The sequence below is a fragment of the Telopea speciosissima genome, chromosome 11 (genome assembly GCF_018873765.1).
Source record: "Telopea speciosissima isolate NSW1024214 ecotype Mountain lineage chromosome 11, Tspe_v1, whole genome shotgun sequence".
NCBI classification, from domain to species: Eukaryota; Viridiplantae; Streptophyta; class Magnoliopsida; order Proteales; family Proteaceae; genus Telopea; species Telopea speciosissima.
The window spans coordinates 31,646,170-31,718,258 of NC_057926.1; the positions used below are offsets into that span (position 1 = coordinate 31,646,170).

At 40.9% G+C, this 72,089-nt stretch overlaps 3 protein-coding genes and 2 long non-coding RNA genes across 5 annotated transcripts; 1 reads left to right on the top strand and 4 right to left on the bottom strand.

Moving 5' to 3' along the window:
* Positions 1–16,190: 16,190 nt before the first annotated feature.
* LOC122646856 lies at positions 16,191–17,322 on the bottom strand. Its single transcript, XR_006330708.1, has 2 exons — positions 17,201–17,322; positions 16,191–16,289 (listed from the first exon to the last, which is right to left on the bottom strand). It is a non-coding gene; the product is annotated as an uncharacterized LOC122646856 (long non-coding RNA).
* On the top strand, positions 17,170–45,134 carry LOC122646855 (proteasome subunit beta type-6-like). Its single transcript, XM_043840468.1, has 8 exons — positions 17,170–17,329; positions 17,749–17,825; positions 24,817–24,872; positions 29,106–29,178; positions 31,333–31,444; positions 39,651–39,724; positions 44,552–44,626; positions 44,953–45,134. The coding sequence occupies exons 1-8, from the start codon at positions 17,173–17,175 to the stop codon at positions 45,070–45,072; spliced, it is 744 nt and encodes a 247-aa protein (XP_043696403.1). The 5' UTR covers positions 17,170–17,172; the 3' UTR covers positions 45,073–45,134.
* Positions 25,403–45,333, bottom strand: LOC122646857. The gene is made up of 3 exons (XR_006330709.1): positions 45,322–45,333; positions 37,832–37,837; positions 25,403–25,538 (listed from the first exon to the last, which is right to left on the bottom strand). It is a non-coding gene; the product is annotated as an uncharacterized LOC122646857 (long non-coding RNA).
* Positions 45,334–63,209: 17,876 nt separating this feature from the next.
* On the bottom strand, positions 63,210–71,746 carry LOC122645492 (calcium-binding protein CML37-like). The gene is made up of 2 exons (XM_043838804.1): positions 71,217–71,746; positions 63,210–63,246 (listed from the first exon to the last, which is right to left on the bottom strand). The coding sequence occupies exon 1, from the start codon at positions 71,687–71,689 to the stop codon at positions 71,228–71,230; it is 462 nt and encodes a 153-aa protein (XP_043694739.1). The 5' UTR covers positions 71,690–71,746; the 3' UTR covers positions 63,210–63,246; positions 71,217–71,227.
* On the bottom strand, positions 63,254–63,765 carry LOC122645493 (calcium-binding protein CML37-like). The gene has a single exon (XM_043838805.1). It carries the CDS (start codon positions 63,702–63,704, stop codon positions 63,258–63,260), a length of 447 nt encoding a protein of 148 aa, XP_043694740.1. The 5' UTR covers positions 63,705–63,765; the 3' UTR covers positions 63,254–63,257.
* Positions 71,747–72,089: the final 343 nt, after the last annotated feature.

The following is a 72,089-nucleotide window of genomic DNA, read 5'->3' on the forward strand; positions in this document are numbered from 1 at the left end:
ATGGATTTCACAACTTTTGCATTTACAAGTAACAGGTAAAAGAAAAGGAAAAAAAAATCATTGTTATTTAATGGTGGCCTGCGAGGGCCTGCACCCATATCTTACCCAGATTTGGAGGCACTACTATTGTTTTGGATTTTTTTTGCAAGAATACACATCTTTGTTATCTTTGTTTTAGGTGATGTGATTGAAGGAAATACTAGGTGGATAATTTGGTGAATCGGAACTCATTTTTAAATAAGGGATAGGGTTGCGTCCGCCGCCTGCTCGGCAAGATAGTGTTTGTGCCTGGGGAGGGTGGAATGGAGAGGACAAGGGGATAATTTCCAAGGGGGAGGGGAAACAGACACACGCTGATGTTGGATGGTGTCAGAGTACTCAGCTTTTACCCTTTAAATAATCTTATAATTTCCCAAAGAATATAGTAATAGGTGAGTCATACGACATATTGGAGCCGTAAAGTTTGACATGTGGCTAGACTAAGGCCTCTTTATAGTTGAAATAAAAACAATACTAGGTTATGTGAGAGTCATGAGACATAGGACCCTAACTAGTTAAGATTGTGGTTTCATTTCACATATCGGTATTGGATCAGTTTTGGCCAATACCGATACCTGGCTGATCCCATATCAATGGAACGATTCTTAATAAGGATAAATTGTTCAAAATCAAAATTTTATAGAAAATAAGGATAAAACCGTCCGATATGACATGTTACGGCTGATATGTATTAGTATAATATTGGTATAGATATATAATTAATAGGGAAATTACATCCCCCTCCTCTGTACTTTGCCCTAATTACACATTCCTCCCCTTGGTTTTCCCACCTTACATTCGATTCCCCTATAGTTTTCAAAAAATTACTAATTCCTCCCCTGCTGTTAGCATCTGTCTGTTATGTGCTGACATGGCATAGTTAGATTTTTTATAATACCCAAACTAACCCTTGGCCATTGTGAGATGACCCATTTACCCTTTTGATAAAAATCCAAAATAACAAGGGAAAGGGAGAATGACTTGCCCTCACTTCCATTTCCAAACTTCATCTTCAACCTCTGAGCCGTGAAATCTTCGGCGACGATACCCCCTACCATTGTTTGAGTTTGATGTTCTATGGCTAAAGAAGAAAGGCGCGGAGAAGGTATGTGTGAAACCCTAACTTCCTCCTTTGATTTCAACCATTTTCGATTTCGAACTCATTCTTTTTCCTTCGTGACCTAAAATTTCTTCCATACACAGGTAGCCATGGCTAATGCTGGTTTGGAGAATGAGATGGGAAGTTAATTTCTCTTCTTCCATACACCGACAAGCTTGCCCTAATTCCTCTCCTTCAATCGATTTGAGGTATCCCATACATTGGCTTGCCCTAATTCCTCTGTTTTACTCCATTTAGGGATTTTTTTCATCGGTTTGTTGTTGATGTAATACATTGAGATTTCCTCTATTTTTTGTTGATGTAATACAATTAGAACTTGGGATTCATTGATTTTAGATGGGCTAGTCTCTGCAATATAATTGGAGCTCCATGCATGCCCTGTTGAAACCAAAGTTTGTTAATCATGATATTGGTCTGAGTAGGAAAAATCCCACACTTCTTGTCATGAGAAATAAAAAATTGAGAGTGAAAAGGGTTCAAAATCAGTCAACCAAACCTATTGTATAAGCAACATTGCTGGGGAAGTATTACTAATTAATAGAAAGTAGATCAGTAATGGGGCTTCAGCCACCCCACACCCACTCAATCAGTAAAATCAAATGTAACATAAAGTTTCATGATGTATAGTGAAATGTCAAAAATGAATTGTGTTTGTCAATCCATACATACATATGAATAACTAAGCCATAGGCTGAGGCATAGACCCAAGTTTTACATGCTATAAATCCAAGAATTGTGATCAGATTTATTTGATATTTTGTTTAACAAAAATCCTTAAGTGTTTTAGTCTCTTAATTTTAAACTTGGATGCTATTTATTTAGATAATATTTTTAGCAAGTTTTTTAATATCTGTTGACCCATATCATCAATGTTGATTTTTTTATGCGCAACCCTAGTAATGGATGTAATATGCAATATTGAATTTAATTGATAAGATAAATGGGCACAAAAGAAGGTTGATCTAGATAGGTATGGCTATTTGGACATGATCTGTGACATATATAATATAGTGCTTAGAAAAGTCTGTGTGGGTCATTCAGTGAACTTCAAGACTAATTGTATACCCCCAAATAGACAAGTGATTGAATTGAATGATGATTACACAGTGTACAAGATGTTTTCACAATGTAAAAAATCAAATTTAGTGAATGTTCATGTCCATAGTCTTGATGTGAATGAAGAAGTTAATGAGAATTATACTGTCAATGGCTACAACAACTCGGTAGTGAGCAGAGAAGAAAATGTTGCAGAGAATGAGGTTTATTCTGTAATAGATACATATGTTCCAGTTGGAGGTCATGTTACTCGGCAAAATATGGTGAAGTACACTCCTAGAAGAGGTGGTGTGGGTTGCAATTCAAAATGTACATCTACAGGTACTGGTATTGGTACAGTTATTGCCCATGCTGCTTCTAATGCTAATGCTAATGCTTGTGCAAGAGAAAGGGATACTAGAAGTTCAGCCATGGGAAAGGCTACTGGAACAACTGCTACTACAAGATCCAGTGGCAAATCAATTGGTGAGAAAGACAAGACTAATTTTGATGCCTCTGCTAGAGAGAGAGAGAGTAGTGGCAAATCAGATGCATCTGCAAGCCATGGCAATTCTGGTGACACTTCGCCCATTGCAAAAACTAGAAGCTTGGGCATTGCAACCAGAAAGGAGACACCTAGTGGTACAAGAACTAGGGCAGCTAGCAATAGTTATGGAGAATGTGAACCAATAGAAAATGCAACTGATGAAGACACTATTGATGATGAATGGGTCTATAAAAGTAAGGTTGAGAGAGTTGATGTGAGTGATAATAGTGGAAGTGATAGTGAGTATGAAGGAGAAGCTGATGTGCTTGATGTGGAAGGACAGACAAGTGAGGATAGGGTTATGGATGAGAAGGATGAGTTGTCTGACTATGATCCTGATGAGTCCCATGGATACAAACTTCAAGGTGATGATGGTTGATGAGCACATTTATGTGTGAAATCTTAGGGCATAAAGCATACATTTTACCACATTGGACAAAGTTACTCCATGCTTTCTTGTACTTTTTAGGTTTTTGGGCTATTTATTGCTATTCTGGACTATCGGGGGCTACATCTCCAAATTTACACATAAAGCTGCCCAATGTTTTTGCATGGCTATTTTCAGAGCTAAATTTTGAGCAAGATGGACATGACGGAATTCAATTTCACATCCTTTTAGGCCTCCATGCAAGCAATTATCATTTTTGGGCCATAAAAGAATAATGGGCCAGAAATGAGCCGAAACGCAAGCCCGGGCAAGTCTGAATTTTTGGAGGGTTATATTTGGCATCAAGGAAGACAATTTTGATCAAGACTAGATCCACTCAAGAATTTACCCTCTTTTTGCATTTTTCACTATTGGAGGAGAGAGAAAAACCACATGGGACCTACACCTGTTCACATGTGACCAAGGGTAAGATGGGAATAATTCTCACTGAAGCAACCAAGGACAAAGGAGGAATTTCATAATCAAATTAGAAGTTTAGTGGGCTGGAGGCAAGGATCGGCCAAGATGGGATTTGCGTAAGAAAGAAAGGAGAAAGAGTAGGAGAGATAGGAAAAATAAAATAAAAAATAATAAAGATATTCCATCCCATTCACGTTGCTCTCCACCTCTCATCCTATTATCTCTTTCTTTCTTTCACACCCATCTCTCTCACGGACTCTCTCTCACCAATCCATTTTTCACCATTTCATCTCTCTCCTATTTTTTTTATCTCTCACAATTCCATCTCTTTAACTCTCTCCCAATCACGGTTCTCTCTCCCTCTTTCCTAATCTATCTCTCACAATTTCATCCCACTCACAGCTCTCACCATCTCTCTCCTAAACCCTTTCGGCTTCTACCTCTTCTCTCTCCCACTTCCTCTCAAATTCTCTCATCTCTCCTATCTCCCTTTCACGAGCTTCTCTCCCCCCTATAAAAACCCCATCTCTTGACCGCACTCGACACAGCCCTTTTTCGGATTCCTTAGTTTTTTCTCTTTTAGTTTTATTTTTCTGTTACAGTAGTGGCAGTGTTCTTCTTAATTTTTGAATACAGTAGTAATAGAATTTCTTTCCATTTTCGTTTAGTTTCCTTCAAAATTTTAGTTTCCCTTTTTAGTTGATAGCATCCCTCTTCCCATTCCCGATTCTCTCATCTTCCTTTTCTTTTTTTTTTTTTTTTTTAGATCTTATGTATTTAGGTTATCATATGTAATTTTAATTTTTAGAATCATTGTTAGGATAATTGTTATTTTCCCATCCTTTTGATCATATGTGTAATTTTCATTATACACTTTGATAATTTGTTCTTCAATATTGGATGCGGCTTCAAGTGATGGGATTCAAGTGACGGAATCATCTTCATTGGAGTTATTCGAATTAGCTAAGTTCTTTTTCTTATATATTTTAGTTTTAGTAATTTCTATGTCTTTTTCTCCATCAATCCTTCCTTCCCTCGTCATTGCTTTCATGGCTAGCTAAACCTCTCCTCTTGGGAGTGGGTGAAAACATGAGAGAAGGAAGAATTGGTGGCTAGCACTGTCTATGTGATTAATGGACATGATCAATATTGAACTTACAATGGATGACCGCCCACAACTTGTATGTCATTCCAAGGGGAACTATATACATGTTTGTTAGCCGTATCCATTGTGACACCATTATGTTCATGTATTGTTTTTTTATTTACATTGTATGCTGTATGAGCACTATTTTCATAGGATATGTTAGTCGTATATGAGCCGTGCCGAATATCTTATAGACCTAGGCCATATGCATGTTTTACCCTAATATGCTAGTCATTGATCTGCCCTAATTGATCTGCCCTAATTCTCATGGTGGAACCCATTCCCAAGTGATTTTGTTATTTTTAATTCATCCATTCCCTTAGCGGTTGCCCTAGTTTCTATTTCTAAATTGTAATTTTTGGTAATTTAGTTGCTTCTATATTTGCTAGTTTCCATATATAGGTTGTTTCCATATTTGGTAAGTTGTACACTTCGCCTTAATTAAAAGTGAAAATTTATTCAAGGTTGACCTCCTTGTGTTCGACCCATAGCTACAACTGATCCGTACGCTTGCGATTATTTTAAACTCAAACAAGTTTTTGGCGTCGTTGCCAGGGAGGTGACGCTTGTTTAGTTTCCAATTTTAATTGATTCATAGTGTTTTTAATAAAAAAAAAATTTAATCAAAAAAAAAGGAGCTTTAAAGAGTGCCCTAATTTCGGATTGTGGCTTTTGTGTGCTGGTTTGGGTGAGGAATTCTAAGAACCGAATAGAACGAGTTAAAATTCCAACCATAGGTGAGGAAGGAGAGAGGCAACCTATGACCCTGAGGGACCGCTTTTATCCCGCACGGGCTGCACAACCCTCATGCATTCGCTTACCCGCCGCCCAAGGAAACAATTAGGAGCTTAAATCTAATTTCATTAATATATTGCCCCACTTTCATGGGGTAGCTAGTGAAGATGCATATTTGTTTCTTAGGGAGTTTGAGGAGGTATGTGTGCTCATTAAGATGCAACAATTGACTGATGATGCGGTTAAGTTGAGATTCATCCCCTTTGCACTTAAGGATCAAGCTAAAAAGTGGCTCTGTAGTTTCCCTAGAGACTCAATAACTACATGGGATCAATTTACAGTTGTCTTCCTAAAGAAGTTCTTTCCCTTGCATAAGACCAATAGGATTAGGAATGACATTCTGCAGTTCAGACACATACCAAACGAATCCTTCTCCAAATTCATGGAGAGATTCAACAACCTTCTTCAAGAGTGTCCTCATCATGGGCTAGATACTTGGCATCTATGTCAAATCATCTATGAGGGTATAGATTATCAAATCAAGCAGTTGGTGGAATCTATGTGCCCAACTAGATTCACATAATTCACCAATGAAAATCAAGCTTGAGAGTTTTTGGTTGACTTAGCGGACAAGACCAGAGAGTGGGAATCCACTCAAGAAAATAAAAACTTCGATAAGAGGTTTTTGGTAGAGGGAACTGTAGCCAAAGGGGCTCAGTTGGATAGTCTTATTCAAAGACTAGAAGCCATAGTGACCAAGGGACCTTCCTCGATAAATCAGGTTTGTCAGACCACCCCTTTGTGTAGTGGATACCAAACCTAATCACATGTGATGGATGAGTGCTATAATAGGTCTAGTGGGCATAGAAGCTATGAGAGTGTGCAAGTAATGAACAATCCTTATAGTGAAACCTATAACCCTGGGTGGAGAAATCACCCTAACTTCTCATGGAACCAAAGCCCCAATCAAGTTGGTCCATCTACATTCCAGCCTCCAATCTAAGGTCAGTTTGCTCCCCAGCAGACTAACCCTAGATTTGTCCCCCCTCCCAATAATCTTCAACCCACACCACCAATCTCAATGATAAATCAGCAACCACCTGAATTTCTGAAAAATAGTTATGAGTCTACAAGGATAAATTCCCTTGAGAAGAGTATGAAGCTCCTCATGAGCACATTCATGACCAGACAACACAACGTAGAGAGGCAAATCTCTCAACTGGCCAATACTCTCCATGAAAGGGGACAAGGGTAAGATGTCGAGTCAACTAGATCCAAACCCTAGGGCCTCTATACCTCATCCACTTCACACTCAGTTGAACTCTATCCATCAGAATCCACACCACTCGGAACCCTCTAGTCAACGTAATGCCATATATGCTCTGAGGAGTGGACATGAGTACCAACAAGAGGTTTCAATTCAATCAACTCCTTTAACTTCTGAGCCTCCTGTTGATGTTGTGAATTGAATGTTCCCCATCCACCACCCATTGTAAGTGCCCCACATGACCCTCCCATAGTTGTGAATGACCAGCCCCCTGTCCAAGGTTCGTTTGATGAACCTATAGTGGTTAATGAAGAGAAACATGAAGAGCCACCTGAGAAGACTTATGTCCCTAAGGCTCCATTTTCCAATAGGCTTAAAAGCAACAAGAATGATGCAATAACTGAAAAAGTTTTAAATGTCTTAAAAAATGTGCAAGTTAACATCCCTCTTTTAGATGCTATTTCCCAGGTACCTACCTATGCAAAAGTTCTCAAGGACCTCAAGGACTTGTGTACTCAAAAAAAGAAAGCCAATGTACCTAAGAAAGCCTTCCTGACTGTCAATATGAGCTCAATTCTGTCGCAACAGATAGTGGCTAAGTATAAGGACCCTGGTTGCCCAACTATCTTATGTATGATTGGTAACACTAGAATTGACCATGCCCTTCTTAATCTAGGAGTTAGTGTCAATTTATTATCATATTCAGTGCACCAACAATTAAGGTTAGGAGACCTTAAGCCAATAACTGTCATATTACAATTGGCAGATAGATCAGTTAAGACTCCCAAGGGAGTAATCGAGGATGTGTTATTAAAGGTTGGGGAATTTCTTTTTTCCTTGAATTTCATAGTCCTAGATACCCAACGTATGACCAATATCAAATGCCAAATCTCAATTATCCTTGGTAGACCTTTCTTAGCTACTAGCAATGCTCTGATCAATTGTAGGAATGGTCTGATGAGGCTGTCTTTTGGAAATGCATCTTGTGATTTTAATGTCTTTAGATTGGAAAAGCAACCATGCTTAGATGAAGACGTGCATCTAATTTTTGAACCACCTGATTTGATTAAAACTGCTCTTAACACAAGTATCAATCAATGTCTTGAGGACTTGCCTCAATCCAAGTATGGGGGAGAGCCTTCTAAATTGTGGACCAAGCCACCACTTGTTGAGCCAGATGGTAATCTTTTCACTTTTCTTCCCAAGTCATCACTAGTGGAACCGCTTGAAAAGGAACAAGGGGTGTTGTCCCAACAACACAATGGGGGCACTGTAATATTTGATCCAGGTAAGGGTACAACCTCTACAATATCTAGCACATCTTTTAATTCCTCTCTCATGCCACTTTCTTCACCACATTCTTACGAGGTCATGGATTTCCATGCACCTCCTTATTTTGAGCCACCATGATCATATCCAGTACGCCCCCTCTTCTTTGTCCTTGTTTTTATTTTTTTTCATGCATTGAGGACACTGTATAATTTAAGTATAGGGGGGATTTCATCGATTTGTAGTATGTACGTTGGTTCGAGATCGAGTGTGTAGCCTCTTTAGTTTACTTTTCTGAAAGACTTTGAGAGCATCCTAAATACCCTACACTTTGAAGTAATAAAAAATTCCGCATTGAGGAGGGAATTGGAATATACCGATCAAAGGGATTTTAAATTCTTTGAAAGTACACTGTCTACTAAGAGAGCCGATTTTGTTAGTCATCCTGATTTACACGAGTTTTGGTTAGGTGCTAAGGTTGAACCATGATACACTTGCATGATATAGTTGATTGCCAAAAAAAAAATTTATTTGCTCTTTGATCCAGTCTTGACTTGTAGCCTATTTGGTTTGAGTAAGTAAGCCCGAGGGGTGTTTTACACATAATTCCTTAAAGTCGTCTAGTTTGAGAGTAATTGGTCTAAAGCTTGTTACAAGAGCCACCTAGAAAGCTTAAGAAGTCAAGACATTGCATGGATTGGAGTAGGGTGTGCTAAAAAAACAAAAACAAAAAAAAAAACAAAAAAGATAAAGAAGTTTGAACTCATACTGCATCAATGTCTAAAGCCACAATGTGGCAATCAAATGATATATGCATTGAGAATCTATTCCAACACTACTTAGTAACTTGGGTGTCTGGTGCAAGCCTTGCATGTCATTCAAGCCAATTATAGTGGAGGGACATTGGAGTTCAATACTTGAAAATGTATGGCAAAGTGAAATTGAGATTGTGCATGTGTTTAAAGGTTCTACCAAGGTTCCGAGCTAAAGTCTTTTGTAGTCTAGATGATCTACTCGATCTAATCTCAAGGAAAACAGTGTGACTCACCCTACCCCAAACCTCCCTAAGTTAAGATGTATGACAATTCTCCAACTCATAGTGGGATAATAAAGTTCAAGTGTGGGGGAATATCTAAAAAATCTCAAAGTAAATTATCTTGGGGCTGCATTCTTTATCTGGGCCATAATATAGATTTACAAATTGAATTTTGTGTGTATATTCACTGCAAACACTCACGAGACACAACTCGTCCACTAGGGGTAACCTAGGGGTTTAAAGGCTTGTTGCACATGCTAAGTGCAATCGTGATTCCTACGAAAGTGAATTAGGATTTTTTTTGCATTTTAGGTATAGTTTTTATTTTTGCTTTACTTGAGGACAAGTAACGTTCAAGTGTGGGGGAATCTGATGAGCACATTTATGTGTGAAATCTTAGGACATAAACCATACATTCTACCACACTGGACAGAGTTACTCGGTGCTTTCTTGTGTTTTTTAGGTTTTTGGGCTATTTATTGCTATTCTGGACTATCGGGGGCTACATCTCCAAATTTACATGTAAAGCTACCCAATGTTTTTGCATGGCTGTGTTCAGAGCTAAATTTTGAGCAAGATGGAGATGACGGAATTTAATTTCACATCCTTTTAGGCCTCCATGCAAGTAATTATCGTTTTCGGGCCGTAAAAGAATAATGGACCAAAAATGAGCCAAAACGCAAACCCGGGCCAATCTGAATTTTTGGAGAGTTATATTTGGCATCAAGGAAGACAATTTTGATCAAGGCTTGAGATCCTCTCAAGCATTTACCCTCTTTTTTCATTTTTCACTATTGGAGGAGAGAGAAAAGCCACATGGGACCTACACCTGTTCACATATGACCAAGGGTAAGATGGGAATAATTCTCACTAAAGCAACCAAGGACAAAGGAGGAATTTCATATTCAAATTAGAAGTTTAGTGGGCTGCAAGCAAGGATTGGCCAAGATGGGATTTGTGCAAGAAAGAAAGGAGAAAGAGTAGGAGAGATAGGAAAAATAAAATAAAAAATAATAAAGATATTCCATTCCATTCACGTTGCTCTCCACCTCTCATCCTATTATCTCTTTCTTTCTTTCACACCCATCTCTCTCACGGACTCTCTCTCACCAATCCATTTCTCACCATTCCACCTCTCTCCTATTTTTTTTTATCTCTCACAATTCCATCTCAATCACCACTCACATTCCATCTCTTTAACTCTCTCCCAGTCACGGTTCTCTCTCCCTCTTTCCTAATCTATCTCTCACAATTTCATCCCACTCACAGCTCTCACCATCTCTCTCCTAAACCCTCTCAGCTTCTATCTCTTCTCTCTCCCACTTCCTCTCAAATTCTCTCATCTCTCCTATCTCCCTTTCACGAGCTTCTCTCCCCCTTATAAAAACCCCATCTCTTGATCGCACTCAACACAGCCCTTTTTCGGATTCCTTAGTTTTTTCTCTTTTAGTTTTATTTTTCTGTTACAGTAGCGGCAGTGTTCTTCTTAATTTTTGAATACAGCAGTAGCAGAATTTCTTTCCAGTTTCATTTAGTTTCCTTCAAAATTTTAGTTTCCCTTTTTAGTTGACAGCAGCCCTCTTCTCATTCCCGATTCTCTCATCTTCCTTTTCTTTTGAGTTTTTTTTTTTTTTTTTAGATCTTATGTATTTAGGTTATCATATGTAATTTTAATTTTTAGAATCATTGTTAGGATAATTGTTATTTCTCCATCCCTTCGATCATATGTGTAATTTTCATTAAACACTTTGGTAATTTAATCTTCAATATTGGATGCGGCTTCAAGTGATGGGATTCAAGTGACGGAATCATCTTCGTTGGAGTTATTCGAATCAGCTAAGTTCTTTTTCTTATATATTTTAGTTTTAGTAATTTCTATGTCTTTTTCTCCATCAATCCTTCCTTCCTTCTTCATTGCTTTCATGGCTAGCTAAACCTCTCCTCTTGGGAGTGGGTGAAAACATGAGAGAATGAAGAATTGATGGCTAGCACTATCTATGTGATTAATGGACATGATCAATATTAGACTTACAATGGATGACCGCCCACAACTTGTATGTCATTCCAAGGGGAACTATATACATGTTCGTTAGCCGTATCCATTGTGACATCATTACGTTCATATATATATATATTTTTTTACATTGTATGTTGTATGAGCACTATTTTCATAAGATATGTTAGCTGTATATGAGCCGTGCCACATATCTTATAGACCTAGGCTGTATGCATGCTTTGCCCTAATATGCTAGTCATTGATCTGTCCTAATTCTCATGGTGGAATCCATTCCCAAGTGACTTTCTTACTTTTAATTCATCCATTCCCTTAGCGGTTGCCCTAGTTTCTATTTTTAAGTTGTTATCTTTGGTAATTTAGTTGCTTCTATATTTGCTAGTTTCCATAATTGGTAGTTTCCATATATAAGTTGTTTCCATATATGGTAAGTTGTACACTTCGCCTTAATTAAAAGTGGAAATTTATTCAAGGTTGATCTCCTTGTGTTCGACCCATAGCTACGACTGATCCATACGCTTGTGGTTATTTTAAACTCAAACAATGGTTTTGATGAAAGAGAAAGAATAACTTTAGAGGTTGGTTTGGTGTATGATGATGTGAATTATTTCAGAAAAGTACTTTATGAATATGTGATTCAAGAAGATTTTTAGCTTTTAAAGCAAAAAAATGAGAAGTCAAGAGTCACAGCAAGATGTGCAAATGCTTCTCCAGATGGTAATGGTAAGGCATATATGATTAAGACTCTTAACTTACAACATACTTGTATCAGAGATTCAAAGGAAATCAATAGTGGGTTGATGAGAAACTCTATGAAGAGTTCAAGACTGACCCAGGAATGTCAAGAGAAGCTATGCCAGCTATTTTTCTAAAAAGATTTGGACTTCAAGTTTCATGTATGAAGCTGTGGAGGGCATGCAAGGTTGCCCATGAATGGAATGAAGGTAATCATGTAGAGTCTTATGCAATGTTACCTAGCTATGCAAGGCTGGTTGTGCAAACAAATCCTGGTAGCATGTTCATACTTCAATATGAGGACAGACAAGTGGATATGTCAATTAATCCAGTCTTCAAGAGATGTTTTGTATGTTACAAAGCATGTAGAGATGGTTTTGTGAATGGTTGTAGAAAGATTGTTGGACTTGATGGCTGCCACCTTAAGGGTGGATTTGGACGGGTGTTGTTATCAGTTGTAGCAGTTGATGGGAATAACTCCATATTCTGGTGGAAATTGAAAACAATTCTAGTTGGAGATTTTTTTTGGATTGTTTACATGATGCTCTAGGGGATGCAAGTGATGACAACACATTGACTTTTATGTCAGATAACCAGAAGGTATGTCTGATTTAATATGTTATAATTTTACCAAAAAAAATAAATTTAGTATGTTATAATTATTTTGTGAAAATTTATGAGTTTTGAATTGATATAGTTTAAGTGGTACTTAATTTCTATGTTTTGCATATGATTTATGTAGGGACGAAGAGATTATTGGTGAACTCTTCCCATATTCTCATATTAGATGTTGCAGTAGACATCTATACTAGAATTTCAAGGCAAAGTTCCCTAGATCTATATTGAGAAGATATTATTGGGCAGCTTCTGAAGCATCTACTTTGGTGCTATTTCAAAAGGCAATGGATACCATTAAATCCATTGACAATGCAGCCTATAAGTGGTTGAATAGGAAACCACATACATTATGGTCTAGGCATGCATTTGATTTGAGATGTAAGAATGATTCTATTACAAACAATGTCACTGAGAGTTTTAACAATTGGGTTGGATCTTTGAGAAGCAAGCTAGTATTGAATTTACTTGACTCCATCAGGATGAAGATGATGGAGAGGTTATACAATAGATACCAAAAGAGTTGCTCATATGAAAGTATAATCAATCCTAAGGTGTTGCACAAATAGCAACTATTAGAGAACAGTCCAGACATTGCAATGTCTTTATATCTTCTCCATATGAATTTGAAGTTGCAGAAAACTTTGTCAGAAAGTTTGTGGTTAATTTGGAAAAGAGAAGTTGTACATGTAGAATATGGGAGTCTACTGGGGTGCCATGTAAGTATGCAGCTGCAACAATCTCATACAAGAGAGAGAATGTTGAAGAGTACTGTGATGAATGTTACAGTAATCAGAGGTACTTGGTGACATATGAGAATATGATCCATCCCCTCCCAGATATACAAGATTTGAGTAAATAAGGTCTAGCAGGTGTTGTGCAGCTTTCAAAACTGAAGAGATTACCAGGTAGACCTTATAAGAACAGGAGGAGGGAACTTGGTGAGTGAGCTCTTGCAGATTTTAGAAAGAGAAGTAGGATTGTCAGATGTGATAACTGTAAAGGACTTGGACATAAGAAGAGGAGATGTGAGAGAGCTCTAGTCAAGGAGAAGGGGGCATCTTCTTCTACTACTTCAAGGTCCAGAAAGATAATTCCCTCAATTATTTTTTCACATCTGTTATATGTAACTATGTTGTAACTTTATTTGTAACTTTAATCTTCCATGTAAGCACATTCTAACTTTGTTTTTGTTTTATGTTTATGAAACAGAAGAAAAGAAATGAAGAACAAGATGAGGTGCGCATGTCACAGATTGTAACTAGATCACAAGCTTCTACTACTACTACAGCTGAGACTCCATAAGACAGGATTAGAGCTCAATTGGCAGCTAAATGGGCAAAAAGAAAAATAAGCAACAAAAAGTAGCTGGGCAGCTTGAAAACTTTAAAGGGACGCAAGTGTCAGATGGTGTTGGCTGCAGACTTGGATGTTTTTTGGATCTTGTAGGAGTGTTATGAACTTGTTTTGTAATATTGACCTAGGTTGTATATGGGTCTTCAAACAATGTCATGTATTTTGAAGTTTTAGTACTTTGCAGAAGTAGGTTGTTGGGAACAATTTAGAGATGTTTGAAAGTTTTAGTGTTTGATGGTGGAATTATGTGGAACATATGTTGTGTGGTTGATTTGATGTGACTTATTATGGATCCTCATATGGTTTTTATTAGATGTTTATTATTATCCTTGCATACAAATAGTAAATTTTATCTCGTTTTAGGGGAGATGTTGCCCATATAGTTTTTATTAGATGTTTGTATATTATCCTTGTATACAGGTTGTAAATTTTGTCCTGTTTTTGGGGAGATGCTGCCCATTTGGAACTAGGACAACTTCACACATGATCAGGTCCATACAAGTTGTCAATTTTTGTCCTGTTTAAGTGGAGATGCTGCCCATTTGGAACTAAGACAACTTTACAAATTATCAGTCTCTTTTACCTACTAAAAAATGGAAAATGTTGCCACTTTGAAGATTAGAACAGACCATAATAAACACAACAATTAAAAAAAGTTGTTCATTTCATTGCTAAATAGTATTTGATTACAATACTTCATCAACTCATCTTTCACAATTTTTTAATAATAAAAGTTAATACAACTACAATAACAAAGCAAAATAAAACTTGCCCAACAAGCTCCCCCCGACCTAGTCTAACATCCATCTGCCCTTGTCCAAGCTCCATCTACCTTGATTTGAGTTTCAAACTGGACATCTCTTCCACCACATATGGAGGACTAGGGTTTGGTACACTATGCATCTCTTCATTCAACACCATCCTATCACCAGTTATCTGTTCATTATATGGATCACACTAGGAGAAAAATCTGCACGTGTTCTGTTTATTCTTTGTTGCACAAACACAATAAAGTTTGACCGGATTCTGCTTAGACTCAGATATCTTTACTTTTGCTCTAAACCCACAACAACACTTCATGTTTTTGAACTTCAATCCAAGATGATTGTTGTCATTCACATTGGATGTAGACATTGGATCTGCAAACAAGAAACTAGATTAGTTGATTTTAGGGAATCTATTAATCTGATCCAAATCGAGTTTAATTTACATGGATATAAAAGTACAATTGATAAATAAACTACATCAACCAACTCTATTTTGCTAAATCAACATATGGTACTATAATCTACATACATTCTGCCCTAATTCGGATTACAACCTACATACATTCTACCCTAATTCGTTTGAACATCATTTTGCCCTAATTTTTTGAACATAAGGGTGGGATTGAAAGCTATTTTGCTAAATGAGCATATGGTATTACACTATGAAAGGGCCAAATGAAGAAAGAAGAAGCAACTAACCTTCGTCAGAGATGAAGATGCTTGGAGGTGACTGTCGCTGGAGATGCTTGAAGGGTGCTGTCACCGAAGAAGCTTAGAGGTGAATGTCGCTGGATAAGCTTGGAGGTGGGTGGAAATGAAAGCCCTAATCGATTTTAGAGATGATGAAAAGGGTAGAATTGGACATGCAATTTTAATTTGTTAGTAAAGGATAATATAAACCATTAACTAACAACACCTTAACACCGTCAGCCATTAGCGGTCAAAATGTAAGGTGGAAAAACTAAGGGGAGGAGCGTGTAATTAGAGCAAAGTATAGGGGAACGAGACGTAATTTTCCCTTATTAATATCAATATTAGTAGTGATCTCTGTATCCACAAAGACCATACCAATGCCGATATTGACATCAATATTGATGTTAAAAACCATTTGAGTATTAGGAGGGTGGGAAGAAGAATTTTGCTTGATCACATGGTTACCTGCACTAGTGCAACGTCCAATGAGGGGATACACATGGGCATCCATTAGGGGGGATTTTCATTTCTAAGGGACAAGGTAAGGGTGTCAAAATTAAACTAGAACTGAAAATCAAAATTGAGTCTGGAACGAATAACCCAAAAATGTGAATACGATGTTCTGTATAGAAAGAAAGGCACGTATTGAGTTGAACCAAATTTTTTAGGGGCATTCTTTATAACATAACACAAGCATTCAGAACATCCACTAATTTGTGGGTGATTTCGCTTTTTCCCACTATGTCTGGTCGTGATTAAAACATTTTTCCAAAATTTGGTTACATCTTGGAATCTTGGATTAAAATGTGTATGTAAATTTCGGTTTGATCCGGTCCACATGTAACTCACGAACTGGCGGTCTACCAAAACCGAACCGAAAAGGACAAACCGGCAAAACTCCCCATTCCTTCTCCCCTTCGTCAGACTTTCAGGTCTTCAGTTCTTCCTCTTCAACTTGATTTGCCGACGGTCTCTTCATCTTCTTCGTGTCCGACAGTGTTGCCGCGGCCCCAATCGAGGAGGAATCAACTTCAGAGACCAGAATCTACCCTGGTTCTCCACTTCTCCTGGTAAATCTTAACGACTTAACCTAACACTTCTTTCTTTTCTTCTCGATCTGCCCTGTTTCCCATTTATGTAGTAGTTTTCAAATTGGTTTTCCATTTCTTCTCCCCTTTTTCTGGTCTCCAGCTCCCACGGTTTTCATGTCTTTTTGGGCTCCCCACACTCTCTTTCACACACACGTACACACTTCAATGGCTTTGCTGGTTACTCTTTTCTTATTGTTATAGAAGTTACCATTAAATGTCGTTGTTTGCCCTAGAAATGTTCTGATCTGCTGCTTTTATTTTCAAACTTTTATCTCTGTCCTGCTACGAACATAGAACTGTCGAAATTGTTTGTAAAGTATTTAAGGTCTTGCTGGTTTTTTAATGTGTTATTGATTGATGGTTCTGAAAACTGATTTACTGCAAGCTTTGGGTAATTTTAATTATTTTTCTGCTTCGTATTTGAATCGACCAACTTTGGTAACAAAACCAGCGAGGAACCAAATAGGAACCGAGTACTGTGACGGAATATGAACAGAATACAGGAACCAAATAGTAACCAGATTGCTTCGGTTAGAGTATTAATTTCAGAACTGATCCAGGACTCGGTCCGGTTGTGGATCTCACTGCCAAACCCTGGAACCGAACCGAATACCGGAAACGAACTGATTTACGCCCTTAGGGCAGGCAATCATTTCAAGGGAGGTTGTGTCTGGGCGCGGGCTGCACGCGACCAGTCAGCATTCTTTTTCCCTAGGAGAGGAAGAGAATACCTTTAACCATTTAGGACTTAAAGAGTGAGTTAGAGGCTGAGCACTGCAGAAAGTACTCTCTCTCACTCTCTGCGACAACTTTTTTCTTTTGAGGGCTCTTTTGTCGCTAGTTTCAGTTTCTAACTGCCATGGCTTTGGATTTTCTTTGCTATCTACGGTTTTTTTATGCCAGATTTACTTCAATGGATCTTCATCTAGATGCTCCTCATTCGATGGGAACGACCATCATTGGAGTAACCTACAATGGAGGTGTTGTCCTCGGTGCCGATTCTAGAACAAGCACTGGTATTTATCCTATACTCGCTTTTTTCTTTCTGATATTTCAATTTTGCATTATTTCTTATATGGTTTTCTTGCATGCATGAAAGCCAACAAAAAAAATTAGTTAGGAGAAGGCTCGGTTTAGTTAAATTGAGTTTCAATTCATAGTTGCTGCTTTTGTAAATACTTTTTGGGCAAGAAATCGCTGCTTGGTCATGTAGCCCCTACACCAGCGTGAGGGCCAATGAAAACACGCGCACAAGCATAAACACAGATGGGTTTCTTTATTTCAGGAAGGAGTGGGTTGTAATCTCGTGCACTCATGTGTCTGGGCACAGGAGCCATACAACCTAGTAGCGTTCTTTTTCCCATGTTTTTTAGTGTTATCTTTCATTTTTTGTTTCCATTTTAAGTTTTCTTTTTTTTTTCTTTTGTGTTTTTAGGAATGTACGTTGCTAATCGTGCATCAGACAAAATCACACAGCTGACAGATAATGTTTACCTATGTCGCTCCGGCTCAGTAATGTTCTCAGAGTTCATTGTTTTTTTTAAAAAATTTTGTTTCTGAATGCTTGTTTTATGAGTTTATGACATCCTAGTGATTATTGATTTGTGATCATAGTTTGTTCTTGAATGTAGTTCTCTTATAATTCACTTTTATTATTGGTCTATCATAGTTGCTTCTTCCATTGAGCTTAATTTTGCTAGAAAATTGTCTAATTCGTGGTGGGTTTATAAGATACATGCCTTCTGTAAATATTCACTCAAGAATGATTTGGGGTTCTTAGGGGGCATCTATAGGATGCCCTCAAAACACTTCCACATATATATTTTATTGACCATGATGGATGGTTCTTTATAGCAATTTTTAGGATGTGTCGTATTTTCTGCATTGCTACCACAAGGAATTTGGGTTTGATGGCTTTGGGTTGTAGACAACTATATTTTTCTCTTAGTATAGTACCTTTATAATGTATAAATTTCACCAGAAAATATTGAAATAGAGCAATAGCTTGGGATATCGATACTAGTTGGTATCCAATCTGATATTCCCTGGCCGATACTGAGAGGGGAGGTGAATCAGTGTACTAAAAATCTCTTCCCACAGGCTGCAATCCCAAACTGACCTTGACTCACTAAACACACCTCAGTCTTTGAAGGTACTGTAACACTGACACTTGTGCACTCCACCGGCTGGAGCTGTCCAATTTTATTGGCTACCATTCGCATGCATTCCTACCTTCAACCAAGAGTGGTCAGGCCTATCAAGAGATGCACGTGTTGTGCACATAGTGTAGGTGGTTAATATGTGGTGTTATCGTAGTTGTCAACACAGTGTTGTCGTTGTTGTCAACACAGTGCATCACATTGCAGTCAGGTTGAGTCAACATAGCAGTAGTGGTGTGGCAAGGCAGACAGTGCCGTGGCAGCTTATGGACATGTGGCAGTATGACAGAGAGATGGCTGATCAGCATGATTTGGCAGGCACATGGTGAGTTGGTAGTACAGATGGCATCATCCTTGGCAGCCTGGCATGATGAATGTACTCACACAATACTAGGTTTACAAATTGAGATGTTTTATATAACAAAGGTTATAAATCTCGGGTTTCGACATGGTTTTGACCAGCCCAAAACTGAGATATGGTTGAAACTGGTCAAAACTTGGTACTTTTTCCTAGCCAATTCGAGACTGTGGTTTCGAGGCCCAGAAATGGTTTTTTAGGTCTGATTTTTTGTATTCAACCTATTTTTGACATTCTAAATACAATGCATGAACTATTTTCACAAAAAAAAAAACACTCAAAATGGTACTTGTGGTTGTTGACCCAAGTTTACTAGTGTACGTTGAAAGATACACTAAATCAGGTATTATAAATACTTAGTTCACATAAAGTTAAAGTACAAAGAACATTGATTAATGCATGTTATCCAAATAAAACATTAAGGTAGTCAACAGTCAACACTTACTCAATTCCATGGGGAGTTTCTTGGTGTGCCCAAACTACGAGTTGCATACCACTAAATATTTCGGAGCCGTTCCTCTAAATGTACCACATATGTATTCCATGACATGCTTTGGGCCCAAGGTTCAAAAACTTGGGTCTCGGTGCCAACTAGGACCCTTGAAAAATCGAGTCGAGTCGAGTCGAGATCTCTCCGAGTTGGTGCATTTTTTTTTTTCTCGACTCAAAGCCTCATCTTGGTGGGTTTTAGACCTAGTTTGGGTCTGAAACTTGGTATTCAACCTATTTTAGGCCATTTAAACACAATGGCACTATCAGATTTTGCAAAAACAAAGTCCAAATAGGAGTTTTAGTTAGTGGGAAAGCAGGACAAACACTTACTTATGCTAGAAACCAGGACAGACACAGGACAAACACACTTATTTATGCCTAATATCAGTTAAGTAAATGCTTTTGTATTTGTATTTCATTTACTTAAGATATTATTCATAAATAAGCAAATACCCCCCTATTTGAATCCAATAAAAATAGTTAAAAAATAAAATTCCAAAGTTTTCCAACAAGTCCAAGATTGCTTAAATCTGATTTATATTAAAAGAGTTATGTACCGGTCAAACTTAATTCGGTGTGCGTGAATGCTGTCAAAATCACTCTGAATGAAAATATATTTTTGGACATCAAAACAAATGAATATTTTACCGCACTTTTGGTTTTGAGCAATGTTTTACCATAATAAGGTTTATGGAATTTTTAGATTTGAGAAAAACCCCAGCATTAGAAAGTTGAAAATTACACCTACCGCCGAAAATCCAGTTTTTGTTTTTGAACTGGGGGGTTGATTTTTTTTTCCTTTTGGAATTTTATTTTTTAACTATTTTTATTGGATTCAAATAGGGGGTATTTGCTTATTTATAAATAATATCATAAATAAATGAAATACAAAATGATATTAGGCATAAATAAGTGTCTGTGTGTGTCTGTCTTGGTTCCTGGTATAGATAGGTGTCTGTATACCAAGAATTTCCAGCAAGATCTCGATATCTGGCACTCATATAAAGGACCTAGATGGACATTTTCCTATGTCAAACCGAGATCTCGATCGAGATCGAGATCTCGTCGAGATATTGACATTTTGAGACTCGTAGGCAGTTTCGTCTCGGGATTTGGAAAAACTGAGAAACTCGGCAAGATCTCGCGAGTTCTCGAACTATTTTTAATTGGGCCCAATTGTTCTGATAGTCCATAACTGCCCATCTATAAGCCTCATCATCAACTTGTATAAGATATCTCAACTTAGGGAAGGGCTCACTGTGATTGTAAGAAGTTGGAGCCGACACACATGGTTGAGATGGATACCCGAAGAGATTGTCGACAAAGGATGACCCAACACCTGACCCATCCCCATATCCATATGTAGCAGCAGATGTATCATGACCACTCCCATATCCAAATGAATCGGTGCTCTCGAAGGATGGTCTACCAACATGTCCACCACTATATGTTCCATATCCAACATGTGATGTTGATCCGGCGCTCTTGAAGCCACTATCATGATGTTGTGATGGATTAAGAGAGGTTCACATAAGAGAGTTGATGTAGATTGTAGATGTACCAAATGAAGCAAATATGCGAAGAAATCCACACTTTTTAGCCAACCCACTCCTTGTGTCGAAACCATCGAGATCTCTTATGTTTCAATCAAAATTTGAGAGAAATGGCAAGTTTCGATTCAAACTTGCCATTTTTAAGTGCCGGTTTGGGTTGGTTCAACTGTTTTCGACCAGTTTCGACCGAAACCAGTAGAAACTGATCGAAACCAACCGAGTTATGGTACTTTTTTAAACTCCTACCTTTACTCGTTGAGATATCTCAGTGGTTTTGGTTGGTTTCGACTGAGTTCTTTTTCGATGGCCGCAACAAGACACCCCTAGTCCTCATGTACAGACTGAAGACTCGACTGAAGCAATGTTTAAAATCTTGTTTCGTTTCGGATATTTCGGTCGAAATATTGTATTTTTCTGTAAGGTTTCGGTAGGTCATTTCGATGGGTTTTAGGCCAAGTTAAGGCCTGAAACTTCATGGAAACCCTATATTAGGCTATATAAACACATATAAATCTTCAAATTGCAAAAATAGTCACCCAAAGTGGTGTTTTGGATTTGCACCATTGATTGGCAGTATACGATCGAATCCTATTGTATAACTTAGTTAATTACACATACATTATACATACACATTGTTTAAGACTTTAAGTACTAGAGGACATAATAACTAATAAACAATTTAAACAAGTAAATTTACTTGGAAACATAAATTCAATGACTTATAAGTCATAATATTAAGTACAATAGTCAATAAGTCAATAACATCAATATCCCAAATTCCAAATACAAGTCAAGTAGTGATAAAGTGACTCAAATGTCTACTAATAATAATTACTCCGTTGTCTAGGATCGACCCCACTTATAGTCCGATGGAGCCGACGTGCATTGTTCTCCCACTGTAGGACATATGAATGCCACATCATAGTCTGGGAGAAGAAACGAGTGTAGTCATCCACAGTTGCCATGTAAATAGCATCATCAACAACTGTGTTTCTCTGGTGAATCGAATCGGCTCCTGCTGCTCTTCTACCGCATACTGCTCTCGAATTCCCTCATATGCCTCACCAACACAACCACCACCACCACCACCACATCATTACCTCCATCATCATCATCTCTACGACTACTAGTGTTCTTCAAGTGCTTCCGGCGTGGATGCGGCAAAGATTCAAAGGCCGGTTCAAAAATCACCAAAGAGAAGTGAAGGAGGAAGAAATGGGTGCAAGAAAATGAAAAAAGCAAGCCTTGTGTGCTCTTGGTCGACCGAGACTCACGAGATTTTGACATTTTATAACTTGGGTTTGTAACATCTTGTCGATATTTCGGCGAGATGTCACAAAGTACCGAAATCTCGACGGAGTTATTGTATGTTTTCATTTCGAAGTGGTGTTTCGTTTTAGTTAGACCGAGATACTTGAGATTCTCGAAATCTCGATCGAGTTTTAACGAGTTTTTGTACTATGGACTGAAGAAGTCCTTATTAAAGAAAATCCGGGTGAAATCGAGAATGATGACATTGCTGCAAAATTCAGCCATGTTAGTGAACCTGAGATCAAAGAAGTCAGCCCCGAACTTGCCCCAATTATCATTGAAGACTTCCTTTTGAAATGGCTGATCCTACTAGTCAAATTTGTGTTGATAGTATGCTTGAGACATTGCCTGTCAATGATACACTACAACTTAAAGAGGCTGAACCTGAAAGTGACAACCTAATCCCATTGAAAGTTTGTGACACTTGTGGAAGTGTGGCATGGGACGAGTTGATTTTTCTATGTAGCAAGTGCAACCAGGGAACAAAGCACATTTACTGTATGCACCTGACTTTTGTTGACACACCGTCAAAAGATTGAATGTGTGAAAGATGCAAGCCCCGGTTGAATGAGAACCACATGCTAGTCCTTTCTGAGCTTAATAAAACTTGTGGACGAGTTTCTTCTAAAAAGGTGAGAGTTGATGGAGGGCCATCAACAGCCACAGGCAAGCCCATCCCAAACCCAATAAAGTACTCCACAAGGTACCAGCTTAGACCCAGGCCTAGGCCCAGGCCCAAGCCTCCTTGGCCCCTTGACTAAGCCTGCAGCCCAGGAGAACCAGACCAAGCCCAGACCTTGCATGGGATATTTTTGTAAGGGTCAATGTTGGCCCAACTTTATTTAGTCTTTGTCTTTTCATTTCTTGAGTCTTTTCGTATTCCCTAGGTAGTTAATTAGCCTTTTTATTTTGCTAGGAAGTTTAATTAGTCCTTTTGTTTGTAGAGTAACTTTTCGTATTCCTAATCTAAGTCTTTTAAATTTTCAAGTCTCTTTGTATTTAATGTCATTGGTAACTACCCCCTCTTTTTTAGAATTGATGAGTAGGATTGTAATTAAGATGGCTTCAGTCATCTTGTCTATAAATACAAATCATGGGGAGGGTTCTCAAAACATCCAAAAAAAAAAAAAAAAAAACTCTCTTGTGAGAACATCAAGTGAACTTAGGTGAGACTCCTACAGCGGGATCAGGATGGGATTCCGACCGTTGGCAACCAGTGGGACTCTGGGCTGCACCTATCCAACTATTTATCTTCATTTTCAACTATCATCATCACCATCGACATCTTACAATCTGAACTCTCTTCAACAGCTACAAAATATTTTTGGATCTGTCCATAATCGGGTTCGTTATTCTCCACCAGACGGATCCTGGCTGATTGACATCTAGTTTTGCATCACTTCTCCCCCCTTCTTCTTCTTATGCGATTTTCCCTCTCTCCTGCAACTTCTTTCCTACTGGCGCTCCACCAATTGATGGCATCAGCAAGAATCACCCAAAGTTTTGTACCCCGTAGGAAATCCAAAAGAAAATCTTTTGCAATGATCCAAGAAAATCGTTTCTGTCCATACCTCACAAGTGATCTACAATGACTTGGTTTGGAACAGATTGAACATCATCCCAATCAAAGAGAACTAGAGCTTGGGAATGATTACTCTTTGAGATCTCCATATTCTGTCATCATCAAAACATTTCTCAATTCAAACCCCTTAAAAAATGGATAACTGTGCATATTAGTATAGTCCCATTTGTTAAGATGCCATCTGCGAATAGGAGACAGCACTGAGATTCAGCTTCTTTCGTACAACTGGTCACGAAGGAATCCTTATTAGTAGCTAAGCTAAATAGCATTGGTTGTAGGTCAATCAGCTGTGGCCAGCAGAAGACAAGTGTTGCGAGGAAAATGTTTAAGTTCCTTCTCAACGTGAATGTGTGCTGCTGTTTATATTCCCTTTCAGAAACCTACCGTCCACAGGAAAACTTTCCCCCTCATTTTGCCTGTCAATATTTTGCTGCTATGTCAATTTCCAGAGACTTTACAACAAACTATCAGTCGCTTACGAAGCATGGGATGCTTTATATAACAAGTTGTTTTCTCATATTTGGTTGACAAAGATGGATTTTCCGTCATGGTATTCTCCAGGGTGGGACATTTTGTGCCCCGTTGCTGAATGGGGTTAGGTGATTCAATATTTTACACAATTCTGTTCTCAGCTTTAATTGGACAATTGTGAAATGGTTCTTACAGTGTTGCATTTTTGTGTAATTTTCTGCTTTATCTATATGTGAAATCTATTAATATTGCTTTGTATCAGCAAAGCATTCATATGTTTTAGTTTTGAAGTAGCAAATGAAAATTCTACCAAAAAAAAAAGAAGTAGCAAATGAAAGGTAGTCTACTCTTTGAGCCTTGCCATTTATAGTACAGCTTTATCTAACTCTCTATCCATAGGATTCTTCTATCTTTTATTTTGATCTGGAATTTCTTATTGTTAATGTTTTTCTGTTAATTGTCTTCTTGTTTCCAATGGCACATATTCCAATGTGAAGTCATTTATTTTCTTATCGTATTTGGTGGATTAAGAAACAATGCTCAATTGTTTGCTTTTCTGCTCATAAATCATTTGCAGGCTGCAGATTCTCAAATTGTCTCTGATTATGTTCGTTACTTTCTTCATCAACACATGTGAGCAAATTTAAGTTTTTTCCTGTGGCAATTAATTATTTCTTCAATGAATTGGGACTGCGAACAGGAGAAGGATTTGATTGGACCCAGTTGATCAAATTCATGGTTGTGTGTATGCATATAAGTATCTTTTATGTATGGGTTTTAGGATTTCATAAATCTTATGCACATATACCTGTATATTATTACATGACTTACAGTTTGGCATCTTTCAGCACACATGTAAATATATTTATTATTATGATATATTTTTTCCTGAATGATTTGGGCAAATGGACAGCGTCAGACATGCCAAGCCCCCAAAATCCAGAAAGAGGTCCATTAGTTATGGAAATCTCCAACATAGGTCATTTGGGTTCCTTGGTTTTTTTTTTTTTCAGATAATGATTCAGGCAGAGGCATTAAAACTCCTCGATTAATTCAGGTACAGCAATTATTAGGAAATAATCGAGTTAGAGCTGTAGCTATGAGTGCTACAGATGGCTTGATGAGGGGAATGTAAGTGATTGACATGGGAGCTCCTCTAAGTGTTCCAGTTGGTGGAGCGACTCTTGGACGAATTTTCAATGTTCTTGGAGAACCTGTTGACAATTTTGGTCCTGTAGATACCCGCACAACATCTCCTATTCATAGATCCGCGCCTGCCTTTATACAGTTAGATACCAACTTGATTAGTCCAAATTCAAAGCCCAATTGAGTTATATGGTTCATGGGTTAGTTGTTCTTAGGTTTTTATTGAAATGGGACAAATTTATAAGCCCAAGGGTTGAGTCTTATATGGATTAGTTTTAGTTTCTATTTTTCAGTCCAAGAATTTTCTAAAGTTATTACCAGGTAAATAAAATCTCAATAATAATATCCAACCTCCCTCTCATTGTAGCAAATAATCTCCAAGCAATTATCAACCTTCAAAGAAGTTCAAATCCCAAACTGATGCAAACTAGGCCCACCAAAGCAATAAATTTGCAAATATACTATACCGATGGCAATATATAGGCCCAATGGCAAATTTTAAATAAATAAAGCAATCTTGGGTTCAAAATCCAATTATTGACCATATTTATGGGCCCACCAAGCAAGATAAGTCTTAAATCAAGAGCTTAGTGGCAAAACAATAAATATAGCAAAGTAGCAAAGGGGCTGGGTTGGAATGGCAGAATTGTAAATATCTCAAAGTTGGGAAGGGAATTGCATGACTGTAATTAACCAATCAGAGGAGTGTCACTTGATAGATTAAAGGAAAGGATACAAGGGGAATTATCAATTAGTAACTAGGGATAAACTTGGAAGGGGAAATAAAATAAGGACCAAGGTTTTGAGTATGGGTATCGGGTATCGTATCGGTCGGGTGATTTTAAGAGACATATCGTATCGTATCATATCGGAGATACGTATCGATCAGTACAGAAACACATGAAAATGATCAAAATACACATGGAAATACACTTTTGGACATAAAAAACAATATAAACAAGCAATATATGTCATATATTATGCATATACACTAAGAATTGTGAATAATGTATAACCAGACAAGTGCGGTACCTGGAAATTATTATAAAAGATGAGATTTCTTACATGTTGTAATCGTCTATAGCCATGAAGAGTATTGGATGATGCAAAGGATGATGTTGTAGCACTCCTTGATTCATTTTTTAGTCCAAAAGTTTGAAAAACCAAGATTAAACACAAGATTTTAGTCTCTTGTTTGAGAGTTTTCCTTCATGTTTTTGTTAGGATAGCAGTTGTATCGAGTTTATGAGTGAAAATGGCTTTTTTAATTCGCCAAAAAAAAAGGTTTTTTACATATCGATACGTATTAAATGACCTACAGAACCTTTTACTGGACATATCGATATGTATCGGTCGTATCGTATCGTACCGGCCCATAGCGGTTGATACATTTCAATACAATCCGAGACATTTCATTTTGTTTTTTTAAAAAAGACGTATCGGTACTGACCGATACCAATACGTATCAGCCGATACGATACGATATGTACTGATACTTTAAACCATGATACCAAGAAAGACACCTTCAACTCCATCAATCGAAGCGATCGAACCACACTGCAGCAGCGACAATGACAAGTTCGATCAGCATATAACTTTTCCAGCCTTGCAATGACAGCAGTAGCAGTGGATAAGAGATTCAGCAGATGCCATCAGCAAATCAACACGATAGCAGAACTGAAAACCAGAAATCTTCAACTTGGTACCAGAAATTGATGGGAAGAGAACTCGATAGGAGTTTCAGCAGCAGCCTTCAACAATCGAAGGACACCAGCAAACAGATACGAAAACCTTCGCAACCTTCTTTTTTGTTTTTCCCTCAGACTAGCAGAGACCTTCCCTCTTCGTAGTTCTCAGTAGCAGAATTTTTTTTTTTCTTCTTCTTCTTCATCGCTCTGATACCATGTGACGAAACCTCAAACTACCAACCAGAATTTGAAGAAGATTAGAGATGAGAAAACAAAGAATGGGAGAACTGTGCGATAGATTCAGAATGATCTACGGATCTACCGCCAGCGCCTTTATTTACATTAATCAAACTGAAATATAACAGCAATAGGAATAGAAATCCGAGTATCTTAGTCCAACTCTTAACTCTTAACTCTTAACTCTTAACTCTTAACTCTTAACTCTTAACTCTTAACTCTAAACTCTAACTCTTAACTCTTAACTCTAACTTCAGTACCAGACTAACTAGGAAGATAAAAGGGAAACTAAAGATATAAACCAACTATATCACGTTGGGACAAACCCCAATTGTGACACATATCTTAACAAATAGCAAGGTTCAAGATGAGTCAATTGTATGACTAACCGAGAGAAACATATACATGTGTATGCAAATAACTATTCAGCTGTATCATAGATTCATAGCAAGGTTCAAGATTTTGGTTTCAATTGGGATTTCGACTCTGGTTGAAACAGAAATATACCACCAAAAAGTGATTGAAATGACCAAAATATACCACCGAAATGGCCAAAATGGAGCTGATATATGGTCCATTTCGGGGGAAAACGGAAACATTGAAGGCCCCTCTATTTTGCATGACATTTTGTTTCGACAAGGGTCGAAACCAAAATATGCCGTTGAAATTTTGGTCTAAATTTTGAACTATGACTCACAGTTCATGTTTGTAAAACGTGTCTGTGCATTGGCATTTAAGGTGGTTTAGAAACCCCCTCCCCTTAGCCGAGGGTTAGAGAATGCCACCTCCCTCCCCCTTCTTCCCTAACCCGAAAGAAAATATTCACCCTTTTTGGAAAAAAGATCCCTTTTCTCCCTGCTCAATTAGTGGTTACGCAGAATGTCTGTGGTCTTGTCAATCTTTGAATGGTCCAGATTCTGAGTGTTAGGGATATCAGAATCAACTCATTCTGCTGGAGAGGTCACTGTTGATAGATGTTGTCATAGGTAGTAGCATTTTTTTTTGGGTTAGGGGTGTTTGGTTTTCTCTCTGAAGTAGGACCTTGTAGTGATTAGTTGAAGAACGATGAAGAAGCTGTTGGACTGGCCTTCCTTTCCTACAAAATAGTTTGTTAAATGTGGTACTTATAATTTTGGACTGTTTGGTGGTATTCTCACGATACCTGGCAACTCCTGTTCTAGGTTTAGTTGTCACCTTCAGCCTTTTATATCTCCTTTGTCCCTTCCTTTTTTTTAATTTTTTGAGAGATGCTGTCAAAGCTTAAACTAATGACAAATTCAGTGAATAGATACGTTGTGCAATTGCATGTTCTGATAATGTGTTACATTGTATGATAGGGATTGTTTTTCCTTATGAAGTGGACAGGGAAGCTATTTCTCGCCTGGTGGGTAAACCCGCCACATGGAAGTTTGTTTGTTACTCAAACTTTGAGGACATTTTGTCCACCTCATCTTCTACCCATTAGTCAGTTTTCCCAATCAGAATTCAAAATGTGTCAGAATTGGTTGATAAGTCCAGTTTTAATGAACAAATTGGACGGAATAAAAATGCTGGGAGAAGAGAAGAGTCATATACATGGGTTAATAATAGGTGCCAGTTGGGAACAAATTTTTCATTTTGCCAGTCTGGAGGACATCTCTCACGAATCCAACTATATGAGATTGCTTGAGTTAGTGAACTGTTCGTTCTTCATTTCAATATGTTTAGTTTGGCATGTTAGTTAGACACCAAGTTTATGTAGTTCCGTTTTAAACCTGTATATTTACTGACTCTGACGTGCTGTCCTTTGGTTCAGAATACAACTTGGGCAGCCTGCGACTGTCAAAGTCGCTGCAAATCTAGTCAGGCTTTTGTCATACAACAACAAGGTTTGGCTAAACTGCCCTTTGAGTTTGTATCTTATGTAATTGACGTGTGGACCTCAACTATATACTGGAAGATAATTGTAATCCTTTCTGTTCGGCGAATTTAATCAACTTATGGATGTCCAGAAACAGAGATGCAATGATACAAAAGGATTCCTTAACATAGAGGACAAAGCTTAAGGAATAAAAACTATTATCTATCTTCTCCAGTCTCAGCAAATATTTTAGAACTCTTCTCATAGATTCTCTCACGTACAGTTTTGGCTACTGTAACCTAAAGGTTTAATCCTTGAACAATGAACCTCTGACCTTGAAATAGGTTTCCAATAGTCTTCTGGCAGAATTTTCTCCTCTTAGTGAATGTTTTTTGGATGGAATACCTTTCAACGTTCTAAAAGTCTAAGATATATATTTACCCCCTTTAATATTTAATATATATATATATTTTGTTTTTCTACCTTGGGAGAGAGTTCAGGGAATTAAGAGTAAAAATGCCTTCAACCTTCAAAATACCTGTAGGTTAATAATTAGTGAAGTTTTTAAATGATACAATTAAATTTTCAAGTTTCCCCAAATGCATCCATTTCGTAAATTTGAATTACTTTGTTCTGTCACATGAGTTTTCGTAAATGAAATAATTTCTTTGTTGTCTGCTTCTCTGCTAGCGTCATAACTCTGCTGTCATTTCTTTTGGTAAATAAAAAGGCTTTTTTTTGATAGATAAAAGGATTTCTTGGTTGCTTGTGCTGTTTTTGCTTTCATATAGACCGATTAGTCGAAGTGTCTTGTGGCTTGAAGTACCGGAAGTTAATTTAATCTGTAGAAATTCAGTTACGTGTTCCTTCTTTCTTCTTCTCTAATCTTCTCTTGCATCTATGGTTCCTTGGAAGTGTTGTTTTTGTTCTTTCAAAACTCTCAAACTGAAGCCTATTATTCCATCTCATCTCAAATGCTAGTTTAACCCTCTAAAACTACGTCTACTGAATCTTGTAAGTTACTATTATTCGTGAACTTTCGATATCTCTTTCTATGGAACATCCTAACCAATTACTCCCAAACTTCAACTGCAGCCTGTCTATATCTAAAGTAGCTCTCTTGGCTATAGTTTTCATAAATCTATCCTTCTGGAGCCCGTTTGTTTGCTTGATAAAAGTGGGATAGGCTAAAAGGGGTGGAAAAATTGTACTATTTTCCCACAAATACCAAGGATGTGTGTGTTTGGATACATGGGGTGGGAAACTTCCATACAAGCTCACTAAATGCATTTATTCTTGTATGGTAAGGTGGCACCCCTCTTTTTCCCACCCCATTCACTTTTGGTAGGACTTTGGCATTATTCATGGAAAAGTTACTTGTTAGTTTATCTCTCTCCTCTTCCTATTTCCTTTCTTTTCCATGGAATCCCACCCCATGTTCATTTCCTCTCTCCTACTAAATCCCACCACACTACAAAATGGTTATTCAATTATTTCCTTTCCTTTCCTTGTCAACCCAACCCACAACATGTGGTACCCACCCTCTCAAGTTTCCCACCCCTTTTTATCCGGCGAACAAACGGGGCCCTAGTGTTTCTCTTGCTTGCTGGATTGTAATGCCAGAAATGGTAGACCAAGTGTTTGATAATTCTTCCCATACAACTCCCTTTAAGTTTGTAGTTCTGCTACATATCTATTCCTGAAACCTCTTATCCCCCCTACAAGCTTTATTAGCTTCAATATTGTCCTCTCAAAAACTTATGGCTAGCCATTCTATTATATCCAATGAGGTACCCTACTGAAGAGTTGAGAAGAATCTGGACTCGCTCTTTTAATCTGTCAGGTTGGATTTTATGCATATTCTTCTTAAAACTCTTGCTTTCTTGTTACACTCTGTGCTCATCATCCTCTTATTAAAGGAGAAGGTTGGATGTTCCTTCGTATTTGTGACAGGTCACTTGCGGGAGCCCGTCCAAACGCTAAAACATCCCATATTTTAATTTCTATATCAGCTGTGGACATAGGTTGGTTCCACCCCGTTTTTGTTGGAGGGGTTATTGGAATGCTATAATGAGAAATTGCATTTATTTTTATGTGTTTTGTGTCCATCACTTTACACTAAGCTCTGCAGTCCCAATCTACGTCTCCAATTTACTTTTTCTTTGTCTGATGATATTGGCAGAATATGCTACAAACTGGCCTGATTGTTGGTGGATGGGACCGGTATGAAGGAGGTAAAATTTATTCCGTGCCTCTTGGTGGGACAATTTTGGAGCAACCTTTCTCAATTGGAGGTATGCCATTTGTACCTGGTTTGAAGAGAAGATTTTGTTGAAAAAGTAGTTCTTAAATGAGATACTAGTAAATTCACTTTATTTGAATGAACAAGTGAAAGGGGGTTGGAAAAACATAATTGTTATAATGAAAGGTAGCCAAACACGGGAAAAAAATGAAATTAATGGAGGGGAGAATGTAGATGAATACTTACCACATGTACCCCTATGGAGTATAAGACCCAGTTTTTCACAAGCCTCTGCTTAGTCTCTTAACATTTCTGTAAAATGGGTCCATATCCTGTACTAAGTTAGTGCTTACCGTGAAATTATGGTCCAAGAATTTTTAGTCTGTTTGGATGTAAAATGTTTGCATTCACGTTGGACAGAATAAAATTTCAGTAAGATAGAAAGGGCGTACCCAGTGCATGAGGCTCCAGTCAGTTTGGGGTCTGGGAAGGGTCAAAATGTATGCAACCTTACCCCCGCTTTGCGGAGATGCTGTTTCCCGGCTCGATAATATTTCAAATTATTAAAACAGTGCTTCTCCATTTTAATTCTTAATGTGTTCAGCTATAGTTTAGTTCTTGTTCGCTTGATTGGTTAATTTCCTTCCCAACAAAGAAGATAGCCATCAAAACTGTTATGGGATTTTCTTTTTTCTACATTCACAAACAAGTTAATGGATATGACAGAAAAATTACTTGCCAAAAGAAAAATTAAGGCAGGAGAAACCCAGTGGTATGTATTTGTGAAGAGATTGCCAGAAGAGGCACTAATGCCCATTGAAGTTCTAGTTATTTTTATAAAAATAACACTACCAAGGAGAAGAGAGGACCCAGGTTATAGAAATAATAGTATGTGTTATGTGATTTTACATTTAACTGGCCTATATTGGGCTCTATGCTTAATTTATACATTTTTTTACAACTATGTGAAGTTGAATCTGAAGCCTGAACCACTATGGACCTAGCACCACATGCATGATATTTGGGCCAATTACCACATCCAATTCCAATCCTTCAACCTGGCTCTCCCTAACCAAGGTTCTAAAACTCGGTCTCAACGAGGTCGAGTTTTCCGAGATCTCGGCGAGACAGTGTATGTTTTTTTTATCTTTCGGAATTATGTTTCGGTAAGCATATAGCCATAGGTGGCTCCGAAACTTTAAGGTAATCTTGTTTTAGGTTTAATAAACATATTTAAAGGTTCAAATTGAAAAAAAAAAACCCACCCAATTTGGTGTTTTGGATTTGCACCCTTAGTTGGCAATAAAGGCCATACCCTTAATGTAATATTGCCTATTCTACACATTGTTTGAATGATATGAGATATAATTGGCAAGTAAAACAAGTAAATTATGCACATAATATTGAATAATTATTTAAGAAATAGTTAAAGACTTAAAGTATATACTACAAACCACAAGATACGATAAAGTGTTTACAATGCATATTACATAGACACCCAACCTAAGTACAATGAATAATACATAAGTCATAGACACCATACTACCCTAGTCTTCCACGTCTTAACTCCCAAGTGCCAACAAGACAATACTATGACTCTATGAGTACTGAGGAGGTCGAGATTCTCGAAATATTCGAGATTTCTCCGAGGTTCTTGAAATATTCAAAATCTCAGTCGAGTTTTTTGAGTTTTTACATTTTTTTTGTTTCGTATAATAACTAGTCTCGAGAAGCTCGAGTTTTCCGAGATCTGGAGATATCAGCGAGATTTTGAACTATGTCCCTAACTAAAAAGATTTGATGGTTGCTAACCTGTTGCCTCCACTAATAAAATGCTCAATGTGGAGTGGAGGAGAAATGCTAAGCTGGTTGTAGTATCCAATTATGAACAATGGTTAGTTGATGGTTGGTGTACTGGTAACCTGGCCAAATTATACCCCTTGCTTCTTAATTCTTATAGTTGAGGAAGCATCATCTACATCATTTCGTTGCCATTGGTTAGTATTGCTATAGTTTTACTTATTGATATCCTTATTAGTTATTATTGCCATATGTCTTAACATGCTGAGTTACATGTGAATCCAGTATAAGACGTTTCTACGTTTTTAGTTTATTTTGTTAGAGGTGTCGTTCCCATGCAGGTGGATGGAGATCATTTGTTCTCCCCCAAGTCGCAATTAATTTTTCGTTTTCTATACTTCCATGTAACTCTTGTTAGTTTTCTCATGCTTGTGTAGTTGACTGTGAAACTTACTGTAAAATATGGAGCTGAAAATTGCTATTCAATTTTTCCCATGAGACTATTTTGTTAGTTAGAAATTAGAATAACTTTGTATAAAATGTCTGCTACTTATTGCACTTGTCATTTTGTGTAATTCCTGTTGAAGTACTGTTCACGTAACACTGTTCACGTGACACTGTTCACGTGAACAGTGATTTAAACTCCTAGTTCTATTTTAAGTTATTTACTTCCCTTGTTTTTAGTTTCCTATTTTCCTTTTGTTTTCTATTTGACTTTTGAGTTTGAGATGTGGATTCCTATTTGTTCTAGGAGTCTGCATTCCTAGCTCTTTCATGTAATTATGTTATTATAAATAGAGTGGTGTGTGAGAGGCTGGATATTCATTCTATTCCAGTTTTCCTCTCTTTTCGTTTCTTCATTCTCTTCTTCTCTTCTTCTCTTCTTCTCTGCTGGTCGACCTTCTTTTAAGTTCTGCTACATGGTATCAGAGCTTCTCTGTTGAGGAGAGTTGCTACCTGCGATTCTGATTGAAGGCTATTACAGGCTTCTCGTGTTGGGTGCAGCACCCTATGCTGCTTGTGTGTGATTAAACCCTAGTTCGATGATAACGTAATGACAACTAGGGTTTCAGATCTGTTTCTTCTTCACGCATGGAGTACAATCTACAATTCTGCAGTTGCGATTTTGGTTTCTGGTTTTTCTGCACCTGCAACTCTGTGTTCTGAAGCTGTTTAACATCTGCGATTCTTTTTTTTTGGTGTTTTGAAGCTGTTCCACATCTGCGATTCTGTTTTTTGAAGCTTCCTTCTGGTTTTTGAAGCTTCCCTACATCTGCGATTATTTGTCTTTGAAGATTCAAAGGTTCGTGTGTGTTGGACAGATTGGTTTCAACTCAATTTGTTTGATTGTGTGTTTTCTGCTTCTCACGACATCAGTTTGTGTGTTTCTCGATCTGCTTAACTCAGATTTTTGAGTTCTCGTTTCGTCCAAGTATTCTCTGTTCCACAATTCCCTGTTATGACTGAGACAAAGGACAACTTTAATATTCAAATCACCACCATTAAACTTAATGGTGCTGGAAATTAACTCTTATGGGCACAAGCTGTCCGTGTTTATATCAATGCCCGTGGCAAATTGCAATATCTTTTGAATGATCCTCTTGACATTGGTGATTCTAAAGACCCTACCACTATCAAGACTTTTGACGACTGGATGCGAGAAAATGACACGGTACTTACTTGGTTATGGAATAGTATGGAACCTGCTATCTCAGCCAATGTTATGTTTCAACCCACTGCCAAGGGGGTTTGGGATGCCTTGAAACGACGATTTTCATCTGAACAGAATTTAACTCGGGTCTATGAGTTATACTCTACCTTGTTCACTCTTCAACAAGATGATAAATCTCTTAGCGAGTATTTTAATATCTTACAAGGTATTCGTGATGAAATTCGTGTACATCAACCATTGACCCTTGATTTTGATCTTCTTCAGCGCCGGGAAGAGGATTTTTATGTGTCTAAGTTTATAGCAGGGCTAAACACTACTTATCAATCTGCCTGTGGACAGCTTCTTACTGGGGAAGCAATCCCTTCTCTTGATGAGGCCTATTCCAGACTTCAGCGGCTCATTACTCCATCCCGATCTGATCCTCCAACTAAGGACACATCTGCCCTCTTCACGACTAGTCGTGGACAAGGTTCAAATCGAAGTCGCAGCAGCATAGGTGGTCGTGGACGTGGTGGTGGAGGCCGTGGACAGCAAGGTGACAGACCACCACCAAAGTGTACTTTTGTGGACGCCTCTATCATACTGTTGATCAATGTTGGAACAAACATGGTAAACCTGACTTTGTCAATACTGTACTTTCTGAGGGCCATTCTAAAAAGGCCATATTCAATGAGCCAGTCACTGCATCCTCTTCAGTATCTGCTCCTGTTTCTCGTGATGAGTATCTTCAACTATTAAAGCGTCTACAACAACTTGAGCCACCTTCTCACATTGGCGCTTCGTCTTCTGCTACTGTAGCTCATATAGGTACATCTGCTTTTATTTCTACTACATTTGCTCCTTAGATTATCGATTCAGGAGCCTCTACTCGTATGACAGGTATATCCTATCTACTGGACAACTCCCACAAGAGCTCCCATCCATCTAAAGTCATTCTTGCGGATGGCTCCTCTATGGATGTGACCTCTTCTGGGACCATTCATTTTTCTTCCTTTCCCACTTTACAATTTGTCTTACATGTTCCTAATTTTCCTCTAAGTCTTATGTTTGTTAGTACCCTCACCAAGTCTTTAAATTGTTCTGTTACCTTCTTTCCTTCTTATTATGTTTTTCAAGATCTCCAGACAAAGCAGACGATTGGTAGAGGGCGTGAGAAGGATGGTCTCTAATACTTTGAAGAATCTTCATCTCCAGTTGTTGCTGCTACATCATCTACTGTTTCTCCTAAGGGTGTCAAAACCAAAACCAAACCAAAACCGAGCTGAACCGAATTAATTTGGTTTGGTTTCGGTTCTGGTATATGGTATTCTAATTCGGTTCGGTTCGGTTTCGGTTTCATGCAAAGACCCGTCGGTTTGAACCGAAACCGAACCGAATAAACCACTTAATCCAAAGCCATATATCTTTTAAATTTTTTGGTAACCATATCTAACCAAATGACATTAAATAGTACACTTTCCTATGTTTTCGTTGTTTTTTTTGGTAACTATCCAACGGAATGAAATTTATATACCACTCTTCATAGGCGAAAATAAAAAACTCTATGAATTTTCTTTGTATTTTTGGTAACCATCTAACCTAATGACTTTTCATATTCCACTTTCTAGGTTTTCTCTATTTCCCTTTCTCAATTTCCCTTTTCAACTCTTCAACTGTGCAGCCGAATTAGAACCATAACCCGAAACCGAATTAAACCCGAATTAGAACCGTATTTGAAAACCGAATTAGAACCGTAACTGAACCGAACTGAGCAGGTTCGGATTCGGTTGGTGGTCCCAGAATCGACTCGGTTTTCGGGTCACACCCTCAAGTCATGGAACCGAACCGAATACCCGAAACCGAACCGTTTGACACCCTTAGTTTCTCCCTTGTTATGGCATTACCGATTAGGACATGTCTCCCTTTCTAAGCTTCGCAAAATGGTTCCCAGCTGCAAATCTCTATCTCACATCGAGTGTGAGGCGTGTGAACTGGGCAAACATCATCGGACTTCGTTTCCTTTTCGAACTGTCAATCGTAGTTCATCCTCGTTTTTGTTAGTTCATTATAATATTTGGGGTCCTTGTCGTATTAAGAGTCAGTGTGGTTTTTCTTACTTTGTTACATTTGTGGACGATTTTTCTCGCCTTACTTGGTTATATTTGTTAAAGGTCCGATCAGAATTTTTTTCTATGTTCAAACAATTTTATTCTGAAATACAAACTTAATTTGGTACTTCTATTCAAGTTTTTAGATTTGATAATGCTTTAGAATATGTTCAAAGCGAAATTTCTTCTATCTGTACTGATCATGGTATGATTCATCAAACTAGTTGTTCTTATACTCCACAACAAAATGGAGTTGCCGAACGCAAAAACCGTCATCTCCTTTATATAGCCCTTTCTCTTATGATCCATATGAATGTCCCTAAATACCTGTGGGGTGATGCAATTTTTACAGCTTGTTATTTAATTAACCGTATGCCCTCTGATATTTTGGATGGTGTTTCACCCTTCTCTATTTTATTTCCTGATGACCCCTTATTTCATATTTCTCCTCGTACTTTTGGCTGTGTTTGTTTTGTCCACAACCTTCGACCCGGACTAGACAAGTTATCTCCTCGTACAACTAAGTGTGTGTTTTTGGGGTACTCTCGCACACAAAAGGGGTACTGGTGTTTTGATCCGGTTGCTCGTCAGTATTTTGTTAGTGCCAATGTTACCTTCTTTGAAACTACTCCTTCCTTTGGCACTTCTCCTGGTCCTGATAACGCCGATATTTTTCGTGTCCCCTTACCTATTCCTGTTCATACATATCCACCCTTGCAGGTATATCAGCGACGCCAGGTGAAGCCATCTCCCGTAGTACTAGACACTTCTTTGCTTCCGCTCTCCACCTCGACTGCAGCGCCTGAGGATCCTCCTTTACTACCTACTGACCAGCCCATTGCCCTTCACAAAGGTATCCGCTCCTGCACTCGGTCTATACTTTATCCTATTTCTCAGTTTGTTACTGTTTCTCATCTTCCTCCTATCATCCGCCAGTATGCATTGTCTATTAGTTCTCCTGACATTCCCACCAGGTATCAAGATGCTTTACTTCACCCCGGGTGGAAACAGGCCATGGATACTCAGATGGATGCTTTGATGGATCGCAAAACTTGGTCTCTCACTGATTTACCCTCTCTCAAGGAGGTTGTTCGGTGCCGATGGGTCTACACTATGAAATATTTGCCGGATGGTTCGGTTGAGTGGCTTAAGGCCCGATTGGTTGCTAAAGGCTTTACTCAGACCTATGGGGTCGATTACTTTGAGACTTTTTTTCCCGTGGCTCGCCAAATAATCATCTAAAACAGTTAACCAATCACAAAATACCTGTGGATCTGGTCCGCCATCATAGTCTCTCAACTCATACCCCTCTGGAGGTCTATGGCGTCTCCTGTAGTCTTTGTATCCTCTGTTCCTGTCTTCACTGTGATCTCTATACCTTTCTCTGTCTTCTCTGTAATGATCTCTACCTAGGGCTCTTTGTACAACCAAATTGACTTGATATCTGTCCTCTTCTATGGGAATGTTGCTGTCCCTATGAGGGGTAGTCCTTTGCTCTTCCAATCGTGTCACCTTTTCATTCAACTTCTGTAGCATCTCCATTATAGCAGCCATAGGATCAGGTGGAGGGGGCAGAACTAGATTGCCATCTACATCCATGGCTCTGATACCAATTTTCGTGTCACACTCACGATGGACTAGGGTTAAGGTCGAGTGTGGGGAATTGACTTGATATCTGTCCTCTTTTAGGGGAGTGTTGCTGTCCCTATGAGGGGTAGTCCTCTGCTCTTCCAATCGTGTCACCTTTTCATTCAACTTCTGTAGCATCTCCATTATAGCAGCCATAGGATCAGGTGGAGGGGGCATGTTGAGGTTGATTGCATAGTTGTCACGGCGGTTAGACTTGATTGTCACTTTGTTCGGATTGCTGTGTTACAAAAGCTGATCTCTACTCCATATGTATCGTCGGCCAATCAACTCGGCGATCTTTTCACCAAAGCTCTATTTCGGCTGGCTTTTGTTCGTGGTTGTACCAAGCTGGGCATGGGCGATATATATGCTCCAGCTTGAGGGGGAGTGTTGAGGTACTGTTCACGTAACACTGTTCACATGATATTGTTCACGTGAACAGTGACATGAACAGTGATTTAAACTCCTAGTTCTATTTTAAGTTATTTACTTCCCTTGTTTTTAGTTTCCTATTTTCCTTTTGTTTCCTATTTTACTTTTGAGTTTGAGATGTGGATTCCTATTTGTTCTAGGAGTCTGCATTCCTAGCTCTTTCATGTAATTATGTTATTATAAATAGAGTGGTGTGTGAGAGGCTGGATATTCATTCTATTCCAGTTTTCCTCTCTTTTCGTTTCTTCATTCTCTTCTTCTCTTCTTCTCTGCTGGTCGACCTTCTTTTAAGTTCTGCTACAATTCCAATTCTTCCCTGGAACTGACATCTACATCTAAGATTTTTTTCCTCCTAAGCATTTCGAATCCAAATATTGTGGTTGAATTATTAATTCATTACCTGAAATATAGCCACTGCTGTTTGTATGTTCTAAACTTGTAAACCTTGTCAGTGATAATGAATTATTTTGTTGAAGTAATATTTCTAGTTAAAAGCAGTTTGACACATTTCTAAAGCTGATGAAGTCCTTTTTTAGGATGAAATTTTTCAATTTTTTGTATTTTTTGAATTGACTCTGGTAGTTAGATCTTTGCAATCATATATTGGACTTCTTCTAAAATAATCTTTTCTTTTATAGGATCTGGCTCCAGCTACTTGTATGGATTCTTTGACCAAGCATGGAGGGAAGGAATGTCCCAAGACGAAGCGGAGGTATGCAATCTCTTGTGTTTGCAAATGTAAAAGTTTTTACTTTTAATTCTTTGTTTGCTTTATCTTTTATTTGGTTGTTTACCGATTTTAGCTATTTGAATCAGTGATAGTGTAAGTAGTCACATCTAGAACAAGTCTCTTGTTTTTTCTGATGCTTGATGCAAATCAGTAACCCAGAAGTTAATTGCATGGTTGGAGAATCTGGAAATTGGGATTGATTCACTTGAGTGAATTTAGCAGTATCTACTCGTACACTAGAGTGGAAGTGTGTTGACTCAAGAGCAGACAGTAAATGTCTTTATTATGAACGTTTTATTCCGTCTTCGCTTATGAAAGGTTAAACATATTCTTTTAAAATGTTACTAATATTCTTTAAAATATGGAAAAATGTTTTAACCTAGAAGTTAATAATATTCTTCATGGTCCACCATAGTTGTCAAGGCAGTAAGGCGACCCAAGACAGTGGAGCGATTCCTAAGTGTTTAGCGACAAGGCGCCCACTTAGGCATTGCCTAGGCGCCCCAGGCCCCAGGCCCCCAAGTTTTTATTTTTTATTTCCCTTCTTTTCTAACAATTTTTAGTATGTTACAATATATATCTTATATCATAAAAAATTCAACATTAAGCGACATCAAGTCATCAAAAATCAATATTAAGCGACATCAAGTCATCAAAAATCAATATTAAGCCGCAACAAGTCATCAAAAATCAACATAGAACTAGAAGACAGCAGAACTGAAGAAGTAAGCTATTGGAAGTTGTAACAGTACCTGAGATGTAAAACTAGTGAACCGAAAGGATGAGAAGAGACGGGAGAAAGAGGAGAGAAAGGGGGACTGTATATAGGGGTGTAAATGAATAGCTGAAATCCGTTTCCGTATTCGTTTAGCACTATCCGAATCCGTCCGAAAGCTAAACGGATGCGGATACGGATAGGCTATAGCCATCCGAAAAGCTATATTTACAGGTAAACGGATAAAATATCTGATCCGTATCCGTGTCCGTATCCGTTTAGCACTATCCGAATCCGTCCGAAAGCTAATCGGATGCAGATGCGGATGCGGATATAACACTATCTAAACCGAATCCAATCCGTTTACATCCCTAATTGTATAGAGAGCATATGTTGATGTATCTAGCCCCCCTCCCCCAAGGCTTTATTTATAATCAGAAAGATGCATAGAATAAGACTCCTACTTGTAAAAGGAAAAAAAAAATAAAATAAAGAGAACAACTTAAAGATTAAACCTAGCTCTCCTAGACATACTAGGACACACAAATATCAAGTCACGACAGGAGGGAAAACCCCTCTGTATTGTGTTTACAATAGTTAACACTCCCCCTCAAGCTGGAGTATACATATATCAAAAGAAGGCTCCAACTTGGACCAACAAGAATAGATATTAAAAACCGCATTAGTTGTGAGCATAAACAATAGTGGTAGACACCGGTGAGCACAGAGAGAACTTCATTCAGGTTGTAGTATCAACTCAATCATCAGTACCATCAGTAGATAATAATCTTCGTCTCGAATAAAAATCCAATCAACATTGAGCAAATGAGCAACATAGACGGTAGTGAAACCGCAATCCACAATATCATAGCAGCAACAACAATATCAAAGCACTTCACAAAGAAGGCCAGTAGTAGGTAGTCATCTTCTCAAAGGAAGAAAAAGTGCAGCATCCAACATGTACATCAAAAGCCCTTCTCAAGGAAGGTAGGTACTAAGTAGTATTCTGCACAAACAGAGGCAGCTATTGGGCCCCCAAACAGAGGTCTCAGATAAAAACTCCAATGATAAATAAGCAGTATAGGTTATTGCGGATCAGACAGCATCAGGTTGCTGTAGATCAAATAACCAGATAGGTAGTAGAGGTTATTGTGAACCTGATAGGCAGTATAGGTTACATGCTATCAGAGTGATGAAGCAAAAAAAAATAAAAAATCTGCAAATCTGAGAACAGGGAAGGTTTCTTCAAGTCTTAAAATAAAAGGGTTAAATACACATACCCCCATACAATGGACCCAATATTCTGCATTCACCCCTAAGGTTCTGACAATTCCACACGCACCCCTTGAAAATTCCACGTACACCCCCTACTTTTCAACTTAAAGCCATTTAAGTCCATGTTAATATCAAGCGTTAAATGCTAATGGATTTGAAATTAAAGAATATAATGTACATTTATACCCTCACTAGGGCATAATTACCGCAATGTCCTTATGAGTAGATATACTCCCTTCCATTTTGCACAAAGGAAAAATGAGGAAAGACCAAAATGCCCTCATCTTCTCCAAATCATCATCATCTTCTTCCCCAAAAAGAACGTCGTGGACTTAAATAGCTTTAAATTGAAAAGTAGGGGGTGTACGTGGAATTTCAAGGGGTGCGTGGAATGGCTGAATTTAAGTCCAACTCATTCAAGCCGAAGATCCGACGCTGCTTCTCCACCATTTCCGAATTCAAGCCAGAATCTTTTTCGACCCCGTAATTTTTGAAGCATTGATCGACGTCCTTAGCCCACGCCAGAAAGATTTCCTTGTCAGGGGGCTTCGATCCACTACCATAACGTTTTCCATAATTTTCCCCTCCTTTTCCCATCGAGATTCAGTATTGTAGGAACTCTGAGTAGAAGAAGAACAAGCAGGACTGAAAGAAGAACACTAATTTATATATAAAACAGAGACAAGAGGTTGAATTTTTCCAGGTAAATTCTCCAGAAACAAATCAATTTCCGTACAGGTTTCTCTTATCAACCAATTCGATGAAACCCTAATCCAATGATGAACTTATAAACTTAAAATCCAACTTTTCTGAACTAATCTTGGTGTCCAATGCAAGAAAACAACTAAAAAGATAACGATTGATCAAGAGAAGAAAACAAAAAATGCGATTTGTGATGAGTCTTTCTCAAAATGGAAAGATTTGGAAGTTATGTTACCAGATGAAACCAGAGTTTCTAATACTTCCGTCCCTGGTTTTTAGTGGAAGGCTCTGCTCGTCTCTCTCTCTCTCTGTCCTAACCTCTCTACTTCCCTTTATTCAAAGATCAAACTCCAAAAGTGAGAAAGGGAAACAATGTGAAAAAGAAAAATTGAAATTGGGAGAAAAACAGAGTAAAGAGAAGAATTTGTTTCCTACTGTGACTCTGAGAATTTGTTTACAGGTGTAACAGATTAGTATTGTTACTTTATCAGATATTGTGTTGGTTGTAGACTGGAAATTAAGTTAAATGCATTGACAAGGAAAGAACTAAGCGAACAGAGGTGGTGCTACTTTGTTGTGTCTACAAATAAAATAAAATAAAAATCTGTGTTTTTTCTTACCCCCAAATCAGGATTTGATTTCTGGAATGGTGGGTGGTGGTGGTGATGGTGGCTGCGGCAATGGTGGGTGGTGGTGGTAGTATGGGGTATCTGAGGGTTGGGTAAGAAAAGGTCTTTTCAGGGTTGGGCAAAAAGGTTTTTTCAAATTACAGGGTGCTAAAAGAACGGGTAGTTTGGCCAATAAAAAAAAATTTAATGTTTAACGCCTGATATTAACGGCGTGGACTTAAATGGCTTTAAATTGAAAAGTAGGGGGTGTACGTGGAATTTTCAAGGGGTGCGTCTGGAATTGTCAGAACCTTAGGGGTGCATGTGGAATATTGGGTCCATTTTAGGAGGGTATGTGTATTTAACCCAAAAAAACTAGGAATGCTACTGTTTCAAATCGTACCTTGCTGTTTTACTTTTCTTTGTTCTCCTGGTTGCAAGTCTCAGTCCATGGGCGAAACTTGTTATTGTGTGCTGCTACTGCTGATTTTCAAAATTGATAGCTGATGTTGCTAGAAATTCTCAGACGAGGGACGGTCAGGTTTCCATTTTTCATCATATCAGTTGCTATAAAATTGGATCTGTACCGTTCTTGTACCGCCTGACTCTGTCGCAGAAAGAGATTATTTAGTATCTGAGGTTTTGGATCTGATGTTGAGTGGTTCTTCAAGGATTGGGATGAAGATTTCTCGCCTGAAATTTCTAATGTATCGATTGCTTCTGCTGTTAGTGATTTCTCAATTTGCTGATTCGCTTGGTATCTGTTGAAGTTGAAGTGCTTGGTTCTGGTTATTACTTTCCCTTCTTTTGAATCTGGTTACCTCTGGTTCTCTTTTTCCATCGCAAGCAAGATGGGGTGTCACACTGTTTTGTTACCGACTCCAACCTCTTGCTCCTTTTTGTGTTGAAGCGTGAGGGGGAGAAGATGCAATCAAGATAGAGGAAATACATACCAACAGCAATTTGTAGGGCTTCTTAAGCTCAAATTAGTGCTTTAGCTCGATAACTTGGTTGAATCAAGTGTATTTTTTCCAACTTTGTATACCCTTGTCAGTAGCACCATCATTTTACAATCTATTTGAACTATAGCAATTTGACATATCCTCTCCATAAAGAGTTAAATAATGAACGAAATAATGACTTTTGCAAGGACTTGCTTAATTAAAGAAAAGAGCATCCTAGTGCACAAGGCTCCCACTACTGCAGGCTCTGGGAGGGGCAAATGTATGCCGTCTTACCCCCTGCTTCACAGGAGAGGCTTTTTCCAAGTTTTGATCCTGCAACTAACAGGTTGCAATAGCACAACTTAACTGTTGCGCCAAGTTTCGCCCACTACTGTTGCTTAATTAACCGGATGCAAAATCTCTGTTCTATATATTTTAGGTACTGCAACTGTCTATTTGCTAAATTATGGTGGCTGTTATTTGCTTGCTGGAAATTGTATCCAAGTGTATTCTCATAGTTTCAGTAACTCTTTTATCTTGAAATGGCAACTGTAACTTACTGCAGGAATTAGTGGTGAAGGCAGTTTCGCTTGCCATTGCTCGAGATGGTGCTAGTGGAGGTGTTGTTCGCACTGTTACTGTGAGTATTGCTTCTGTTGTATTCTCTTTACAAGCATCTCAAGAAAAAGAAAAAAAGGGACTGGTAGTCTAAAACCCTAGTCTATGTTTTCAAGGATAAGTCCAATGCCAGTTTGAAATGATGAGCTATTGTTGGACTTTGGCAGTCCGGCGGATTTAAAATTGATATGGTTCTGTTCATTCTCTGAGATTGTGGGGATCTCCCCCGTGCTATAAAAGTGTGCATCATAGTTCACGTTAAACTTCATTCAAATGGAGTCATCACTTGCATATGTGTAGGCTTTGTTAATTATTGTTTGCTTCCGATCTTTGGCATGTGACTTGCAGATAAACTCAGAAGGGTTGTTGAGGAAATTCCACCCAGGAGACTCCCTTCCCTTATGGCATGAAGAGTTGGAGCCCCAGAATTCGTTGCTAGACACACTGATGCCAGAGGACTCACAATAAGACCATTGTTTCATGAGCCAAGAAACACTAGCAACAATCAACATTTATCTTATTTTTAGTGTGATTATGTATGTTCATGTTTGAACAATACACCAAGCAAGAAAAGCTGATCTACTACCACCTTAGGGGCGAAAGCGAGCCTCGCCTTGTTCTGGCACGCCAGCATGCTGAGGGAGTTTCTTGTTTAGTAGGGCCATTGTTTGTTGGTGTAGAATTCAATTCCCTCTTATATGTTAACCATGTTTGAACCATTTTTGTTAACTCACTTCTGTGGATGAAGGCTATTGGTGCCTCTTTAGACCATATGCTTCCCTTCCTCTTATTGAGACTTTTTCCTTTTGCTTCTTCTTCCATGTTTAACAGGCTATATACGTCCCCACTGATTCAATGGGTCGTAGTGAGGAAGGGTTGGAGTTGGGAAGGTACCCAAGCCCATGTGAAATAGGATATTATCTACATTTCATTAGAAATAAGCTTTTCCCAATTCTGCTCCGATGAGGGTCAATCAAAATGGCCCTCAAATCCGAGGGAAGATCTGACCAGCTTGCTAAAATGGCCAAAAATCACAAAACAGGGCTTTTTGTTCGGCTCACCGGTTGGTTGCTGGGCTTGCCGATTGCTGGGACTTTCCCTCGGATTCTAGGGGCATTTTGACCCTCATCCGAGCAGAATGGGTTGTAGTGAGTGAGGGTTGGAGTCGGGAAGGTACCCCACTCCATGTGGTTTGGTCTGGAGTCCCGGGAACCCGGTGAAGTTGAGAGAGAGCAAAGAGAGGATATTGTAGTAGCTGGTGTCTCATCATACTCAGGTCCGACCAATGTACTTGCCATGCCCTCAATAACTACAACATGTAATTCAGATGGGCAGATGATTTGTGGGCTAAGTGGATCTCAAGTCCCCTGCATATATTTCAAATTTAAGGTTACTTTATGGTCAAGTAGCAAAATCATTGAATATTTTGGGGTTACCAAGACGGTGCATGGATATACCTAAGGAGGTTATATATATGGTTTATCTAATTTCAAGTTACTTTAGTATGCTAATTAATTAATTGTTTATATGATAATCATGGGATATGAAAGAAACCCGAATCGATTTCTTTCCGCAGTGCATTCGGATATGAGATGTAGGCTTGTCAATCGGTACGGTTTCAGTAATACGGTATGGTTTCGGTATGGTACCAAAAATAGGTATCCAATACTGATATCGTACCGTACCGTTTAGGAGCCCTATTTTCAATGCCACAATCGTACCGTTACGGTATGGTTTTGGTATGGTATGAAAATGGTATATAAAACGATATGTATATGGTACGGTACGAAAATGGTATATATATGATACAAAAAAAGGTATAAATTTGATTTTTATAAACGATATGTATATGAAAATGGTATATATACGGTATGAAAATGGTATGCATACGGTATAAAAATGGTACGGTTTCATTTTTGCATGTTTACACCCCAAAACGGTACGGTTACGGTATAAATTCGGTAAAACGGTACGGTTTTGGTATATACCGATGGTATGACCATAAAAACCGTTACCGTACCGTACCGTGGCCAATACCGTTTGACCATACCGTACCGTACCATTTTTGCAACGATATGGTTTGGTACGATTTTACGAGGGCGGTTTCGCTTTCGGTATACGGTTTCAGTTCCAGATTGACACCCTTAATGAGATGGATTCCTCTTTCCATGGGATGGAAAAGAAATGAGTTTTCTCTCTCTTATGGATCCCATAATTTTTATGGGACATGAAAGAGAAGGATTTGGTAATGTTTTTGATACCAAACCCTAATTGGGTCATAGTAGGGAAATCCTAAAATTTAAATAGGGTGCCATTGGGCAACCCAGACTTTCCAATTCTTGTGAACCCAAGATACAATCTGGTATTGGTTTCCTTGGACAACCAAGGAGATGATCTCATGGACTGCTATTTGACTAACAGAGTGCTATTATCTTCACCTGTGAACTGTGTTTGATTGCTTTCCTAGAAAAAATTATAGAGTTGTTCCTTCTCTCTTGTTCTCTATTTCAATTTTGATGATCTTCTTCTTCTTTTCTTTAGTTTTCATTTCTTATAGTTTCGTAAACTGTTTGCATTGCCCATTCTTTCCTGCCATAGCATCCTCCAATGATCAAGGTTTCCTCTCCTTCAGAGTAATAATCATTTCTTTTTCAGTGTCGTAAATACTTCAAATTTTATCTTTAAAAGAAGGAATATTTCTTTGGTCTTCTCTTAATAACATTTCTAGGCAGGTTGGAAATGATAATTGGTGTCTGACTAGGAATTTTAATGTTGTCCTCTCAGTCTTCAAATTCACTAATTAACATTTCCTGTCAATGTATATGATTTTCATTGGACAGTCTTCAAATTCACTTGGTCTAATCATTGGGCTTCCGATTCCAGAATTGCTTGTAAACTGGATCGGGTCCTTGTTAATGATAGTTGGCTCTCATCTTTTCCCTATTTCTCATGCCAATTTTGATCCTCCAGGCATTTCTAACCATTGTCCTACTGTGGAACTATTGGTCCCAAGCTATTTAAACTGTTTTATATGGTGGCTACTCATAGTGACTTCATGTCTATTGTTAGTTAACCATTGGCAGTTCATGTTAAAGAGAAGTGTTGCCCTCTCATTATATTTGCCCTGAACTAAAAGTTTCTCTTAGGCTGCCAAGGATTGTAGGCCTATTCTCTATGTTATTCAATTTAAATTGTAATTTGACCTTCATAATCCTAGTTTAGATTAGGGATGTAAACGGATCGGATACGGATCTGATGTGATCGGATCCGGATATTCCCTGGCCGAATATGGGTATCTCTAAACGGATTCGGATGCAAATCGAATTCGGATTTTCAATCATCCGTTTACATCTCTGCCTTCTGTAACCCGGACCTTCCTCCCCCTAGCGGATACAATTCACTCTCAATCCATATCTCTTAGATCATGATTATCTTTTCCTCATATTTTAGAACATGTTGAATATTCAAAAACCCTCAAGATCATTATTTACTTAATTTTTTATGATTAAGTATTCGGATTTTTTTTCAAACAGATTTTTATCGAAGTATTCGGAATTTTTTTTCAAATATTTCTAAATGAATACAGATGCCTCTAAACTGATACGAATGCGGATCGAATTCAGAATTTCGATTATCAATTTACATCCCTAGTTTAGATTACGCTGAGCAAAAGTCTGCCTCACTTAGGTTGAGAGCGCTCCTCAAACAGGAAGAGAGCTTCTATAAGGAACAATTCAAAATTAATTGGCTTTCCCTAGGAGATTCTAATACTTCCTATTTCCATAATCTTTGAAGGTTAGGTAGAGCTTTAATTATATTTTTAGACTAAAAAATTCTGATGATTCTATCATCTTTAACCCTAAGGGGATCGATGCTGCTTTTAAATTTTAATTTTTCTAAGCAGTTTTGACCTTCTGTCTTAATCATGTTAATCCCATCCTTGAGGTGCTACCATTAAAGAGGGGTGACCTTCTGTCTTAATCATGTTAATCCCATCCTTGAGATGCTACCATTAAAGAGGTCACCCCGAGGTCCCCCCCCCCTAATATTTAGTGGATTCTTGCCTTCGTTCCATCTGAGGAGGAGATACTAGGTGCAATCAAATCTCATAAGGCTCAGAAAGCCCTGGGTCCTGACGGCTTCGGTTATGGATTTTCATTGCTGCTTGGGATATCATAAAAAATGATCTTCTCCAGGAAGTACATATTTTTTTCCACTAAACATCCATTTGTCTGATCCCTAAGCATGACAGGTGGATAATGTTACATTTTTTAACCTTATTTCTCTTGTGAACCTTTTATATAAGATTATGGGAAAAGTATATTTTTTTCTTCTATCAATCATCTAAAATCAGAAACATCAACCAAACATCCATTTGTCTGATCCCTAAGCATGACAGGTGGATAATGTCACATTTTTTAACCTTATTTCTCTTGTGAACCTTTTTATATAAGATTATGGGAAAAGTTTTCATAGATGGCTGTGTAACCTGTGTATGTGAGTCTCTCACAAAGAGTTGAAAAAATCATAAATTCACACCTATTAATTAATGCCTTGAAACTCCCACCCTCTCACATACACGGTTTATACGACCGTGTATGAAAACTTTCCCCTAAGATTATAGAAAAAATCATTGTTAATTGGCTTAAGTTTGTCATTGATACTTTGATGAGCCATAATCATGGGTTTTTATCCGTGGTCAAAGTATTACTGACAATATTCTTCTCTATCACGAAGTTGCTTGGGGTTTTGAAAGACCTAATCATTCTCCTGTTGTACCCCTCAAGTTGGATATTCATAAGGCTTTTTACTCCATCACATAGGAATACATTATATAGATTGTCTATATAATGAATTTTCCTCCAAACTATAATAGGAAAACATATGCAAGTTACTAATAGAAAAGTGAGAGATACTTAGAGCATTAATAGAAGATTGGGATTTCTAAAGTCACCAAGATTGCAAAGATTATATATATATATATGGCCAAAAATTTCATACACGGTCGTACAAGAATGCACAGTCACGTCCCCTCTTACATGGAGTTGGAAAAGTCATGAACCCTCCACCCCTATGAAAGCCTTGAAACTCCCACATTCTCACATGCACGACTTGCACAGCCGTGTATGAAAACTGTCCTCTCTCTCTCTATACATATATATAACATAATTTCAGGTCTCTGCAAAGAATTACCGATATTTGCTGCAAATCTGTCTTCTTTCTCCTTTGTGACTCCCATTCCATGCGAGTGCCACCGCCACTCTCTCATTCTCTCCTCTATCTCTCTATCTCCCTCCATCTTCCTCTCCTCCATGACCCTGCTATCATTCTTGGATTACCAGAGTCAATATCTGTTCTTTGGTATGTACTGCAACTTCCTTCTTCTGGAAAGAACAACTAAAGGCAGGAAGATTTCCTTATTTCAGATCCTATAAACATATTGTATTTTGCACTGCCTAGAATTTTTTTTTTTTTTTATATTTGCAAATTGTTGCGTGTGGAAATCTTCGATGCTTGGTTCGCCCACGGATGAGCCTGCAAAAACCAAGCGATGAGCACAAGAGAGTTGGTGTGGCTCCGGCCTTGGACTCTCCGATGCTCAAGTCAGTCTCCAATGCAACAGAATGCTGCGTAGTAAAAAGCAAGATGAGGAATAGTGCTCCATACCAGGTATTTATAGAGTGAGGAGGAGATGAGACGGTTGGAAGAGTCCTAGTATGGTAGGAGTCCTTCTTTCGGAAGGTTCTCTCGCGTAGAGCGGAGTGGAGAGTTATTTTTCGGGGTTGGACTCTTATTAAGGTAAGAGTCCATGTAGAGTGCGATTCGTGTTGCGCTGGGATCGTGGCTCGATCCCTATCCCGTGATTCTCGGGATGTGCTGACGTGGTCAAGATCCCGGTGGGGTGCTATGGGGGCTTCAATGGAGGAGGGCTCGGCCTTGGAGGTCGGCCAGGAGGTCGGCCCGAGAGGTTGGTCTCGGCCATGAGCTCGGCTAGGAGTCATGGCTGACCTGACGAGCTCGGCCTCACCCACCGGCTAGCTCGCTCAAATCGAGGCTTTGTCGGGTGACTTATCGGAGATGGGGTTGGCCCAATCTCTGCTCGGCCCAACTCGGTTCTCGGATGAGGTCGGGTCGGCCACGTGGTAGCCTCCGATAGGTGGGGTGTTTTATGCCTCATCACAGCCCCCACTCATCGGGGTCGGCTCGGCGATGAGTGAAGTTTCTGGTCGCTTATGCGAAAGATTCTTGGGGTTGAGCCGAGCTTATTTTTTGTCCGGATTTGCGTTGCATCGCGGTTGGGTGTCGAGTGCCCACGTCGCAGAGTCATTATAAGCGAGCTCGGGAATTGAAAGCGTCCTTTGATCGGGCCGTTGAATCTGAGCTCGGTCGGCCGTTGGATCGATAAAACCCAAGGATTATAAATAGGAGACTCCTAACTATTCATTCCTCACTGCTCTAAGTTATTGACTTCTCGGCAGCTTGGATTCTTGACTGGTAGCGCTCGGTGTTTACTTATTCGTGATCGGCTCGGCCTTTGCTTCGTTCGCGCTCGGCTCTTCTTCAACCAGTAAGTCTTCTCCGTCCGAGTATGTCGGTTGGTAGTAGTCCCATGGGCGAGCTGTTCGCCGGGCGAGGGCGCGAGTCCGAGCCGAGAGCTCCCGCTCGTTCTCCCACCATAGACCTGTTGGGCTCGACCTCGATGAGCCCAATGTAGTGGAGCTCGTCTGCCGAGCCTCCGTTACTCCCCGGAGTTTGACCACGTGGCCCAATCCATAGCCGCAGACCGAGCCGAGAACTCGGGTCGCCCTCATCCGATGAGGAATCAAGTGAGGGAGATTCGTCCGAGGTGGGGGTTGGCTCGGTCAGCTCGTCTGCTGACGCCCCTGAGCCCGAGGAAGGCAGTGTCGACACCGTTCCGAGCACGATCATGGAGGCCGACCTCGACTACCTGAGGACGACCTATGCCATCCCCGAGGACATTCAACTCCGAGTTCCTAACCCCGGGGAGATGGCACGCTTCATCGAGCCCTGGCGAGGTGGCTGCATGCGAGACGCCCTTCAAGTATGCGTTCGGGCTCCCCATTCTCGGCTGGTGGACCGAGGATCTTGGACCACTTCCACTTGTCTCCTGGTCAGCTGGTGCCGAACTCTTGGCTGGCCGTGTACGGGTTCTACGCCTTGTTCTGTGAGATGGGCCGAGGTGCGAGCGTGGCGCTTTTCTCTCGGCTCTTCTTCTTGAAGAAGTCTCCCAAGAAGGGGTGGTACTACTTCTGCCGCCGATCAGGGAAGAGTGTGGCTCTGGGCAGCCACAAATTTCTAGTCGGCACGCCGACCTTCAATAAGTATTGGAAGCCTCATTTTTTCTTCGCTTCCATTCCCAATAGCCCTCTCCGAACCGAGTGGAAGGAGATGAACTTGAACTACGTCAATAGGGTACTACCCCTGACCGAGAACGAGATGACCTCACTCGACCTGATCCTCCAGATCCGCCCTTCGATGTCCTACTTCTGCCAGGATGAGGGTTTCTTCGAGGTGGCATATGACCGCCGGTAGGAGCTCCGAATCGAGCCCGTCTCCGTTGTCCGAGCTGACCCCTTTACTTAGTTTTCTTTTCCTTTTTTCGACTTATTTTTTATGTTCTCAGTTTCTCTTGCAGTGGTTGGCCATATTCCCCCAATGGATACAGCTCGCTCGGCTAAGGGCCGAGACCCTTGCTGACCGACGGAAGAAAAATGCAGAGAAGAAGCCCCGGGGCGAGTCCTCAAAGGCCCCCAAGGGCAAGGCGGTGATGTCGGGACCATCGGATGCTATGGTCGGCCTTGAGGCCGAGAAGAATACGGGCCCAGCGGGGTCTCCGAGAAAGGGGAAAGGCCGAAAAGGCGAGAGGAGCCCGTCGAGAGACGTCAAGCGTCAGAAACTCTCGGTTAATCTGACAAGTGGTGGTCTTCCGCCCGTGGCTTCGCCTGCCAACATCTCCCGATACGTCTTGGGGAGGGCCTCGGCCAGCAACGTTCCAGTGAGGCCGACCTAGCGCCTCTTCCCAGGGGACTCAGCGTTGACATCGGCTGCACACTCCAAAGAATGGCTGGATGCAGGTCGGCTTCCAACCGACAAGGAGAAGCTCAAGGCGCTGTCTGACCCTGAGCTCCTCTCCACTCTGTTCCAGGATTTCAACATGGTAAGTTTTTTGGTCGGCCCTTGTGATTAGATATGATCTGTGTAGTCTATCTTGATTTTTGTTCTCGTGCTTCTTTGTAGGGCTTTGCCAAGGCAGTGGAGACCACGCTCCGCTTTGAGCGGCTCTGACCGAGAACTATTCCTTGGACGTCCAGTGCAAGAAGGCTTATCGGGATGCCCAAGATGCCGTTCGGGCGTCGAGAGACCGGAGAAGCTCACTGCGCGAGGTCGAGTGGAGAGCTCGGCCGAGGTGGTCGGCGAGAGAGAGAAGGTCGGGCTTTGTAGGCTCACCTTACCGAGGTGAAGGAGAAGGCCAAGGAAGATCTGGCTATGGCTCGGAGCGAGGCAGTCAGCGACTATCTTCAATCGGAGGAGTACGCTGATGTCTGCCATGAGATCAGGAGGCCTCCATACGCCAAAGGTTTCGAGGCAGGCCGAGTTGAACTTTTGGCCGAGATCAAGGCGGTGTACCCTAATCTCAATCTCTCCCGCTTTGATGATGATGCGACTACCTTTGTCGAGGAGTTGGGAGATGAGGAGGGAGCCGAGGTCACCCAGGCTCTACCCCTTGAGGGACCTACTCCGGCCGACATCTTCCCTCTAGAAGCTGGATCACAAGACCCTCCTGCCGAGCTTACTGCCGTGGACACTTCCGAGGTCGCCTCCAAATCCAACGCCGAGGAGAACGAGATGTAAAATAAAAATTTTTTTTTTTTTATTTTTTATGGTGGGTGCCGGATTGCCTCTCTTGTAACCGTGCCGATCAGTCGGCTTATAATGAATGAAAAAATTTATTTTTTACTAGAATTTGTCTAAGTATTTGCGCTCGGCGCCCTTAACCTTCTTTACCTTGAGTACTCTGTTCTATTTGTGGCCGAACTGCCGAGTCGTTTTGCTAGCCGAGCTTAGGAACTTGTCTCTTGTTTACCCATGCCTCACGTGGTCGACGGCTCGGCCATGCCATGCCCGAGGTCAATGTGATCCTTGCCTTGGTTGGTTAATTCGTCGTTCCCTTCGGTCCGATTGGACAGGCTATCATATAAGTGGATGCGTAGCCGAGCATCCTTCCTGGCCGAGCGTAATGCCTTAGCTTAGTTTTGAACTTTGTTAGGCTCGACAAAAGGGGGATGTCTGCTCTTGAGAGGTCGGCCAGGTCTTATGACTTCACTGCCAACCTATGAGGGTCGGTCTTTGAGGTCGGCCAGGTCTATGAGGACCGGTCTCACGACTTGGCTGTCGACCTATGAGGGTCGGTCTTCGAGGTCGGCCAGGTCTATGAGGACCGGTCTTACGACTTAGCCGTCGACCTATGAGGGTCGGTCTTGAGGTCGGCCAGGTCTATGAGGACCGGTCTTACGACTTGGCTGCCGACAGTGAGGGGTCGGTCTTCGAGGTCGGCCAGGTCTATGAGGACCGATCTTATGACTTGGCTGCCGACCTATGAGGGTCGGTCTTTGAGGTCGGCCAGGTCTATGAGGACAGTCTTTCGACTTTAATTTAGGAGCTTGCAAATACGTTAAGTGGTGGAAAAGACTTTATTGAATCAAATGTCGAATCTGAAGCCGAATACAAGCATGCTCTGTTATTGAAAAAACTTCTTCAAATTTTCCGAGTTCCAAGGTCTCGGTACCTTCTTGCCCGAGTGCCGTAGCTGACGTGCGGGTGAATTTGTTTGGAGACTATGTACGGGCCTTCCCAATTTGGTGCTAACTTTCCTTGCTTGCCTCGGCTGGGATGCGCTGAGTTTTGAGAACAAAGTCCCCTTGACGGAAGTGCCGCTCTTTTACTCTTGAGTCATAGTACTTTGCCGTCTTGTTGGTATGCCGCGTCCGGAGTAGGGCATTTTCTCGGACTTCATCGAGGAAGTCAAGGTTGGCCCTCAGCCCATCTTCATATGTCTTCTCATCAAAGTTGAGCACTCGGTACGATGAGGCCATAACTTTAATCGGGGCGAGGGCTTCGGTCCCATAAGCGAGGCGAAAAGGACTCTCCCCGGTTGGAGTTCTTACTGTCGTCCGATATGCCCATAGGACACTTGGGAGTTCTTCCACCCATCTCCCTTTGGTCTCATCTAACCTTCTCTTAATGCCAACGAGTAATGTTCGGTTGGATACTTCTACTTGTCCATTTGCTTGTGGATGAGCTACTGAGATGGGTCGGAAGTCAATGTAGAAGTGTTCGCAGAACTCTCGGAAGGTCAGGTTGTTGAATTACGTGCCATTGTATGTGATGAGTACTTTCGGTAGCCCGAACCGGTAGATGACCATATCTCGGAAGAATTTCTCCATGTTCTTCTCGGTGATGGTTGCAAGGGGCTCAGCCTCGACCCACTTGGTAAAGTAATCGATCGCCACCACGACGTACTTTCTATTTTCCGATGCCAGGGTGAAATCTCCGAGAATGTCCATTCCCCACATAGCGAATGAGATTGGGCTCATCATTGAGGTCAACTTTGTCGCTGGTCGGCTTGGGATTGGTGCAAACAGTTGACACTTCTCGCATGTCTTCACATACCTCATGGCCTCTTCTTGCATTCTTGGCCAATAGAATCCTTGCTGAAGTATCTTGTATGCAAGAGCTCGGCCACCCATGTGACTCCCGCATATTCCCTCATGCACCTCGGCCAATGCATACTCGGCCCCCTTTGGACCAAGGCATCGGAGAAGAGGGGCCGAGATTGCACTTTTGTAGAGCACTCCGTCGATCATCGAGTATTTGGCAGCTCGGATCTTGACCTTCCTTGCCTCGTCTCGGTTCCCCAGGAGCAGGTTATTCTCCAAGTAGTTGACGATGGGGTCCAACCAGGTCGGCCCGTCCTCTTCAATATGCTTTATGCTTTCTTCTTGTAAGGAGGGCTTCTCCAAGATTTCTATGTATCTTGACTGGCTCGAGATATTGGAGGTCGGCCTCGGCCAACCTGGACAAGGAGTCACCGGCATTCTTTTTCTCGTGATTCGAGTCATCTCAAAGTGCTCGAGTTCGGAAATCAGATCTCGGGCTCGGCTCGGGTAAGCTATCATCCTTTCGTCTTTCGCCTTGTAGTCTCCGTTGACCTGGTTGACCACGAGTTGGGAGTCTCCTCTTACCTTTAACCGCTTTATGCCCATTGCTTTGCTGACTCGAAGTCCAGCTAGGAGGGCTTCATACTCAGCCTCGTTGTTCGAGGCGGGAAACTTGAACCTCAGGGCATATTGGATCAGAAACCCTTCGGGGCTTACTAGTACCAGGCTGGCCCCGCTTCCTCCGGAGTTCCTTGAGCCATCGACATTCATGGTCCATGTCAGGTCGGTCGTAGCCCCGACCTCTTCTACTGTCTTTTCTTCTCCGACCTCAAGGTCAGGCCCTGTGCATTCGGCGATGAAGTCGGCAAGGGCTTATCCTTTTATCGTCGTCCTCGGACGATAGCTTATATCGTATTCACTTAGCTCAACCGCCCAAGTAATCAGCCGTCCCAAAACGTCGGGTTTGTGCAATATCTTCTTGAGTGGTTGGTCGGTCGATCACTGCGATCGGATGAGCTTGGAAGTATGACCTCGTTTCCTTGCAGCCGTAACAGAGCGAATGCTACTTTCTCGAACCCGGAGTACCTTGTCTCGGCCGACAAGAACGTGGCTGATGTAGTATATCAGCCTTTGAGTTCGACTCTCTTCCTGATCAACACCGACCGACAGCCACCGGGTAGCGGCTAAGAAGACTTAAAGCTCCTCTTTTGGTTCGGGTCGGATGAGAAGAGGCGGGTTCTCCAAATATTTCTTCAGCTCTTCAAAAGCTTCCTGGCATTCGTCCGACCATATAAAGTCCTTTGGGTTTCGGATATTCTTAAGGGCCTTAAAGAATGGTAGGCATTTGTCGCCCGATCTCGACATGAATCGCGCCAACGCCGCCACACGCCCGTTTAGCCTCTGTACTTCTCGGATCGTCCTTGGAGGACTCATCTCTTGGATGGCTTTGATTTTTGCCGGATTGGCTTCAATGCCTCTGACAGAGACCATGAAGCCGAAGAACTTTCCTGAGGTCACGCCGAATGCACACTTGGCGGGATTCAGCTTCATTTGGTTTTTCCTCAATACGCCAAAGGCTTCTTCCAGGTCGGCCAAGTGGTGTTCGGCCTTCAAACTTTTCACCAACATGTCATCTACGTAGACTTCCATGTTCCTTCCAATCTGCCTGCGGAATATATAGTTCACGAGGTGCTGGTATGTTGCTCCGGCATTCTTCAATCCGAACGGCATGACCTTGTAGCAAAAATTTTCTTGGTGGTTGAATGCCGTGTATGACTCGCCCTCCTCATGCATCATGATTTGGTTGTAGCCGAGTATGCGTCCATGAAACTCAAGATCTCGTGACTGCCGTGGCTTCATCAAGAGGTCGATCCGGGTAGTGGGTACTCATCTTTTGGACAAGCCTTGTTGAGATCGGTGTAGTCGACACACATTCTCCACTTCCCGTTCGGTTTAGGGACCATGACGACGTTAGCCAACCAGGTCGAGAATTTTTCTTCTCGGATGAACCCTGATCGGTGAAGCTTTTCCACCTCTTCTTTGATCGCGGTTTGTCGATCAAGTGCGTAGTTCCTTCTCTTCTGCCGGATTGGTTTTCGACCCGGATGTACGTGGAGTCGGTGCTCAGCTATATGCCTGGGTATGCCCGACATGTCAGCGGCCGACCAAGCAAAGACATCGGCGTTCGCCTTCAAGAACACTCCGAGCCTATCCCTTTGATTTTCATTTAGTAGTGATCCGAGCTGGACCACCTTTGCTGGGTCATCTTCGCTGAGATGAAATGGGGTCAGGTCTTCCACGGGTTGTCCTCTCCTCTCGATAAGCTCATCCCACTGATCCTTGAGGAGATGTTCGACGCACATTGCCATTCCTCGAACATTACCCTTGTTTTGCTTGACGAAGTAGCGTAGCACTCCGTGCCTTCTTCTTCGTCACCTCGGACCTCACGACACGTTTCTCGGTGGGGAACTTCATCTTCAAGTGTGTCGGGAGATGATGGCGTGGAGGGCGGTCAATGAAGGACGGTCGAGTATGGCGTTGAAAGCCACTACCGACCGTACCACCATGAACTTGACTTGAATCGTCGCCTGGCATGGAGCTTGCCCAATCGTGACCAGCAGGTCGATCGAGCCTTTGATGGTCGCGGCGGCTCCCGAGAACCCGTGAAGTGAGGTGCCCTCTGGCTTGAGCGCTTCGTCACCGAAGCCAAATTGTCGGTACGCTTCTAGTGACATAAGGTCCACGGATGCGCCGGTATCGACCAATACACGATGGACGGTCCTGTTCGCAATTTTTGCCTGCACCACTAAAGCATCATCATGGGGTAAACTTATACCTTCGAGGTCGGCTTAGGTGAAGGAGATCGTTGCCGCCGGCTTGAGTTTCTTGGCGGGCATCTCGGCCACTCTGATGAACCGCGCATTTGCCTTAGCCTTTCGAGTAGTCTCTTACCCGGGCCCTCCGAGGATAGTGTATATGGGAGCTCCCTTGTCACTACTAGGCCCGGATCCGTCTTCTTTCTTCTCGGCTCGGACTTTATCATCGTCTCGTTCAACTCGCCTGTTTTCAGCCCTAGGCCCGCTCTTCTTTGATCTCGGTCTTCAGGCTGCCGACCTCCATGATCTTCTCGGCCTCCTTTGACATATCGCTTCAAGTGGCCCGCTTTTATCAACTCTTCGATTTCTCTTTTCAGCTGATAGCAATCCTCGGTGTAGTGACCGGTGTCCTTGTGGAACTGACAGTATTTGTTGGGATTCCGAGATGATCCCGCTTGCATTGGTCGGGGTCGGTGGATGTACCCTCCGTCTTGTATTTGCATAAAGATCTCTTTGCGTGAGGTATTCAGTGGAGTGTAGTCGGGGCTCCGAGCTCGATCCGACCTGTCAGCTCGGCGATCCGTCCTGGGCCTTTTGTCTTCCCTACGATCGTCCGATGTCGGCCCTCGTTTCCCTTCCGGGCCTGAAGGACCTCGGCCATATTTGCAAATTCATTGCATCTCTCTAAGAGCTCAGCCAGGTTTCTTATCGGCTTCCGGGCCAAGTCCTTGATAAGGTCCATGTCGGCCAATCTGTTGCTCATAGCCGTATGGGCCGTGGCCTCATCCAAATCCTTGATGTCTAAGGATTCCTTGTTGAAGCGGGAGACGAATGCTCGGATCGACTCGTCGGGCCTTTGCTTCACGCTGAGGAGGTTGAACATTGTCTTCTTGTGTTTCATACTACTTTGGAAGCGCGTGACAAAGGCTCGGCAGAGTTGAGCGAAGCTTGTTATGGAGTTCGGCGGTAACCAGGAGAACCATGAGGTCGCCGCGCCCTTGAGGGATGCGGGGAAGGCTCGACAAGAAACGATCTCGGTACCTCCGTACATGGTCATCATCGCATTAAAGTAGTTGATGTGATCCGTCGGGTCGATCGTCCCGTCATATCGGTCGAACGGGGGAGGCTTGAACCCGTTTGGTAGCGGCGCGGTCATGATCTCAGGAGGATATGGGTGTCGCCCGACCAACGAGTAGGCGTCCGGGGTCGCTTGTTTCTTCAACCCCTCCACTTGCTCCGCCAAGTCTCGTAGCCGCTTTTCCAGCTAGGTTTTGGGTGCTCGGTCAAAAGGCTCCTCGGCCCGGGGTCGATAGGGTCGGTCCCGTTGTGGTCGGCTCGGTCCTCACCATCCTTCCTTGTTCTTTGTTCCTCCTGAAAGTTGGACCCATGGGGGCTCCCCCGTTGTTCTTCTCAGAGAGGCGAGCTTTGACGCCGGGGGGTATGACGAGACCCTTCTCCTTGTCTTGGCGTGCGCCTTTCAACCGGCTCTTTCCTTTGTTCTCGGACTCTCCTCGGCTGTTTGTCCTCTCCGAGCCGTCCAGAAAATACCGACCTCCTTGCTACCGAGCCGGCTAGTTCGATTTCTGCGCTGCTTGCGGGCTTTGGCGATGCTCTTGTTCATCCCGCCGAGCGCCATCGGGCGCGGAGGTGGAGTCTTCGACGAGACAGTGTGAGGACGCGGCTCGACTCGGCTAGGCTCTACGCCGGCCACCATTTTACTTCAAGTTTCTCTCTGCAGCACCGAGCGGAGGGGCGCGCGCGATGGTTGGCCCATCAACCGCCTGGGCCATCTCGGTTCATGAAGGTGCGCAGATCTCGTTGGTGTGGAGCATCTGCACTGCAAATCCATAACCGTCGATTGTTGGCCGGGGCTTCGGGGTCCAAACTCTCCGACAATGGTGGCGGTGCCGGTAGGCCCATCCCGCCAAGCTTGGCTCACTGCACCGGCTAGCGCGGCCGTGGTTAGCGCACCTCCCCATTCCCACTCTTTGGTGGGGGAATGGTGCCGTGATGGGCTCGCACCCCCGCCCGAGGGGTCTTGCTTATCCCCTGCCGAGAGGCTTCGGGGGCGGTGATCGCCTCGTGCGCCCACGGGTTACGGCTCCTCCGTGCGGGAAGTCGAGCCATGTCGCCCGACCTAGTGTGCACCATTGTTATTGCTTTTGGAATTGGTAGAAACGACGATGCTTGTTGATGTCATTCCCACAGACGGCGCCAAATCTGTTGCGTGTGAAAATCTTCGATGCTTGGTTCGCCCACGGATGAGCCTGCAAAAACCAAGCGATGAGCACAAGAGAGTTGGTGTGGCTCCGGCCTTGGACTCTCCGATGCTCAAGTCAGGTCTCCAATGCAACAGCGTAACTGCGTAGTAAAAAGCAAGATGAGGAATAGTGCTCCATACCTGGGTATTTATAGAGTGAGGAGGAGATGAGACGGTTGGAAGAGTCCTAGTATGGTAGGAGTCCTTCTTTCTCAAGGTTCTTGCGTAGAGCGGAGTGGAGAGTTATTTTCGGGGTTGGACTCTTATTAAGGTAAGAGTCCATGTAGAGTGCGATTCCGTGTTGCGCTGGGATCGTGGCTCGATCCCTATCCCGTGATTCTCGGGATGTGCTGACGTGGCCCGGAGATCCCCGGTGGGGTGCTATGGGAGCTTCAATGGAGGAGGGCTCGGCCTCGGAGGTCGGCCAGGGAGGTCGGCCCGAGAGGTTGGTCTCTGCCATGAGCTCGGCTAGGAGTCTATGGCTGACCTGTACGAGCTCGGCCTCAGCCACCGGCTAGCTCGCTCAAATCAGGCTTTGTCAGATGACTTATCGGAGATGGGGTCGGCCCAATCTCCTGCTCGGCCCAACTCGATTCTCGGACTGAGGTCGGGTCAGCCACGTGGCAGCCTCCGATAGGTGGGGTGTTTTATGCCTCATCACAAATACATTGTGTATCCAAATGTTGACAAACTGTATAACATAAAAGCACATGTGCTTAATTTCAATGGCCCAAATATAATGATTCTGATATAGACAAAGATTTATAAAAGGGGAAATTGTGTAGATCTATTGGACAACAAAAGATTTACAAAATTGGTGGATATAGAACACACGTTATTGTTGAAAAGATTTACAAAATCCTCATCTATGGGTAAAAAAAATTATACAAACAACTTAAAATGCCTCCAACATCTCTCTCGCTCTCCATTCGATTTTTTATTCAACTCATCCATTCTTTTAATTTATTTTTATTTTCCAAACTCTTCATCTTTTTCGTTCTTCTGTGAACAGAGTTGGGCTCACGTTCACGTACGTGAGTGAGAACGGCTCCCAGCTGTTCAAATGAATCCACTCCGTAGGGTATGTAAGCTGGACCCCTGTGAACACGGGGATAGGGTGGAAGGTACAGAGGAGGTGGGGTTTATGAAAGTGCTGATTTTGATGGGAAAGGTTTTTAAGTTTATTTTAGAATCTGCGAACTTCACATTATGGTTCTGATCCTTTGCAGCTTCTACAGAATTTGCAATAGAAATTTTTTTTTCTCAAGAACTGGAGGAGATAATTTTCCCAAGAATTTGAGACAGGAAAGAAAATTTTCCTTCTTTGGACGATGTGTGGCCTGAGGATGTCAATAGGGTACGTGTTGCTATGGATAGAAACCCTTCACACTGGACTCAAGGGAAGCCAGATTTTGGTCACAACCAGAAGTGAGAAGGTTGCAAAAGAATTAGACACAACCGAACCTTACATGGTAGAGGATGAATGCTCTATTATGACAACCTTCAAAGTATCCTTCCCCTGCAACCCTGCCTCCTCCGTACCCTCTTCTGCCACCACTGCTGCTCCTCAGCCCCCTTTTGCGAACCCTCTACCCCATACCCTCCTAAACCCCGCTTCCTCTGTACCCCTTTCCGCCCCACAAGCACTAGCTTTTATTCCTCCTGCCCCACCCCATCCCCTCTTCACAAATGAAGAAGAAGAAGAAGGTGTAAGAATAAAAAAAAATTGAAGGAATGGGTGGATTGAAAATAAAATTAGGGGAGAGAGACAAGATGTTGGGGGTATTTTAGGTTGTTCCTTTAGTTTTTTTTCATTCATATGGAGATTCAGTAAATCTTTTCAATATGGTAACTTATGGATTAAATCTTGTGGTGTCATGCAATTTGGGTCTGAGAACTTGACATGTGGAAGATACTTCATCCAACGGTGGTGCGAGTTTACTTGGCCCACTTATTTTTTCGTCTTGAGCTCGGCATTGTTGGATGTTCCATCCTCTATGTGTCGGAGTTCTTAGGCCCGAATTGCAAGGCACTATAGAGTATTTTTTTTCCCCGTAAATTATATTTATAAAACATAATTTACATCTACCAAATATTTTTGCTATCTAAGCATTTTTACTTTAAAAAAAATGACTAAATCGAGAATTTTTTTCCTCTCATGTTTTCTGTCCGGTACAGTTGTCTGGTTCGTCTCATAAGGGATAGAAATGACAACTTAACCACATCCGGGCAGTATGTTCGGACAAGGGAATATAGATCGTCATTTCCACCCCCTATGAGAGGAATCGGACAATCGTACGCATGAGAGGATAATGATCCGTTGACCATGATTGGGAAAACACTCGTCCTATTAAGTATGTCAAATGTTTTCATGGAATTCCAACCTTGGAAAAAGTTTTGATCTGGACACTCAATTTGTCTTTCCTGGAAAGATGAAGTGATACTTTTCAACCAATAATATTTAAAAAATGCTTTGCATTGACCATTGAAACTCTAGAAAATACGAGATTATTCAATTAACCGGCATTTGATGAATTTATTAAACGAATGAGCACATAATGTCATGAAAAAAAAAATAAAAAAAAATTCAATTTACATTTTAAAAAGAAAAAAACGAATGGTAATCGCTCCTATTACTCTTGCGCCTACACACAGAACCACGAGAAATTACCGTTCAATCTTTACTGAAATTATAAATTCCATTCAACTCCTGTAGGAGCTCTAATTGACCCTGCACTGATGTAGGCCTTACACGACTCAGGGCTAGACAGTGATCTCTTGCCCTTAAAAAAATTATGGAACAAGAGGTGAAGATTGAGTGGCCAGACCAGACAACGATCTCTTGCCCTTAAAAAAAATGTGGAACAAGAGATGGAGATTGAGTGGCCTTTTGCTTATTCAACGCATCATAATTCTGAACTCCTCGAAGCTAAGCACGCCATCACCATTCAAATCGTAGACGCTAATCATGCCTTTACACTCACGAGTCGTCTTCGACTCACCGAGTCGACTCAGCATCCTCTTCAAGCTCTTCGCCGTTATAAAGTCACACCCATCCATCGCATACATCCCAAATGCTTCCCTTAAATCCTCCTCTCCATCCCCTTCCATCAACCTCACAAAATCATCGAACCCGAGCAACCCGTCACCGTCCGAGTCCGACGATCCAACCACCACCGCTGCCTCTTCGGCAGACAACTCGCTACCTACAGCACTCGCACAACTTTGTAACTCCGTCGGTGATATCTTGCCGTCACCATTCTCGTCGAAGTACCGGAACAACCGTTCAAGGTGGTTGCAATCAGGATTTGCAGATAGAGAACGCTTCTCCAACTTCCTCATCATCACTATAAGCTTGAAATTTTGGGAATTAGGATTTGAATTGAGAGAGAGAGAGAGAGAATAATAACAATAGCAGTAGAACGAGAGCTCTAGAGAAAGAAAAGGGGCTTTGAATTGATAAACACAACAGAGATATTTGGTAAGTGAAGATCTCCAACATTGGAGAGAAGAAGGTTGGGGGATTGAGATATATATAGGTTTCAGTGTCTATGGCGCGGTTATTAACAGTTGTTTATCCTTTGGGTTTTGCGCGTTTATGGATATTTTGCAAGTGTAAGTTTCTCAGAACCTGACTTTAGGATGAGAAAGGTGAAAGGGAGAAGAGCTTCTGGCGAAGGGAATATAAAAAAAAGGGTAGTTTGGTAAATATGCTGGTCTTGTCTTTTGACAAAGACAAAGCGTACTGGTCAGTGATGTTCACTTCTTTTCAATGATTGGTTGAGAAAGCAGAAGATATCCTTGGAAGTTGAGAATATCAGAATAATACGCGTCTTCTAATTTGGATGAGGACAAGAGAAAAAAGAGACTGAGCTATTTAGTTCATTGTTTTTAATTTTTTTATATTGAATAAAATCTCTAGGAAAAGGTGTACAAGCAACATCAGACAACAACTTTAACAAAGTAAAAGGGGGAGGGGTCTGAATCCAGCATGGTTCTAGAATTTTTATCCTATGCAGTTACTGCACACTGCAGTACTCCATCGTGCAGCGGCTGCAGAGGCCATGTGTACCATGTGAGGTCCACTATGCCACATGGCCTCTGCTGTGCTACATGATGTCGTATTGCACCATGTAGTTACAGGAGAGGATAACGATTCAAGGTTCTAGTGCATGGTATCGGATCGAGTATGAGTAAATTGCAAAACCAACACGATATTGATACGGTATCAAAATGGATCAATTGTATCGGACAAAATTACCCATAAATCTCTTTAAAAAATAGATTTTTTGACCATTTTACCCCTTATCTGTACTGTGTCACTGATACGGTATCAACACAGTATCGGGATCGGCTACATATAAAACCCATCACAACTTCAAATTTGTCAAAATGCTCATGAGGATCTGTTAAGACATTGTATGGCTTAATACAGGCATCCTGAAGTTAGCTAGGACAGGAGCGTTACTAAAACCTATCTCGTTGATGGATTAATCCTATCGAGTTCGTCATTGCCTTTGTTCATTTGCAACTTTCTTTAGTCACTCCTCCTAGCTGCGAGGAGGAAGGTCTCACCTTTTTTTTGCCTGATTGCTTCGACAAGTTTTGCCTTTGTCTCCGCCTTCGAGGAGGGTTCGAGAAACAATTGTGTGGCTTCCTTAAACACATACTTGAGGTGTTGAAGCATTTTTGTTGTGCTCAACATGAAGATTTGAATTTCTTTGGTGAGCAGTGGTTTGAGCTAGACCGTACAAAGCCTCCAAAATGTTGTGGAGGTGTTGGTCAAGTTGGTCAAACTCTGCACGGGTGGTCAGAATTTCATGGTTGGGTTACAGTATGGACAAGAATGGTCTCTGTGACATGGTTGTTGTTTGTTTGAATTTCAATAGTGTTTTGCCTAACTAGGTTAGGATCTCTCCCATTCTAACTGTTGTTTATTTGTTGGGAGGTTGTATGTTGCCCCTTGTTCTGAGCCATTTTTGTCTCACTCTGGTCACTCAAAGATCAAAGAAAAAGGTTGATTATAGGGACTGAGACCCCATGGTGGGCGCCAAACTAATATGGGCAAAAACTATTAAGTGATGCGGGCTGTTGGTTTGATGGACCTACAAACACTAGCAAAGACACTAAAGGGTGACCAAAGATGATTCTGGTCAGATCCTTTGATGCCTAAAATTGTTCTCGGAGAAACGAGTAAAAAGAGAGACTTAAGGGGAGAGTGAGCTTAAGAAAAGAGAATTGAATTAGGGTTTTCCAACTGTAGTTGTATTACATCCAGATCCAATTAAGTTATATTGAATTTAGTTCATCTCTTTTCTGTGATCTTTACCTCATATTTATAGGCGAACAGATTTAGGTTGATCTGACATGATGAGACTATCAGTAACTTGCGATCTGACTAGAATCTACTTGAATATGAAGGCATTATAGGTATGGGTGGGACAATCAAGAGGTTGATAACCTTTTCGGTGGGTTAGTACCATCCTGAGGTCATTCGTATCAAATGCCATCACATCATTTCATGACCTGGCACGTTGAGACGGGATGTATCCAAGACGTGGAGTACGCATGTTCATTCCCCGTTTCCAGTGGCGAATGATCGATTCCCACGCTGTCCTAATATTTGTGTCAGATATAGGTTTTATGCCCTATTGACTAGTGAACTACTAATCCTTGGTTCCAAAGACTTCCATGAACCGACTTCAAGTCTTGCTATGTGTCGAACATCCGTTGACTGAATTTTTAGTGGTATATCAACTGGTATTGTAAACTTTGGAACACCTATATTTTAAGCTTCATATGTTTGAATCAAATGATTCAAAAACAAAATTTCATATATTTTACATACTTTTACTTTGTATGGAAATTGGGAAAGTACTGGTCGATAGGGAAAGTCGTTAGTGTAGGTCTCACTCAATTGAAATTAGATCTTCTGCCAATGAAGAGGGAAGGGAAATAACATTATTTTAATACCCAAATTTGGGTATGAAAAAATAATCCTTCATATTATTGAGTCAGATAATGACTTTTCATCATATTTCCTATCCAGGGGTAATTTGGTCATTTTACATGAACAATTAGTAGACGTATCAAAGAATATGGCAACATTCATCAATCCATAGATACAAGGCTCAAACACCTCAAGGGAGACTCATTATCGTCAGAGTAGCCTCCAAGATGACAAAACGAGGTGTTTACACTATCTCCTTTCTTGTTGAGACTCTCCCACTATGATAATTTTTTCGGATTGAATCTCCATATATAGGCATCCATAATGGAAGCATTTTTTTATGATTGTGTGCAATTATCGTTTCCCTTGAGCATAGATTTTAATAATCCGACCACCTCAAATTGGAAAAGAGACAAGTTTTAGTTTTATTTGGTTCAATTGATTTTTTTTATTTTATTATAATTCGGTTGAAAACTGACATGAGAGAAAGAAACCTTGGGATTGACAAATTTATGTCTCTCAACATTTTTAAGTATGTCAAATAGGATTTATCGTTTCTTCCATCAGTCTACCATTCAGAGGAGGGGGCGCAGAATCGGATCCTCAAGCTACGGAATGTTAATGGTGATTGCACAGATTCTGATGATCAAAATTTTGATCTAATGAAGGACTATTATGCCAATATTTATCAGTCTGAAGATGTGGATTTGGATGCACTTGAGTTGGTGTTAGAGTCAGTTCAGCCGCGTGTCACACAAGAGGTAAATGAGGCACTTTGTGCCACTCCTTCACTTGATGAGATGCAGGTAGCCCTCATGGATATGGCACCATTAAAGGCACCTGGTCCTGATGGACTACCTCCTGCTTTTTTTCAGAAGTATTGGGATTTCACGCATTTTGATGTTTATGATTTTGTTTGTAATTTCTTTTCTTCTGCCACTTTACCATTGCAATGTAATGAAACTTATCTTTGCCTTGTGCCCAAGTGTGCTAACCCTGAAAAGGCTGATCAATATAGACCTATTAGTCTCTGTGCTATTGCAGTCAAAATCATCTCTAAAATTATGGCAAATAGATTGAAGGAAGCTTTAGAGATCTTGATTTCACCTGCACAGTCTGCTTTTATCCCTGGTCGGTCTATATTAGATAATATTTTTGTGGCGCATGGGGTATTTAATTATATTAATCGGAAGAAGAAAGGGAAACAGAAGTACATGGCACTCAAGTTGGATATGGAGAAAGCTTATGATCGGGTGGAGTGGGTTTTCATTGAACGGCTACTGCTACGGTTTGGTTTTGCGAGTCATTGGGTGAACATGGTGATGGCTTGTTTAAGATCAGTTACATACAGGTTGGTTATCAATGGGGCCTTGCGTGGTGGAGTTACACCTTCACGGGGTATTCGACAGGGTGATCCTTTATCCCCAGCTCTTTTTATCTTATGCTCCCAGGCGTTGAGTAGTGTTATCGCTTTGGCTGAGAGTTCTGGTCTTCTCCATGGTATTCGGGTGCGTACTCGTACTACTCCTATCACACACCTCCTTTTTGCAGACAATTGTTTACTTTTCTCACAGGTTAAATTGGAGGAGGTTTTTCAGTTGAAATAGTGTCTTGAGACATATTGCAAGGCGAGTGGGCAAGCTATTAATTTGCAGAAGTCTTCATTGTCCTTTAGCCCTAATGTGCATTCACGATTTAAGCGGTGGTTTTCAAGGGTGCTGAAGATACAATATGGAAAGGGCCCCTGTAAGTATCTTGGTCTACCAACTATTTTTGGTACTTCTAAGGCTGATTTGTTCCATGACATTACTGATAAGGCTTGGAGACGTTTCAATGGATGGAAAAATAGGCTTTTGTCTCATGCAGGAAAGGAAACTTTGTTGAAGTCGGTGGGTTTCTCCTTGGCAAATTATGCAGCATCGCACTTTAAATTACCTGCTTCACATAATAATCATATTAGGAAGGAAGCAAGTCGATTCTTTTGGGGAGATGGGTCGGATAAGGACAAAATTCACTGGATTTCATGGCTTAATTTATGTCAATCTAAAGATCGGGGTGGACTAGGCTTTTGTGATCCATCTCTTCACAATAAAGCCTTACTTGACAAGGTTGCTTGGAAGGTTTGGAGTGAGCCGGAATCCTACTGGGCCAGATTCTTGAAAGATATTTATTTCCCACACTGTGATTTCATTGAAGCTAATCTTGGAGTAAATCCATCGTGGGCTTGGAGGAGTATTATTGAAGGGAGACGGGTTCTGCAAATGGGACTGCTTTGGAGGGTTGGTACAGGGGAGAAGATTGACATTTGGAGGAATAATTGGTTACTTGATTTGCCGAATTATAAGTTGCAGCATCCACCATTAGAGGACTATCCATTTAGTCGAGTTTCACAACTTATTGATAATGACAATCGGTGCTGGAAAGAGTCCATTATTAACCGTTACATACACTCGGAGGATAGGAAGGCCATATATCAACTCCAATTGAGTCTTTTTGCTACACTAGATCGTCAAGTTTGGGGACCTTCAAAGTTTGGGTTGTTTATAATTAGTGTCAAGAGTGCATATCACCTCCTGTGTAACTAGTGGACGATGAAGGAGTTGGGCAGACCTACTCGTCAACCTCGAAGCGATGGATGGATGTTCCTACGTCTGTGTGGAGGAATATTTGGGGCAGCAATTCGCTACCAAAGCTCAAGAGTTTCTTGTGGAGGGTGTGTTCGGATGGCCTTGCGACAGCCTCAGCTCTTAATTTAAGGCAAATTCCAGTGGAGAAACAGTGTGGCAGGTGTGGAGCAGCTATAGAAAACATTGAGCATATTCTGTTATTTTGCCCCTTTGTGAAGGCTGTATGGTTCGGTTCCAGTCTCGATTGCCTGATTCCAAGGGAGGAGGGGGCTAGGATCCATCATTGGATTCAGAACTGGAGGTCTCTCTTTGTTTTAGATAAGCATTCTGCAAGGGATTTTATCACTCTTTGCACTTTCATTGCCTAGGCAATCTGGTGCTCAAGGAATGACGTTTTATTTGGACGAAAGGCTTCTTCTCCACTTGATGTCCTGCTTGCTGCGAAGAAGGGATACAGTGAGTTTCTCCTTGCCATTCGGCCATCATCTGGGAATGTTGATCCGTTTGTAAGTGGATCGGTTTCAGTTGGTGCACCTGTTTCTCAGGTATGGGATCCCCCTCCTCGTGGTTTCTTCAAATTGAACTACGATGCCAGCTTTATTTAGGGGAAGGATATGGGTGGTATTGGTTTCCTGTTGCGTGATCATTTGGGGAAGCCTAGGATCACAGTGTCCAGCCCTCATAAGTTCAGATGTGTGTTGGAAGGGGAAGCAATTGCAGTTCGAGAAGGGCTTTTGGAGGCTATTTCGGAGGGTACATATCAGGTGTTGGTGGAGAATGATAATCGTGAACTTATTTCGTACCTCAAAGATTGTACTAAACAACCACCTCTTTCTATGTGTCCAATTGTTGAGGACATTCGGCATGTTGCCACATACTTGGATGTAGTTTCTTTTTTCTTTGTTCCAAGGGATGCTAATGGTGTAGCAGATTCCCTGGCCAGGAGGGCTCAGTCCATTGCGGGTAGGACTGTTTGGCCCAATTCCGATCCTAGTCTATCTGTAGATGTTGTTACAGAAGACTAGTGTTTATCCGCTCTTTAATAAATTTTTCTTCTACCAAAAAAAGAAAAAAAATTAGGATTTATAAAAACTGAACAAGAAAACAAAAAACAATTCCTAGATATTTTTTTGATCTGCACACCCAATATGTCGCTGCCGGAAAGATGATGTGATAATTTCCAGTAGGAAAACTGGGTTTTGACTAGGGCGAATCACTTGAGTCGTGTCAAAATTTTGGAAAATCTGATCAAGAGTTGTGGGTTTGTCTTAGCCTTCCCTTTAGCTTGTAGTTGGCCTATGGCCCCTTGAGTAGGATAGACCAAAAAAACAAACAAAAGAGATCTAGTATTTTTACCCTGGTCATGACAAACTCATTGAGTTTAATTGTTTAAAAAAAAAAACATAAAGTCGATTCACGTAAAAACTGAGTTGAGTAAAATAGTAAATCCTTATTCTAAAGTAGTAAGAAACCCTCAACTCCTTGACTCCCTTCTCTTGATTAATAAGTATAAGCTTAAAATGCAGTGATATGTGATTTTTTGATATATTTTTTTCCCTGATTTTTTCATATTTTATATCTTCCACTAATTTATACATATTTATTGCACTAAAATATAAGGGGAAAAAAGCGTGATTCACCTTGATCGGGTTTGACAAGGCTGAGCACCAGATTTTTCTAGTTTTCCGACTATGTTCCCAACAACTACTATCTGAAAGAGAAAATTTTTAAAAAAATATGCCTTACATTGACCCATGAAAATCTAGAAAACATGACTGATTATCCAATTAATGGACATTTGGTGAATTTATTAAACTAATGAATAAATAATGTCATGAGAAAAATAATTCAATTTACATCTAAAAAAAAGAGAAATGTTCTCTTCAACCAAAAAAAAAGAGAGAAATGTTCTCTTGGGAGAGTATATCCACTGCGCTCATACACATGGGATGCAATGACCATCCCACCCCCATGAAAAGGGGTAATTTATGATCATTTTGTTGATGCCACGGTATGCTCTAATTAGTCCCACACATACAGGGGTCACATTTCTCCACAGAGAACTCCTGATTTTAAAAAAATGAGGAACAACAGGTGAGGGATTGGATGGGAATCGTTATCCTCTCTTGTAATTGCACGGTGCAGTACTGCATCATGCGTCGCAGCAGAGACCACGTGGCACAATGGGTCCCACATGGTGCACATGGCCTTTGCAGCTACTGCACGATGTAGTACAGCACCGTGCAGTAACTGCATAGGATAAAAATTCGATTGCATGACCTTTTGTTTAATCAATGCATCATAGCTCTGAACTCTTCGAAGCTAAGCACACCATCACCATTAACATCGTAAACACTAATCATGCCCTTACACTCACGAATCGTCCTCGACTCACCGAGTCGATGCAGCATCCTCTTCAAGCTCTTGGCACTTATAAAGTCACATCCATCCATCACATACATCCCAAATGCCTCCCTCAAATCCCCCTCTACCTCTTCTCCATTCCCTTTCATCAACCTCGCAAAATCATCGAATCCAACCAATCCATCACCGTTGGAGTCAAACGATCCCACCACCACCACTGCCTCTTCCGTCGAGAGCTCACCGCCCACAGTACTCACACAACTTTGCAACTCCATCGCTGATATCTTGCCATCACCATCTTCGTCGAAGTATCGGAACAACCGTTCAAGGTGGTTGCAATCAGGATTGGCAGATAGAGAACGCTTCTCCACCTTCCTCATCATCTCCATAAGCTTGAGATTTGGGGAACTAGGGTTTTGAATTGAGAGAGAAAGATAAGAACAGCAATAGAAAGTGAGCTCTAGAGAAAGAAAAGGGGACTTAGAGTTAGTAGAGACAACCGAGATATTTTGGAAATGAAGATCTACGACGTTCGAGAGTATGTTGGAGAGAGGAAGGTTAGGGGATTGACATATATATAGGTTTTAGGGCCTCTGGTGCGGTTACTGAGAGTTTTTTTTCCCTCCGTGTTTTTTGCGCGTATAATGATATTTGCAAGTGGAAGTTTCTCAGAACCTGCTGGCTTCAGATTGAGAAAGGGAAAGAGAGCTTTTGGCGAAGGGCATCTAAGAAGGGTAATTTGGTAAAAATATGCACATATTTAGTCTTTTCTTTTGACAAAACGGGCTC

Coding starts and splice junctions, on each gene's coding strand:
- LOC122646855 (XM_043840468.1), top strand. CDS start 17,173: ATGGCTTTGGATTTTCTTTGCTATCTACGGTTTTTTTATGCCAGATTT. Junction 17,330..17,748: donor CGATTCTAGAACAAGCACTG/GTATTTATCCTA, acceptor TTGTGTTTTTAG/GAATGTACGTTGCTAATCGT. Junction 31,445..39,650: donor GCAACCTTTCTCAATTGGAG/GTATGCCATTTG, acceptor TTTCTTTTATAG/GATCTGGCTCCAGCTACTTG.
- LOC122645493 (XM_043838805.1), bottom strand. CDS start 63,704: ATGATGAGGAAGTTGGAGAAGCGTTCTCTATCTGCAAATCCTGATTGC.
- LOC122645492 (XM_043838804.1), bottom strand. CDS start 71,689: ATGGAGATGATGAGGAAGGTGGAGAAGCGTTCTCTATCTGCCAATCCT.